Source organism: Lygodium microphyllum, chromosome 7, assembly GCF_053477565.2.
Source record: "Lygodium microphyllum isolate KBCC chromosome 7, Lygodium_microphyllum_v1.1.10, whole genome shotgun sequence".
NCBI classification, from domain to species: domain Eukaryota; kingdom Viridiplantae; phylum Streptophyta; class Polypodiopsida; order Schizaeales; family Lygodiaceae; genus Lygodium; species Lygodium microphyllum.
The window spans coordinates 156,616,229-156,688,317 of NC_141141.1; the positions used below are offsets into that span (position 1 = coordinate 156,616,229).

General features: G+C 40.8%; 2 protein-coding genes across 4 annotated transcripts; both read left to right on the top strand.

Annotated features, from left to right (window-relative positions):
- The first annotated feature begins 16,997 nt into the window (after positions 1-16,997).
- Positions 16,998-43,832, top strand: LOC148034125 (structural molecules protein). 3 transcript variants are annotated; one of them, XM_087682148.1, is made up of 4 exons: positions 16,998-17,501; positions 18,117-18,343; positions 40,579-40,650; positions 43,224-43,832. In XM_087682148.1, the coding sequence occupies exons 1-4, from the start codon at positions 17,398-17,400 to the stop codon at positions 43,229-43,231; spliced, it is 411 nt and encodes a 136-aa protein (XP_087538274.1). In that variant the 5' UTR covers positions 16,998-17,397; the 3' UTR covers positions 43,232-43,832. The 3 variants fall into 3 exon arrangements, with proteins under 3 accessions (XP_087538274.1, XP_087538273.1, XP_087538276.1); XM_087682150.1 differs by lacking the exon at positions 16,998-17,501 and adding an exon at positions 17,567-17,849 and having other exon boundaries at positions 43,224-43,808; XM_087682147.1 differs by lacking the exon at positions 40,579-40,650 and having other exon boundaries at positions 17,004-17,849; positions 43,224-43,777.
- Positions 43,833-56,585: 12,753 nt separating this feature from the next.
- LOC148034126 (uncharacterized) lies at positions 56,586-63,096 on the top strand. Its single transcript, XM_087682151.1, has 2 exons — positions 56,586-58,665; positions 58,744-63,096. Exons 1-2 carry the CDS (start codon positions 58,660-58,662, stop codon positions 59,125-59,127), a joined length of 390 nt encoding a protein of 129 aa, XP_087538277.1. The 5' UTR covers positions 56,586-58,659; the 3' UTR covers positions 59,128-63,096.
- Positions 63,097-72,089: the final 8,993 nt, after the last annotated feature.

Sequence of the window (72,089 nt, forward strand, 5' to 3'; positions counted from 1 at the left end):
CATCGTTCTGTTGGATTTGTATCACCTGTGGAGACATCTACTCCAGTCACTCTAGCTTTTTCTCAACCGTCCGTAGATGGCACCCCTATGGGTGCTACTTTGAGAGATATTACCCCCATGGGTACACCAGATGTATAGGGGTCTCCTGGATATATCCAAGAGCGTGGTCGCAGGTAGGAGAGGACACATCTTAGACATACCCCAGAGGGGTATGAATACCTTGTAGATGATAGGACAGGATCCATCATCATGAATGATGAGGGAAGGAGGATGATAGCTCGTACGAGAGAGTTGTGTCAACAAGTTTTTTGCCACAACGACTTGGATCATTGGAAGAATATACCAGAGGGGAGCAAGGAATACATAGTAGCATCCTTGCATGAGGAGTTTTCGATACCCACCATAGCAGATACGTTCTTCACATGCTGGATGATGGAGTGCATGCGTGTGTACATATCACACAAATGATCAGACGCACGCAAGGCACTTAAGAGTGGAGCCTCAAAGCGCGAGTGGCTAAACGTAGATGATTGGCGCCGACTCAAGGAGGAGGCTACAGATTCTCTAGGACATTGGAGACAGCGAGGGCATGACTAGAGGTAGGAGTGGTCCATCATCTTGGGAGTGGCGGCCACAGGACTTATCTGGAGGACTTTGTAAGTTTTTCTTTTGTTCTTCTCGCTTATTTTTTTGTAATATCGGTTGTATTGACAATCATGTTTCTAACAGCTGTATTTTATTTTCTTTGTAGCACTCCATTACAAACCACGATTCCATTGGCCTAGAGACTCGATATGTAGAGAGATACGGTTTCACTGCATTGGTCGATAGATTGTATACACGTGGTGGCCCAATAAGTCACTCATCTTTCTTGTATGTAGTTTTTTAATTAAAATGCATTATTGTATGGTGGACTGATGTATAGTTATTTCTTTTTTTGTAGAGTCTGTTTGATACTCCTTTGCAGCAGGACGAGCTTTCGGATGGTAAGGATTGATAGCTCATGCTTAGATCCGTGGAGCGCACATCCTCTTCTTTTTTGGTCCTGTGATTTATGTAGGCATTTTCTATGCACTATGTTATTATCATCCTTTGTATCTTGCCATGATTCCATAAGCGCTTTCATTAATCGATCTTGTATTTATTTTATGTATCATTCTTATGGATTCAAGTACACTTTGCTTTCATTTTGATGACCATTGTATACCTTACTATAACCCTTTTGTATGGCCCAAATACAAGCTGCTATGCCACCAAAAAAAATTCTCTGTAACCATTGCTATTAGCCTCAGTTTACGTCACAAACTGTCGCTATTTGCATCGCTATATGTGTTGCTCGCCGATAGCGACGGTTCTATGGCATTGCTAATACTAATATGTTTAGCGACAATGGGGACAATTTTTTTGGTGAACGTTTTCATCACTGAACGTTAGTATGAGGCCTATATCTTGTAGTGATGGTCTTTTATGTGTTGCCAAACACAAAGGATGTTGATAAGGAATCATTGTTAAGATGCGCATTTAAAAAGTAAACACATTACAATGTTGATTATGAGTCACAAAACATTCACCTTGCCATCGGCAATGTATGCATAGTGACAACTTTGAATAAGGGCAGTGTGGCTCCACCAAAGCTTGTAAAGCCACCAATAGATAAACCTACAACCAAGTCTAAGGAAGCGGGTCGTGACTTGTCACAACCTGCCAAGTCTCAATGCTAGCAAACCACCGAGAGTGTAACCAAGGTATTGCTAGAAACTCATACTTGAGACTTAGGAGGAAAAGAAGACATTATAGACATTATAGGCCAAGACCCATGGACCGCTTATTGCTTCAAGCATTTCAAGTCGAATGCTATAGCTACTTCTCACATAGCCGTATGCACTCTCAATTATACAAGTGTAGTGAGCTTATCTTGATTCTCGATTGAGTAGCCTCCTCCCACAAGCACTCCAGTAGCTCCACGATCCGAGATGTGAGCTCAAGAAAGCTCAATCCTCTATCTCCAAGCTCCATCCTCCATAGTCGGGTGCACGAGACAAGAGAAGAGAAGAATAGAGAAGAAGATAGAGAGCGTCTCCATCACTATCCCTCACCCTTACATACTCACTCCCTCACACTCTCACACTCCCTCTCTCAAACACAAGCATAAGCACAAGCAAGGAGAAGAGAAGATGTTACATACTCACTCCCTCACACTCCCTCTCTCAAACACAAGCACAAGCACAAGGAGAAGAGAAGAAGAGAAGAAGGGAGCCACTTTAGCCACACACAAAGAATAAGCTTCTCTATTCACTTTTTAATTTTTATACATGCCCTCATCCCTTTGGGCACCCATGTTTTTTTTTTACATGACCAGCCATTTTAGCCAAGCTCTTCTTTCCTCATGCATTTCCTCTTTTTACGGTTCTTTTGCCCATGCCCTTCTATATTAACAATTTGCACAAAAGGGAGTGTGGCGCTCTTTTACAAAACAAATTACATTGCACCCTACCCTTTCTTCACTAGAATATTCAATGCACCTTGCTAGAATATTCAGTACACTAATTATTGTGCACTTTCTACATTTTTCTTGAGCTTGCCTTCTTTTTCACTTTTCTCACCTGGGGCCATCTTCCATTTTCGATTTGGGCTTCCTTGGTCTTCCTTTTTGGGATGTCTTCTTTTTTAGACTATATGGGCTATCACATTACCTCTGTTGAGACCTAAAATGGGCTTGACACTGGCTATGGGCACTAGTTGGGGCCTCTATAACACTCACAAAACAACCCCACACAACCTCCGGCCAAGAGCTTCTGAGGGTACGCTACCCTAATCGCTACTAGAGATATTGCATTTGTAATGGAATGTAATCCAACCATTGCCCTTCCTCACTCCTCAAAGGGAGATCCCATACGTCTTGGTATAATATACCACGCAGCTCAAACATGGGGAGGCAACCTCCTCCAGCTCAATGCAGTGACCCCACTATAGCTCTCCTACATCTCAGGGATTGGCCTCTTCATGTGCTGCTCCAACATAAAGAACAAACGTATAAGCTCCACTCTTTTGCATATTGAACGATCCAAGAGTTGATATTTCCTCACTAAACTTACCCCAAGGAATTGCTCGTCTATCCTACAGCCTAGGAATCCTCACACACTCCACGTTGGTCATTTATTTAGCAATCAAGTGCTATACATCTAGGTTTTATACCATGTGGCATACAAAATGCAGAAGCGTATGACCATTGTGCAAAAATATTTTATGATTAGAAATCAGCCACGTGGTGTGCAAAACAATCCTTTAATGATTTTTAGCATGCGTGTTATTGCGACGTTTTTAGAGAAGAGCACCGAGTTTCCTCGTGCTACTAATCTCTTCAAATTTAGATTATTATTGACCTATATGCTTTGCATAAACCAAATGAATCAGAATTTTATGTATTTCTAATAACCTCTCACTCTTATAATCTCTTTTTTCCCCTAAACCGGTTAGGTTTTGCAATGTTGCATAGGTGTAAGCTTCATTTTTATGTCTCTTTTCATGTAGAAAGTAATAAAAACTAGACTAAAACATACAAACAAGGATGAGTTGAGGCTTGATCCTCATGCCTCAACCTTGTCACACATCCACAAACATGGATCATATTTTTTTTTAAATCTAAAAAAACTTATATCTTTATTTCTCTCAATATATTTTTTCAAAAAAAATAAAAAATCAAAATTGTGAGCTCTCACTAATCAAAAGTACACTGTCCCATTTTTATTTTTATTTTTATTCCATGGAAACTCAAAACACTCGCTAAAACCCCTAATTTCCATGATTTCTTCAAAAATCGTACTTTGCGAGTTTTACATGTTTTGAGAAAAAATTATTATGTCATAGAACTTTTTGGTATTTTTCTTTTATTTCAGAGATAATTTAGCATATGCAACTAAGATCAATCATCATCAATCGTTTCTTTCAATTACATCAAACAAAGAAAAAGAACACTTACTCATAGAAACCTGCGTGTTCAAGACGTGTATCTCAAGATTGAGAGGCCATTGACACTTCCCTCTTGCCATTGACACGCTCTCCAGCCCCGATCTACGTCCTCTACCGCTCCATCAGCATCGTTTGCTTCAAAATCATCATCACTTTCCACCCCTTCTCTCTTTCATTGATGCATATGAACATCCCACAAGAGGAGAGAGGAAGGAGGAGAGAGAAATACTAAAAATTAGAATTTCATTCCCTTCATCATATTGCACATGGTTACCATCAAAATCTTGCCCTATCTACATAGATCAAAGATCTCTCTCTCTCTCTCTCTCTCTCTCTCTCTCTCTCTCTCTCTCTCTCTCTCTCTCTCTCTCTCTCTCTCTCTCTCTCTCTCTCTCTCTCTCTCTACATGATTGAGCATCCAAGAGGCACACAAATCCCCAAAAAATAGGATGCAAATAAAAAAATGCCCCCTCCTTGCATCTTGACATGTTTTCTTCATTTAGAGTTTCATTTCATTTCATTTATAAAATGTCCACTTTATAAAAACCACTTTCACACTATTGCGAAAGAGTTTTCGACTTGTTTAGGAATGAAAATGGACTCCGATTCACGATCCAACTAGACAACTGACTTCGTGACATCGAAAACTATAGATTTGGGCCTCTTTGCGCACTTTACAGCTCCTGGATCCAGTAGCTGCTTTATAACGCCAAACCTTGCGAGGATTAAATGAGGGTTCAAACGACCTCCGATCGATGAACTGAGACTTGCGTTGGATTCCTGACGCCGAAATGTATCTAGAAAAACTCTAGCTCTGCCATCCACCACTATTTGATTTTTCATGAAATTTGACTATTTTATGCCTCTCGGGCACTTTTTGGCTCCAAAAAATGGCTCCAATGCTTCAAGAATGGGTCCGAATAGGGTCCTAAAATCCAGCTCTCATTGGTGACCATGGGATAGGGTGACTCAGCCCATCGACGAATCCCACCAACAACCCTGCACATAAACACAATCACAAAGAGCATCAAGCTCATACAAGAAAAATACACAACAAAACACATCACATCTCTCACCCTACCCCCTATCAAAAACCAAGGTATGAAATCCACGAGGAGTAGGCCTAGCACAATCTAACAAAAAGCCCAAAGCTAGTCACTAACCGACTGCTCCAACACGGCCAAGCTAAAAAGAACTATCAGAGAGGTCATCCTAACTAGTGGTCTGAACTACCTGTCTGACTGAGGACAACTTAACTAGGAGCTCCTCTTAGGCGAGGACTCCTATAACCTGTGCAATAAATATTTTTATCCAATACATTTTCCTTTAGCTTTAATTCTTACATACTTGAGCGTATAAACAGGAGGGAGTTGAGCGTAGTGACCCAAGGAGAACAGGGCATCGGCCTCAGGTCTTATCTCAACACCCAAGAACTTACCAAGCCCTTGCAAGGTGTCACTTAATCATTTTTCTTTTCATCTGCCACTCACTTTTATTTTCGCTCCAACCTTCCTTATTTATCTTTCATGGCAAGACATCACCCCAAGGAAGGGCAAGGCATCGGCCCTGGGTGGTCTGACTCGTCCCCAGGAACCTAGCTAGTCTTTGCAAGGCAATAGACACTTCACTCAGAATTTTTCCTTTTATTTTATATTTTTAGAGGGGTTAAAATCCCTTCTTTAAGATATTTGGAGTTTTTCTTCTTTTTATCATCAATTTTTCTGGCAGGCTTTTCTAACTGCCTCACAACTAATAAAAACTCCTAATCAGTCGCCTCGCAGGTTACCACAACAGGGTCACTAGGACTGCCTTCTAAAATAAGTCTTTTAATGCCTGACAATGCCCTTACAGGAGGCAACGACTACTCAGATCTCCCTCAAACATGCCTAACCTAAACCTAGGACTTCATGCCTTGATTATCGGTCCCCAACAAGAAACAAAATCCCTCACAAGTACACAGACATATATAACATAAAAGAATGGTACTCATAAAAAAATATATATCACCTGGATTGGGCACAAGAAACTTTGGCACAGTAAAGGCTCCCCCAGGTTCCATGTAATCTATCTAGCATAGCACTAAAATAGAAAACCGTAAAATGCACCCGCACTAAACAAACAAATGGCCTTCTTGGCCTAACAAAAATAGCTCATTTGGCTACATCTAATGGATGGTCTTTTTGGCATATATACTACATCTTATCTAGCTAGCTGAGACCAAAGATATCATGAGATGTGAGGGCTAGCCACATACTACTTATGCAAGTCAGCTCAAAGCTTGATCTTGGGCTTTTGTAGATCCACTAGCCCAAGCCTTTCTACTGATATCTCAGTAATAAGGGCCATCTCTTCTTGGGTACTATGAGCTAAATGAATGACCTCATTGGGCTCATGAATCACAGCTTTGTGCTCATTCGAACCTTCCCTGTTTGGATTTTGGCATAGGTCAATGTTGCAACCCAAACTAGGTAGAACTTCAACCCTAGGCCCATCACCTAGATGCAGCTTAGGGCTGTGCATATTGTTAGATGTGTCATTATGTCCGTTAATCTCATCCACTTGGGAAATCGTCAAGGCATATCCATATGGAATTCTTGGCCTTTCATCTGGCACACCAACCACACATTTATAAATTTTGGGTCTCCAAACCCATCTCATATTCCTTTTCATATCCTTAGACTGCCTCATTTTGCCACATTGGTCTAATGGACTCAAAGCAGACTTATTGCTATAGCTAGATGGCCTCACATCCTTATGACTTCCATCAAGCATAGGTGAACCTTGGGCATGCTACATCTTCTTCATATGAGATGTCTTCCCTTTCCTTTGTCCACTCTACTGCTTAGCCATAAGAACCATGCTTTTACTAAAAAGAATAGCATCTACTCGAAAGCATGATTCATCCATAAATTGAAAAGGCTTCTCAAGATCCTTACTAGCAGTACAACTAGGACCACTCATAGCACGCTTATCCATACTCATAGGCCCTATGGTCCTATCAGTGCCGCCATTACAACTACCTCTTGTGAAACTATTGCAAGTCTTGATGGAACTTGCTAGGCGTGGAATCTTTTTATCCCCAAGAGGCATCTTATCACTGCTCATAGGATTGCCACTTACGCACCGAGATTGAGAGGCCATTGATGCTTCCCTCTTGCCATTGAGGTGCTCTCCAGCCCCGATCTACATCATCTACCGCTCCATTAGCATCGTTTGCTTCAAAATCGTCGTCACCTCTACCCCTTTTCTCTTTCATTGATGCATATGAACAACCCATAAGAGGAGAGAGAAAGACTAAAAATCAAAATTTCATTTCCTTCATCATATTACACATGGTTACCATCAAAATCTTGCACTCTTTGCATAGATTAGGGATCTCCCTCCCTCTCTCTCTCTCTCTCTCTCTCTCTCTCTCTCTCTCTCTCTCTCTCTCTCTCTCTCTCTCTCTCTCTCTCTCTCTCTCTCTCTCTCTCTCTCTCTCTCTCTCTACATGATTGAGCACCCAAGAGACACAAATTTCCAAAAAATGGGGTGCAAATCAAAAAAACACCCCCTCCCTGTATCTTGACATGTTTTTGCATGTTTTCTTCATTTAGAGTTTCATTTCATTTCATTTATAAAATATCCACACTCCCGTCGTAGGGTTTGCAGCCGTCGTAGGGTTTGCGGCCTGTTTGGGGGTACAAACTACTTTCACACTCCCGTCGTAGGGTTTGCGGCCTGTTTGGGGGTACAAACGGGCTCCAATTCACAATCCAACTAGATGGCTGGCTTCATGATTTCGAAATCTGTAAACTTGGGCCTTGTCGCGCCCTTTATGGTTCCTAGATCCAATAGATGCTTTATAATGCCAAACCTTGTGGGGATTAAATGGGGGGTCAAACGACCTTCGATCGACGAACTGAGACTTGCGCTGGATTCTTGACATCGAAATGCATCTGGAAAATCTAGCTCAACCACCTGCCACTCTTTGATTTTTCATGAAAATTAGCTCTTTAATGCCTCTCGGACACTTTTCGACTCCAAAAATGGGCTCCATTGCTTCAAAAACAGGTCCAAATCAGGTCTTAAAATCTAGCTCTTAACCTCCCTCCTAGTCGAGTGCCAGTCCCATGGCACTTGTGGGTAAGGGCTCGAGTGATTGAGGGTTTACCTTGTGGGTTGATGATGGGTCTTTTGTGGGGATTGGATCCAAGGAACATGTCGAAATGGTTGAGGTTGTAGAGACCGAGGGTATTTTGACTGATTGACAGCGGCCTTTAATGCCAATGGTTGTTTGCATCCACATTTACCTAAAAAGGAAAAGAAAAGTGCACTGCCTAGGGGGTGTGTCTATCTTACCTTGTGGTACATTGTAATATTCCCTCCCTTTCGTATAGGAATCCCCCCCTAAATAATTAAAATTATTTCAAAAAAAAATCATCATCTTCCCCCCTTGTCGTCACCAAATAGGTGGCAAGGGGAGGAAGGAGATGGCGATGACGAAGAAGGGGAAGAAGAGGAGGACAACAACGAAGTAGATGATGATGAGGATAATGAGGGGGAGGCCATGTGGCCTACCACCCACCCTTGGGCATATCAACCAATCCCCTAGTCACCTCGCCCAGTCTACAAGCTAGAAACTCTCCCCCCCTCGCCGCCATGGATTTGTGAGTGGTGAGACACCACCACCACCACCACTCCACTTCCCCCCACCTCCCTCTCGTTATGACCCCCCATCGTAAGGAGGAGGAACGATACACTGCATGGTAGAGAGAGAGAGAGAGAGAGAGAGAGAGAGAGAGAATGTTTTAAAAGATTCCTTCTTTTCCCCTCCTTAGAGGGTGACCACACACACACATCCTTTTTCCCTTACCCGCGAGATTATTCACTACCCCATGAGCCTAATTTCCCCCCAACTGCCCTTCTTCTTGAGCAAGAGGCTAATGAAGTCCCTACGAGGGGGTTGGCCTTAAAGTGAGGAAGATCGAGAATGGCCCCCAAATGAAGAATGACAAGTGCGGGTGGCAATCTCACAATCAGCAACAACGGAGCTTCGAGCGAGGGCATCACTATCAATCCAACTATGGTACTGGACATAAGTAATATGTTTCCAATTTGATAGATGCTTGCTTTGATTCCCGCATGAGATACATTAGGTTCCATACTACATCACATGAGAATAGGTCATTGAAAGGGATAATTTCCATCTTTATAATTTGTAGGATGCATACTTGCATGCAAGAGTTGAATTTATGAAAAGGAAAATCGTACTTGTCCATGTATGACAAGCGCATCAATACTTAACTGTAATTAACAATGTAAAATTTATACTTGGTTGTGATTAAATGGAATCATAAGTACCCAATGGGGTGGATAGGTTAATCTAAGTTAAAAGGTTCATTTCACCTAGGATATTGTAAGCATCCTCAAGTGGCACCATAAACCCTAGGCGATAGTTGTAAAATTGCTATTAAGATAATCAAAATATTATCTATAATCAAATTCCTTAAGCACATTGGTCTTTTCTTTCATGATAATTTAGAAAGGTCACCAAGATGACAATCTCCAAGATTGTTTCCATAGAAGAACATGCAATTACCTATAGGAAATGGGTCCACTATTAAGCAAGTTAGGATTCTTCGCATTTATCTAACCTCTGATAGAGTTACTCTTGTTGGGCAAAAGGATTGCATAACGATTTTGGTCATGGAATCAGGAGATAAGAAATTCTAGAAAGTTACTTAAAGACTTAATAGATTTAGATCAAGATATGAACGGCCTGTTAGAAACTTAGATTGACTTAACTAAGCTTCGTACAAAACTTCAATCTGGGAGACTAGGTAAACTTTTGGTAAATGTTGGAATTTGAACCAGAGAACAATAGTGGATGCTCAATCAAAAAATAAGGATAAGTATCCTCTAGTACTGCCTTGGTCGTATCTTACAAGATAATGACTGTATGAAGCCTTGACATGCACCCTAGGCAAAAGAAGGGAGCACTAAGCAAAACTCACTCTTAGATCCCAAGGAGGAGAGCAAATACGCAAATGAAATGTTATCGTGTCTATTCTTGCATTGTTTGGAAAAATACCATTGGTTTTGTTGGTTGATCAAACAACATCCTAAATGCTTTTATAGTTAGGCATTCGACCTTTTGACATAGACTACTATGCTAACTTGGAGTACAACCCACACTTAATGCTTGGCTCATGTGGAAGCAAAGCACCCTAAGTATGCGTTGAATGCCCTTAACCCTTCAATCTGTAATCCTCAGAAGGATTCACATCATTCTCGGGGGGAGGGGATAAGTTGGAAATCAAAACACCAAAAAGAAAACAAAACAAGTACGAAGAGGAAAAAGAAACAATAAGAGAACCTCAAAACTAAAACCTAAAAGCGGAAAGAAGAAAAAAGTGATTTTATACTTAAAAATAATAAGGAGAAAATGCTTGCTTGGAATAAATGAATTCCTTGAAGTGAAAATTATGTTACAATCCCTTTGTCTTCTTGTGGAGAAAATGAGCTTGCAAATGAACTAATAGAAGCTCGTTGTGCTACGATAGGAGCTAGACATGGCAAGACAGCAAGACCGCGCCCATCGACTTCCGTTCATGAAAGAAGAGAAAATATGATACAACATGGCCCTTGAGAATTGGGCCTACAATCAGCTAAAGTTCTTGACCATCCATAACGTCAACAAGGTGGTAGCCAATGAGGAAGCAACTAGAAGAATCATAAAATAATGCAACCTAGCAAAGCATGTGAGAAGTTTGGGCAGGAGATCGACTACAATCAATGCATAGATTGATAGATCCTCTTCCACATATAGCCATTCCAGTCAATCTCAGCTGGGGTGAATGTGCTGCCAGGCTCTCCAACAAAGGCACTCCAACAATCTTGTGCATGAGTGAGTTGTACCTGTGGCTTGAAAATAATGTGTGGATGGCCTTGGCCTGAAGGCTCACTTCAGGGTCAGGGATATCTTGGATACGGATGCCATCATTTGTTAGGATTCAATCCTTGTTCATGTTGAGCATGGCATAGACATCTCCTTTTGGACAAATTGCCTTTCAAAGTACATGAGCATCAATTTAATTTGAAATCATCAAGCCAATATGTCTTGGTAAATTTTAAGAGTCGCCAAATTTAGGGTTTGAAGAGCTTCATTATATAGTTTCACTAGTTCATAGTTTGTTTCTTCAATCGTGAGCATTTGGTTTCACTTTTTGAAACCACTCATTATATGGGCTTCTAGTCAATGTGACTATTTGAGTGTAAAAGTCTTAGTCATATGAGTTTTTTGGTCAATCTGACCATGCGACTAAACTTTTGATTTCTCTTGGGTATCTTATCAATGATGACCCAAGTATAATTATAGGGCGTTTTGGTCATTGGCCACCCTTAAGTCTTAGTCATATGAGCTTTTTGGTCAATCTGACCACCTGGTCATTGGCCACCCTTAAATAATACAAATCGTATTTCAAAGTACATGAGCATCAAATTAATTTGAAATCATCGAGCCAATATGTCTTGGTAACAATTGATATACAAAAGGTTTGTTACAATATCATTGTTTGAGTTACTAGTTCTCTCCTTCGGAGATATGTGGACTACCTTGATATGAGGGAAGATCACATTTTCTTATTGAACCTAAGAAAACAGATTCACACCTTTATACTTGAAATCTAAATATTGTTTTGGTCTTGCAATAATCTGGAACTCACCTATGACATTCTGGATAGAAAGAGCCTTGTCAAGGAAAAACTTACGATTGTGACATTCTGGATAGAAAAAGCCCCATTGAGGAAAAACTTACAATTGAGAAAATAATTTATGGTGAACATCAATATCTGAAAGCATAGTCCCCGACATCAAAAGTTAGAACAAAAAGAAAGAAACTTGCCTCAAAAGCTTCATTCATTAGGGTTAGATGGAGTACTAACTGCCCTCATCCAAGAGGCAATGGGAGAGGTGGTAGGTGAGAGGAAGTAGGAGAGACACCCGAGAGGACACCGCCTCATGAGCGGGAACAGTCTAGCAAAAGAACAATAAGCGAGAAGGAAGAATAGGAGACACAATCCAAACAAGGAGGGCTTAAAAAGCCAAAGAAGAAGACTCCCTAGAAGCAGCAGCAACAAGCTAGGGAGAGAATGACAAAAAAGATAAGGCCGACTTGCAGAAGGCACAAAAAGAGTCAAAAAATGTTGAAGAAGAGAGACAGAGGAAAGAAGAAGGCAAATTGCAAAGGATACAAGAGGAGTTTAAGAGAGCCGAAGAGAAAAGATAGAGGAGAGCAAAAGAAGAGAGGCAGAAGAGCTACGCAAAAAGGAATATGAAGACATGGCTCAAGCATTAGGCATGTCGGTAGAGTAGCCTTCCAGGTAGGAGGAGCTAGCTGTCATGAGCCCGCGAGGAGAAGAAGGCCCAAGCACTAGTACCCAAGTGCTAGAAACTGCAGCACCACTAGTAACAAAAGGCAAGGGTAAGAACCCGTTATGCCTGATTCCATCTGTTCTCGTGCCTACTACCCCAACTACCACACCCACCCAAGGCACCTCAATCACGATGGATGCGAGTAATCTCATGGCTTGGGTGCAATTTCTTGTAAATAAAGTGCAAGAGGTAGCTCCAGATTCAAGTGGAGGAACCTCGACAATTGAAACAAAGAGACTAGCAACTGCAAATGCCAAATAAAGACAAGACCCAAAGAAGCAAAAAATAGAGGCATCCACAATGTCCATCCCTACAATAGTGCGGCCATTTGTGTGCTATGATGAGTACGTCAAAGAGCTCCTTTCATAGCTAGAGAAGGCTAAAGAAGAAACAAAAACAATAATGGTTGAGTTGAAAGTTGAAAGGGAAACATTGGCAACCTTTCAACTGGAGAGGACTCACTAAGTGACTGATTATCAAATAGAGATCAATGAGTTGAAGGTATAGCTCAAGGCCAAAGAAAGAGACAAAGACATGTGGTAAGAAAGGCTCGCAAAAGAAATGCAAGAGCTAATTGGCTTATAAAGACAGTACAAGCTACTTATCGTGCAACATGAAGACCTGACAAGGTGGACGAGAAGAGTTCAAGAAGCCATGGATCAGCTCATAGTAGAAGTAGAGAGAGCTCAGGTAGGAGAAGAGCATCAAAGAGAGATGGAAGAAATGAGGTATAGACTGCTAATGGAGTTAGAGGAGCAAGAAAGACTAGAAAGAGAAATCAAGTACTTGGAGGAGGAGAAGGAAAAAGTGACCCAAAAGTGGAGAGACCAAGAGTCAATGATAGCGGTCTTAGCCCAAAGAAACAATATTGAAAGCCCGATCATGTGCCTTCCTCAGCACCATCTTGGACGTCACACAGTCAAAAGAGGAGGAGGACGTTGAAACTGTAAAGAGGAAGCTGGAGATCACCCACAAAACCATAAGGCATGGATTGTGTGTCCAACCACAAGGAGCGGGAACCAGCCTGAGCCAACAGGAGCAATGAGAGTATTTGTTAAGGATAGGGTTGACTGCCCAAGAAGTGGAGTTGTTAGACTTTAAGAAGGGATAAGAACCACAAGAACCCATGAGGGAAAGAGAGCAACAAGTGCCACTTCCAGAAGTAGGGCTAGATTTCGAGATGGGGCAACAAGACGAGGAGCAGGTCCCATAGCCTCCCTCTCCATGACTAGAAGCACAATAGGAGGTGGACACAACTACTGAAAGAAAAGCAGAGGTTAAGAAGAAGATAATGAAGATGTTGAAGCAAGCACGGAGAAGGTTGAGAGCTCAACCAATAGTAGCCCCAAAAAGTGCCCATTCCATAAAGAGAAGATTGTTTACCAATTGGAATGTAGAGATTGCATTGTGGGAGCAAAAAGAGAATAGTCGCCAACCTTTCGATTCCCCTCTACACTGAGTAGAGTGCTATCAACCAAAGTGGTGCAGGAGGTGATCAACATGGGTAGAAGGCGTGGAGACAGGTGGAACTAAGAGAGAGAGAGAGAGAGAAGAATCCAACACTGGGGGGACGGAAGCATAGGATTACTAGGAAAATAAAGTTATGGAGGTGCCCAGGACTGTGAAGGGATACGAATCCCAACCGAAGTGGAGAAGAAGAATTTGGTATCAGAACATGGACGCTTGGATGTCATTTCGTAACACCCTACCCTTCAAGAAAAACAACCCAAAATACATGCCACCATATCTGAGAAGGGTAGGAGTGAGCTTCAACCTCGACATCCAAGGCAGTTATGATTTCCCTAAAATATACAATGTAAATGCTAAGCTAGAAGAAGCCCTTATCTTTTACGAGGATGAATTATGGAACCTGCCTAGATCTCGCCTTCATCACAACCTGTAATTATCTTAGGCTACTTAGAGTACTACTTAAACATGACCCTACACCACAAGAATACTGCCTATTGCCCCTATTTTTTGATCTAAATGCCAGCATAAATAACTACGCCATGGCTAGGTTAATGATGCGAGCCGCCCTCCTTCCATCCTTCTGATTGGCCCTCTTAGAGGACATGAATGACAGCCGCTTCACTAGATGCAACCATCCATTCTTATCCAGTACCCCTCTTAACGTATGTATAAACTTAAAAGGATACATGCAGGGCAAGTACTTTCTTGGCAAGTCCCTTGTCCTTAGCCTCATTCTCCCATGATCACGATCATGAGGACTAGCTATTTGCATACTTATTATCTTTAAAAAAAAGCAAAAAGAAAAGAGAAGGAAAAGATAAAAGAAAAAAGCAAAATAACAAAAAAGAAAATAAAAAATGAAAGAAAATAATACATCTTATCATTGCACCTAGGGGTCTTCAAGTTAGGTGCGTTCGATGGCCTCGGTCAGTCAGCTCTGTGTCTAACCCCCTAGCCCCTTTTGTTTCCCACTTCATGCTTAGAGCACATTAAGGGCAGGACATACCTAGGGAGTTCACGCTTGTTAGACCTGTCTCCCTAAGCTACACTCATCGCACCTCCCCTATGTATGAACTAGGTCCTCAAGTGTGGGATAGCACCTCAAGCTTGCTTGTGGTTAAACCCAACTCCTAGTTCCACTAGCATGGACACAATGCACCACACGGTAAGGTAGACACAACCCCTAGGTAGTGCACTTTTCTTTTACTTTTTAGGTAAATACGAATGTGACCAACCATCGACCTCGAAGGTCCCCCGTCAACCTCCCAATATACCCTTGGTCTCCAAAGCCTCGACCATTCTAACATGCTTCTCTTTCATGTCAAATCCCCGCAAGAGCCCCCGTCATCAGCCATATGACAACCCTTCAATCACCGAGCCCTCACCAACAAAGACCCACAAGTGCCATAGGATTAGCACTTGATTAGGAGGGGGGTATTGTTAACCCTAATGCAATATAAGGAAAAAGTAAGCAAAAATAAATCCAAGAAAATTCAAACATGCGGACTCGACGGAGGAAACAAGAGAAGAAAAGGCAAAAGGCGCAAAGGTAACCTCAAAGAAGGCATAGGGGATAGACACACTTTAAAATGCAAATGCACCCCTAAATTTTGTAAAAGAGTATTACTCTCCATCCTATGCAAATTATAAAGAATAGATGGGCATGGGTGAATATATAATATAAATAGAAGGGAATAGGAAAGAGGACCTTGGCAAGATGCCCGGTCATATAAAAGGGGATGGGTGCCCAAAGGGATAAGGGAATATATAAAAACCAAAAAGTGGATGAAAGAGCTCATTCTTGGTGTGTGGCTAAAGTGGCTTTCTTCGTCTCTTCTTCTGTTCCTTCTCCTTGCTTGTATTTGAGAGAGAGAGTGTGTGAGGGAGTGAGTGTGTGAGGGTGAGGGACAGTGGTGGAGAAGCTCTCCATCTTCTCCCCTCTTCTTCTCTTCTCTTCTCCTCTCTTCTCTTCTCTTGTCTTGTGTGCACAACTATGGAGAATGGAGTTTGAAGGTAGAGGATTGAGCTTGCTTGAGCTCGCATCTCGGATCGCGGAGCTATCGAAGTGCTTGAGGGAGGAGGCTACTCAATCAGGCATCAAGGTAAGCTCACTACACTTGTAGAGCACATATGGCTAGGTGAGAGATAGCCATTAGTCACTCGCTTGAAACTCTTGAAATAATAAGCGGTCTGTGGGTCTTGGCGGTCGAGTGTGGGTTCCCACTTCAATTTATGAGGCATATTCAAGCTCTTAAGCTTGAATTGAAGGCAAAACAACGATCCACTCTCAAACCCCTCGGCAAATGAGTCCTTTAGTTTGACATTTGATAGCTTTAATGCTTGACAAACTTCATCATAATGAGGGGCACATTGTTGCTTGATCTATGCCTAAACTATGTTGATTCCAACCATAGTTGCGAGCACATGACTGGGGAAAAGCCTATTGTCAAGTAAATAGATTGATGTAGATGTAGCCCTCCTTGTTCGATCTCTTGGAGGTGTTTTATCAGGCAATTTGTTAGATTCCTTTGATTTTTTCCATCATGACAAACTCCTTCGATTGATTTTCATCGCTCTACGCTTTTCTACTGCACATCAACCCCTGAAGGACCTTATGTGCCCTAGTGTGAAATTTGTTTAGTACGGGACAATTCCTTTGTTCTTTTGTTTTTTGCTTTATGAGAAGGCTTAAAATTCGAAAGATTCAAGATGCTCGAAGGTTCGAACTCAGGCTAGTTATACACCAAATGATAGATGCTCACTCTGCAAGTATTAACCACTTAAAGCATTTCTTTGAGGGTTGGGCGTTGGTAGTCCTTTACACATTGAAGAGGACATGACCTGATATTTATGTGTTAAACATGTGAACTCCCAACTCACTTTTAGATGGGGAGTCTTCCGTGCTCAGGTTGTGAAGTGATGGACAAGGGTACACTTTTTGCAATTGTAACAAATAAAAAAAATACGTATATTATGCTTTAATATATTTGCAAAATATATCTTTTGGTATGTAAAGGCTTTGTACCCATGTCCATGCCCAATTTCAAAAATTGCACGCCTACCCTCCAAGGAAGGGTCGTGGGCATCCGCCAGCCTCAGGCCCCTATTGCGCACACCTCGACGCTCAAAACCGCTTTCCATGTTTTGAACCCAAGCTTTTCCCTTCCGCTAAACCAAAAAGGGCAAAAAGAGCGATAGTCGTGGCAGGCCGAAAATTGGTGCCGAGTCTCTGCCTATTCAGGACATTTAAGTTTTGCTACCTACAGCAGGGACGGAAGGCGAGATCAGGCTTGCGAGTCTGTCTTAGACCTAAAGTCGTACTCTGCTGTGGTTGGCCTTCAGGCTACAATAGTTCGCCATTTGACGTTTCTCATAGATTGCAGAGAAGAGGAGCTATGCTTTTGACGGGATGCCCCAAGTCCATCAGATCCCAGTCCTGCATTGTCGGCACGCTGCAATAGATCTCATGTATCCCTAAACGGTCACTTTTCCCATCTCACTACCAAAAAATTAGTGTATCTTGGTGGCACATCCTACAGGTGCATGCTGGGAGCAGATTCACCCCACCCGGTCTGGGCTAATAATTGCCCATGGAATTGGAAAGCTCCAGGTTTTCTCGCGGGAGTTTTATCTTCAGAGTGGAAAAGGTGCGAGTCAGCTTGATCTAGCATTTGGCGCAGTCTGCTGAAGTTAAGATTGGGTTTCTAAACAACGCAGGGCCCAGGCCATAGGCGGAAAGGGCAACTGTCTGTTGCAAGAAAGCGAACAGCAATGTTTTACGGGGCTATGGTTTGGGACCCATGGCTAATTGTCTCACAGATCGTGTGTATTCAATGCCTTAGCTACATTAGCCTTGGTATACTTTTGTGGTTCCTCGTAGGAATGCATGTACCAAGGTTCACACTTAAATATTTTTTTGACTATTCGATGGTCACTACTTCAACAATCACAGGATGGTGTATCATTACATCATTTTTATTGAATGCATTGGCCGGGTAAGACTGAGTGGATTGAGCTGGTTTTGACCATGGGTTTTGAAATCTCTGCTGTTTTGTACCTTAGGTTTTGTGCATTCAGATGCTACTATTATGTTTCTCTGTTGGTTTAGGATTTTTATATCCTGCACGATTGACATCAATGTGTTTGTGAGTTTGTTGTTTATACTTCAAAAGAGGATGATGTGTCTTGACTCTCCCTTTACGTCAATATGCATGATTATAAATAAATATATGACTTTTGTGCATGTTGATTACATCACACAGGGCTGGCTATTTACTGTTAGTTGTGGAGAGAGCCAAGAAATGTTTAGATTTCACAGCAACGATGTATATCGTGCATTTGTTTTTGTGCCTCATCTACGGTGGGCTACCATCATCTATCACTTGGTGGGTGGTGAACATCATTTGCATGGTACTTATGGCAGTATTGGGTGAATGGCTATGCATCAGGCGGGAGTTGAAAGAAATCCCACTAAGAAGCTCCCGTGCAAGTAAGTTTGTGAGAAACAGGTTTTTTTTACTTCTGTTCTTTGCACAATAATAGTTTGATCTATTTTCCAAGTAGCTGTCAATTTCAGTGTTTAATCAAATGGCTTAGGTGGCGCAGTTTATATGCTGCTTAGAGTGCATTTTTTTGATCAACTCCCAACTTGAATTAAGTAAATGATGCATGGTACATTAGTTTCAGGGAAGTTTTTTGAATGGTTATTTCACATTTTGCATATGGTCTATTTTGCTTTACAACAGGCTTTAGTAGAGATTGAATTTTTTTACAAAAGTTGGGATTTTGCAATTAGGCAAAAATATTCAAGGTACATTTTAATTACATTTGCATGTTTCTATCTTGCATTTATGAGCCTGTTTGACCAGCTTGCAATCTGCTGATAGTATCGACAGATATAATGTATAATGTGAACTAGTGCACACGTTACACATGACATTTGTTGCTAAGAGACTCTTGTGGGGTTTATTGTTGGATGTGTATAGGCATCTTGACCATTGGTGACAACATGGCTCAAGTAGAAAGGAAACTTTGCAAAAATTGAATTGGTCGAGCCTTAAAAATAGTTTTGATGTCGAAGGGGAGAATTGACCATTGGTAGTGACCTTGGAAAACAGAAGGTAGTTTTATACCGGTCTTCTTTCTTCAGAGGAAGTTGCCAAAATCTAGACTTCATATTAAACTTGTTGAAGATTTTAGTCTTTCTTGTCCTTTTAATTAACACATGCTGTAAGGCGATTGGGTGACCATGACCAAGCAAATGCTTATTCACATAAAATGCTTGACAGGACCATTGTGAGATAGTAGGTTCAATTAGGCCTTTTTCCAATAAGCTTTGGATTTCTTGTTTGCATAGCTCAAGGTTACTTGCTCTAATAGGTATAATAGAGAAATTTGAAAAATTGTACGAATGTGTGAATTATTACAACAAAGTTTGGAGAAGATAGAGACACTATTGTCCCCTAGACTTGCTACTACTAGTGGTGCTAGTATTAGTGTGATTTCTACTATTGCTACTTCAGCTCCCTCTTTATATTCTCCTCTTGTCATTGATTGGAATACTTTTTCGGAAAAAAGACTAAAAAAAGGATGGTCTACTATGTTTTCATCTCCGACACAAGGATCATTGAATGTTCATTCAGTCATTCAAAACAACTTCAAAGGCAAGGATCAATGGAAGGGCAAGAGATGGATTCCTTGCTATGGAAAATCCAATAGATATATGCACTCCAAATGTGTGCACAAGAATCAACTGTAGAAAATGAACACATTGTTTGGCGGTCTCAAGGTGTTGCAAATGATCGTGGAGGTCCTTCCTTAGCTCTTGACTGATGAATCTACTATACCACCTAGTATTCCTATATCTCCTATTGGTAAGCCTTAGTTCACTCCTAAATATGTAGAATATTTGGATATACTTTTTCCTAACTACTCAATGGAAGAATATCAACATGCCTTTGACCATATTGATGCTTTAGCCCTAAAGCAATTCAAGCAGAAAATCTGACAGCAAAGGTAAGCTGAAGAGCTTCTAAAGCAAATGTCCTTGTGTATTCCCCTTGAAATCGCTACAAAGGATGATTATGGCCATTATGTGCAGAATAGATTTGACTCTTGAATGATGGGTGAAACATTGGAACAGAATGTCTTTGATTATATTTCTGCTTGGTATATCATTTCTAATGTGTATAATAAAATTGGTATTTTTGAGAAAGTTGACAAATTTTCTATCTGGTTAATAGATGTAAGTCTTTTGAAAAAATTAAGCTGCTCATTTAGGTGATGTATGCTTATGTTGGCTAGAAATTGCTCGAAAAGCCCATAGTCAATAGGGTAGATGTGCTTAATGCAATGGCCCATGGATTCAATGGTGGTTTGAGACAATGGCGGATCTCTATTCACCCTCAAATCAAGCTTGCTATTTCCCTGCAACTTGACCTAGTGTAGTTATTCTTTGAATTGTTATTGGTGAGTTAGTTGGAAATAAATTGGATAATGTAGTTGAAGCCCGAGAAACATTCTTTAAGTCAAAACTCTGTGATCCTGGAAAGTATAAAAAATACATGATCTAAATGAGAGATTTATTGAATGAAGGCCTTGGTGCCCATGACGACAGTATAAAGGGACATCTTGTCTGCTCTTTTCTAGAGTCTATTCCCTTTTTCTATAAGAAAAAGTTAAAGCAAGAAAATAGGGATTTTAGAGACAATGTGGATAAATAATTTAAATCATTGAGCAAACAATCAAAGAAGTTTACCAGGAGCAAAAGTTAATTACTTTACAACAGAAGTTCCCTAGCGAGGTCCATAAAACTACTTTAGGTACAAACAATATTTTGGATGTGAAAAATGTAGGTGTTCTCCATGGTCTAATGGCTTGTTTAGATATAAAAGGTCAAGTTATAACTCTAGATATAGATAACATAGACATAAACAGTCTAGATATAGAAGCTTTTGAAGTAGAAATCACAGGTTTAACACAACTGACAGGTATGACAACAAAGAAAGGTATAACAAAGATGCTTTCAAAGAGAAAGGCAAAAAGAATAATCTCAAATGTTCTATCTGTGGGGCTGCTTAATAGATTTGGTAAATAAATATTCAAAGAAGACCTCTGAAGGAAAGGAAGAAAAACTCAAAACCAATGCTTATTACATTCTTTCTTTTGATTTTGAGTATTTTGAAAGTGCATTTGAATCTATTGACTATTTTGGTTCTTCTACTTATGATTCAGACAGTGATGTTGATTATGATTCTGACTATGATTCTAGCATCAATGAGTTGTCCTACTCCCATTGGGATGATTCTTGTAGTTATGATGAGGAAACTCTATCAGATTATTCTTAGGATCCTACTACTTCTATAGTAACTATTTCGTCTTCCTCTCCTATTTCAGATGAATCTTTCCATCCTATCAATACACATCACATTCCAAGTCATTTTGACTCCAAAGGAAAAGAAAAATATATACCCTCTACTTCTAATTCTTGGTATGGTAAGTCTTCTCATTCTCATTCTCATTTCCGCAAGCAAAGGAAAGACGGTACTGATGATGATGTTACACTTCCCTCTACTAATAAGGCTAGTTCTTCCATTGATGTCTACCGGTGACTCCAAAAAGAAAAAGAAGAATAAGGAAAAGATCCGTAAAGAATTCTTCCATAATCCCCATGATTTAACCAAACAGGGTGTACTAAGTCTTGACACTCTAAAAAAGGCAAACTTTTTGTGCCTCATGAATTGAATTAGATTCATACTCTTAGAACTGTCTCTCAGTTTATCTCTGACTTCACAAAAGCCTTGTAAACGCCCCGAACAACGTAGTATGCTTAACAATTATGATATTCGCTTGTTTTCGAGATTTAATATAAAAGAGAATGAACACTTAAAGCTGAAAATGAAAATTACTCACAAAATTACTGCCATGAAAATGTAAAAGTAATGGAGACAAGATTGAGGGTTGAAGATGGGCAACCCCCCCCGAAGGAATGTATTCTTGCTCAACCCAAGTCCCTTAGGGAAGAGCTCAGTTACAATCAGCCTGAGAGTGAGGAGAAGTAATTCTCACTCTCACAAGATCATGCAAAGATGTACAAACACACATGCATTATCTATTATGCAATGATAAGAAGTGATTTCTTTACAGTATGAGAGAAGAAAGAGGGGAAATCAGCCTTTCTCCATCGTTGAACAATAGTACATGGATAGGGCTTGCTTCTTGTTGCTAAAATGGAAGAAAGAGCTTGAGAAGGAGGTGCTGTAATGAATTTATAGGCTTGCTGTCCTGTAAAACAGCAATGATAGAAGAGGGAATATGGAGGAATTTGATAATGGAGAAGTGGGGGATGATGATGGGAATGGATGGGGCCAGTTTCTGGCTATTTGTGGGTGTTGTACATGAGTTTACAGCAAAGAAAAATGATGCTGAATGAAGAAAAACGAGCTTTTATTTATAGGAGAGGGAAGAGCTAGTACAAAAGGGGAAAGTGGAGTAGCACAAGACAAGTGTCCAGCCACATGTCATGAGATGTGACAAGTGGTGGGACACTTGGAAACTTGTGTGACAAGTGTCTCGACACTTGTCTCTTCTCTATGGCCTTCCTTTTTGGGCTGAATACTGTCAAGAATAGAAACAACCAAATTTAGTAAGCACAGTCAGAGTATAGAACTTACTATTTTTAGAATGACATCCCTATTTTTTAGGACTAGCATTTTTAGGCTCATTCGAGGCTCCTAAAATTTAGGGACTTCCTAAATTTTAGGGTCCTCCTAAAATTTAGGGACCCCCCAATATGGGTGTCATATGAAAGTTTTTTCCGTGTACATCGCAAAAACGGTATCAGAATCTTCATGTGACTTTCCTATGCAAAGAAATGTGCAGTTCAAGCTTTCAGCCCACACATGCACATTGTACAAGCATTTCATGATCATGCCATCTTGTTGATTGTAACTGTTTGTTCTGGCGGATCTAGCCCACACTTCAAGGCATCAATCCTTTCTGTGTGCGAGTCTAACCTTGATATGCGTGAGTTTTGGTCACAGGCGCCCAATCGGCTATATAGGTGGAAGTGTGAACTATCTTTTCTCTAACCCACCGCGTGGGTCCCACCATAACCTGTGACCACTCATCAGTGGCCAGCTCCAATGCACTTTTCTTTATATCTAATTAGTGCAAAGGAAATAAATTTAATAAATCATTATATAGACAAATTAGTAAAAAAAGGATACAAATTCTGTTTCTATAGAGTTGTGGCAGCCCTCTGGCTTTTATTCAGCTGTCCTCAGCTGAAAAGCTTCTTGATATGGTTGAAGAATGTTTGGGTAATCCTTCATGAATTTTTCATCTACCCACTGTGCATCTGTTGTGGGTAGATTCTTGAATTTTAGTAAGAATTTTCGTGTCACAAGGCCACTTCTCGTGGTTCGATCCTTGTGAAACAAAATCTGTTCAGGTTCCAAGAGTTGCTCTGTTTCTTCAACTTTTGGGGAATCTTCAGTAATGGGTTCCTTTGGTTTTGGTTCTATGTAAGGTTTTAGCAAACTTACATGAAAAGCATTGTGTATTTTCCAATGAGCAGGAAGCTCAAGTCGATAAGAAACTTCATTTATTTTCTCAATCACTTTGAAGGGTCCAAAGTATCTACTGGAGAGCTTTGGAAAAGAAGAATTTTGATCGGAACCTTGTTTGAGCCTGGTTTTATCAAACTTTAGCAAGACATATTGACATTTTTCAAAAGCCAAAGGTCTTCTTCGTTTATCTGCTTGCTTCTTTTGTCACTCTTGGGCAACTTTGATAGTGGCTCGAACTTGATCCATTGCGGTTTTTAAATCTGAAGTAAACTCATCAGCAGCAAAAATCTTATCTTTAGTGCGAATAATTGGAGGAGGAATCACTTTACCCTGTACTATTTCATTTGGAGCTTTCCCTGTGGATGAGTGCACTGTATTGTTGTAAGCAAACTCCAATAATGGAAGATATTTCTCCCATTGTGACTTATGTTCACTAGCATAAACTTTCAACATATCCAAAAGAGTGAGATTCATCACCTCTGTTTGGCCGTCAGTTTGAGGATGAAAAGCTGAGGAGAACTTTAAAGTGGTTCCCAAATTCTCAAATAAAGCACGCGAAAAGTTACTTGTGAATTTGGAGTCTCTATTTGAAATGATCTCAGAAGGCATACCATGTAATCTGAAGATATGTTGAATGAAAAGTTTTGCAGCTTGTGCGGATTTCAATGTTTTATGACATGGAATAAAATGTGATTGCTTGCTGAATCGATCAATTATGACCCAAATCATATCATGACCTTGAGGTGTTCTTGGAATACCTGAGATGAAATCCATTGTGATAGATTCCCATGGATCTTTGGACACTGGAAGAGGTTGCAAAAATCCTGGAGTCTTCTGCCTATTATACTTGGATTTTTGGCATATTAGACAAGTCTCAATGAAGTTATGTGTATCTTTTCGTAATGTTGGCCAATAAAAGTAGCGCTCAATTGCACTTAGAGTGGTTGCTTTCCCTCTATGCCCTACATAAGGGGGTTCATGACTTTCTTTAAGCACTGTTTGTCGAACAGGAAGAGTGACACAAAGGCGATTGTTCATGAGAAGGTAACCGTCTTTGATGGAATAATCTGGATGAGAATCTCCTTGCTGTAAATTTGACCAAATTGGTGCAAAGTCAGTATCTTCATCATAAGTATTCTTCATCGTTTGAAAATCTTCACGATGAGTCACTGTAATAGTTGCAATGCGAAGCACTCTAGAAAGTGCATCAGCAACTACATTTTGTTTCCCTGGAGTGTACATAATTTGAAAATGAAACATAGACAAGAAATTTTCCCATCTTGCATGTTTCTCTTGCAAATGCTTTTGAGTCTTGAAATACTTCAAGCTCTGATGATCAGTTTTAATAAGGAATTCATTGCCTAAAAGATAATGTTTCCATATCTTTAAAGCATGAACCACTGCTAAGAGCTCCTTTTCATAAATGTCATACCTTTTCTCCACATCATTTAGACGGCGGCTTTCAAAGGCTACGGCATGGCCTTCTTGATTTAGCACTGCACCAATACAATCACCGCAAGCATCTGCTTCCACCACAAATGGTTTTACCAGATTTGGAATGATAAGAATAGGTCCAGAAGTAAGAGCTGTTTTCAGCCTTGTGAAGGCTGTCTTCTCTTTTTCCTTCCATTGGAAAGAGATTTTCTTCTTTGTAAGGTCCTGAAGTGGAGAAGCCATAGCGGCGGTAATAAGAGCATAAGCCAAGAAACGATCGCACCTCATGTACATCATGAAGATGAGGCCATTCTTGGATTATCCTGATCTTTTCAGGATCCATCTAAATCCCTTCAGAAGAGATGACATGCCCAAGGTAATTTATTTTATGCATGAAAAATTCACTCTTTTTACCATTTACCAAGAGTTGATTTTGTTGAAGTAATTGTAGAACAATTTCCAAGTGTTGATGATGCTCTTCTTCATTCTTGCTAAAGACAAGAATATCATCAAAGAAAGTACCGACATATTGTCGATGCTCTCTAAAGATGCGCTCCATCATTCGATCAAAGGTGGCTGGTGCATTGGTTAATCCGAAAGGAACCACCAAGAATTCATAAAGACCGTATAAAGTGCGGCAAGCAGTTTTGTGTACATCTTGTGGTATTACCTTAATTTGATGATAACCACTCTTTAGATCAATGCAGCTGAAAATCTTTGAGCCTCCTAGACGATCCAAAATGTCGTCAATTCTGGGAATAGGAAACCGATTCTTCACAGTGATTTTGTTGAGGGCTCGATAATCAATGCACATCTTGAATGTGCCATCTTTCTTTTGAACAAGAAGAACCGGTGAACAAAATGGTGAGTTACTTGGCCTAATTAGCCCACGGTTGAGTAGGTCTTTGACTTGCTTTCTGATTTCTTCTTGTTGAGGACGGCTCATACGGTATGGTGCTATATTAGGAGGAGAACTGCCCGGGATAATATCAATATGATGGTCTTCTGGCCTTTCTGGGGGAAGCTGATAAGGAAGATCTTTCGAAAAACAATCTTTATACTTTTCCAAGAGCTGAAGTCGCTCTTGGTTTTCAGCATTCATATTATCTTTTACATCAGTGACATAAAGCAAACAACATTGAACACAATCCTTAATTGCTCTAGAGACTTGCATATGGCTTACCATAGGTATGGTGTCTCCAGAAACTCCAGCTTGGATCTCCTACTTCTTGACTTTGTTGGTGAGTTCTACCTTCTTTTTCTGAGAGAAGATGGTTGAATCTACTCTATGATTCCAGGGCATGCCAAGAATCACATCGCAACCATCAAGGTCTCCGATACAGAAGGTATCTTCGTCACTGTAGCCTTGAATTTGAAACTTGAGCTTGCCAATGTAGGGTGTCACAGTCTTCATTGTGTCACCTTCATCAGCATTTAAAGCTTGGCGAACTTCTGCCGGAGTGTCCATCTCTTCATTCTTTAATCCAAGCTCTTTAGCTAATTGCAAGGAAATGACATTTTTATTCGCCCCAAGATCTATCAAGAATAGTGCTTGCTTACCTTGCAACTGTCCCCAAGCTTTTAATAATTTACGCATCTCTGGAGTGTGAGTTGTGTTTGCAACATCACTGATAGCATTGATTTTCACTGGCGACTTAGGCTTGTTGTCAGAAACCTTGCTTTGTCCTTTGTTTGGACATTGCTTCGCTATGTGGCCTGTTTGTCCACATTTAAAGCACTTCCCTTCTTTCATGAAGTGCTGCTTTTCTTCTTCGGAAAGTTGCTTTGCTTGTGGGTATAGATTGGAGCGAAATTGAGGAGCATTAGGAGGTGCATAGGGCTTCATCTTCTTTTGATTTGATGGCTGCTTTTGCCGCTGTTTTTGTCCTTCATTTGGGGCTGGATACTCCTCATCATCAACTACTCTCTTCTTATCATTCTTTTGGAATGATTTGTTGCCATTTTGCTCCATTTCCCATGTCTCAGCATGGTCAATGAGTTCCTTGAGACTAGAACAATGATAATGATTAAGAGCAGTACGAAGTTTAAAATGCAAACCTCCTTGAAACTTCCTAAGCTTTTCCGAACTGTTAATCTTCTTGAAATGTTGGACCTTCAAAAGTAGCTCCCAAAATCTCTTGGTATAGTCACCAAGTGACTCATTTTTCCTTTGCCAAATCCGATCCCATTCCATTTTTACATCTCTTTTGAAATGAACAGGAAGAAATTGGCTTTGTATCATGCGAACAAAGGACCACCATGATTTTGGGGCAGCATGATCATATTCCAACCCCGTCCACCAAGTATGGGCTAAGTTGGTTAAATGTAAAGCTGCAAACTTAATCTTTTTTTTTTTCTTTATACTTGTCACGACCATACAAAATTTGAAATTGACGAATAAACTTCAGAAAAAGATCAGGATTTCGGGAACCATCATAAATACTGAACTTGATCTTTTTTTCAAGTTGAGATAGGGACTTAGTCTTCTTCTTCTTATGCCTTCGTCCATGCCCGGATCTTGAGGTTGAAGATGATGAAGTGTTTAATGGGGATGAAGATGGCGAGGAAATCATGAGATGTCAAAGGCAAAAGTTGCTATAAGTTATAACTTATGCCGCACAAGTACTTGGTGGTATTTAGTGCCAATTGTTGGCCAAGGGCATTCATTTGGCCATAAGTGTCAGTTGTTGACACTAGAGAAGTGATGTTTATGTCAGAAGTGTTGCGGCAATGGAAGCGTAAACATAAGTTGTAATAAACTATTGAAACACAAGACAAACGAGAAAGGGAAAGAAAGAACACAATACAGATGAGAACTTAGATGTATGCTCGGGAAATGGAATTCATATATCAGACATGAAACTATCGCATACAACAGTGAGTCACTGGCTGCGTGGGCACTGACACCGGCTCCTCTCTCCACGGGAACTCAAGGTGATGAGCTGAACTAGTTGAGGAGGAGCCTAGAATATATATAGGCATGAATAGTGCCATAAAATATGTTAGGTCGGCCAACATTTGATGCTGTCCGATTGGCAGTAATAAATGCCACATTAGCATAAAATGCTACACACTAAAAATGCCTTAAATAACTATCTAATGTGCCAAGCCATAATACATGCTTAGACTCACACATGAGTTGACATACTCTGCTAACACTCTCTCTCAGACCATGGCTGATCTATACAATACAATGGCACAATGAGCATGAATCAAAAACCATACAACATAGAACCACCAAGTAGAACCACAGATACCCAAGCAGTGGGTAATCAAGCCACCACCAAGATGCCTCGGAGAGAACCTGATATTGATGTCAATCATACCAGCTCCTGAAGATAGAGAAGATCATAGTAGCTTTCAATGTTTGTCAACAATGCCGCTGATGTAGTACATATGACCGCGGCTTGTCGCCAATGCCACAACACATAAATGACCATGGATTCCCCTTCTTTGGCCAAACTGCCAAAGTGCCCCCTCATGTGAGCTCTAGACGAAAGCCATCCGTTCTTTGGCAAAGAACCGGCCCATCATGAATGCGGATGTTAATCCTAGCTCCAGGATTTGTACCTGCAGACTTCGGTCGATGCGTCAGGAATTTTCCTCTCTGGATCATGTACATCGGTATAGAGATATAGATGAGGCACGATTGCCCCATATCACCACCCTCTCACACTCCCTCTTTGGCACTAGAGAGTTGAGGGATGACCTCATCACCACCACTAGAAAGCAGCTGAGGAGGGGGCCACCAAGCCCTTCCCACAATCCAAAGAAGAGGATCCCTTCCGTGCCTTGGAAGGCCTTGGCCGGAGGATATAAGTCGGAAATCTGAGGCAGACAATGACTCGTTGGAGGGGTCCACATCCTGCTTCGTCTTTTGCTTCTTTTTCTTCCTAGAAGCTGCTAATTCTTTGCAGTCCTTTTGCAAGTGGCCCTTCTTGCCACAGTGATAACACTAGGCCTTCGACTTCTTCATCTTCAAACCCCTCTCTGAAGATGCAAGAGTCTCACCTGAACCTCCATAATGTGACGGAAGTTGCCCTTGTAGTTGCAAAGTCGCCTCATACTCAAGTAGCAAAAAGGACATATGAAGAAAACTAACAGGAGTCATAGATGTTTACACCCGTAAAGCATTCACCACTCCGAGGAAGCTCGTAGAGTACCATACAACGCAAGTAAAATAGGTCGCTTGTATGAAGCAACAGTCACCTGATCAGCAAGGGTGAAAACAATCTTGAAATTAGCAAGAAAATACAATTGGAGCACAAATCCTGAAATCTGATGCCATGTTAGAAGTGGTGCAGCAATGGAAGTTGCAAAGTCGCCTCATGCTCAAGTAGCATCAAGGACATATGAAGAAAACTAAGAGGAGTCGTAGATGTCTGTGCCCGTAAAGCATTCACCACTCCATCAAACTCCCGAGGAAGCTTGTAGAGTACCATACAATGCAAGTAAAACAAGTCTCTTGTATGGAGCAGCAGTCACCTGATCAGCAAGGGTGAAAACAATCTTGAAATTAGCAAGAAAACACAATTGGAGCACAAATCCTGAAATCTGATGCCATGTTAGAAGTGGTGTAGCAATGGAAGTGTAAACATGAGCTGTAATAACTTGCTGAAACACAAGACAAAAGAGAAAGGGAAAGAAAAAACACAATACAGATGAGAACTCAGAAGTATGCTTGGGAAATGGAGTCTATATATCAGACACGAAACTGTCTCATACAACAGTGAGTCACTGGCTGCGTGGGCATTGGCATTGGCTCCTCTCTCCACGGGAACTCCAGGTGATGAACTGAACTAACTGAGGAGGAGCCTAGAATATATATAGGCTCGAATAATGCCATAAAATATGTCAGGTTGACCAGCATTTAATGTTGGTTGGTTGGCAGCAATAAATGCCACAATAGCATAAAATGCTACACACTAAAAATGCCTAAAATAACCATCTAATGTGCCCAATCATAATACATGCTCAAACTCACACATGCTTGACATACTCTGCTAATAGTTTAATGATACCTAACGCCAATCTGATGGTCAAAGATGACATAAAGACATTTGGAAGTGGAAGTTGTCTAGCCAATTTAATTATTGGTCAGTCAGATTATTTTTCAGGGCATCAGAATAACTATTAGATTGATTTTCAGTATTTAAAGACTGAAAATTAATATTTAATTATGGATAATGCTGAAAGAACCATTTGGGAAGGCTGCCACTTATCCAAAATGCCCATGCAAGACTGAAAAAACGTCTTTAGAGGCCGGAGAGAGGCAATTCTTAGTGTATTTAGCTTGCAAGAGAGAGAAGGAGATGCTGTTGGTTTGATTTGCAGCCATTGGAGGACCTTCTGAGGCAACTAGGGGCAGGAGAAGACTAATCAACAGCAGATGATAGCATCTACAGGCTGTTGAGACAGGGCATCAACAGTAAATGAATGATTTTCTTCGGTTCTTTGCATCTACAAGTTGTTGAGATAGGGCAACAGTAGTAAATGACAGATTTTCTTTAGTTGTTTGCGAAGAAAGTCTGAATTGTCTCTCTCCTCAGCATTCTCTCTCATCTCCCAACCTTTCTACAACCTTGCTTCAAAGATTACAGGATTGAGATTACCAGAGGCTGAGAAATTTCAGATTTCTTTGTTGTAAACCCTAATTTGCAGCAAAAATTAGAGTTTAGCACTAGCCTTGGGAAGCATGCTAGAAATTGGAAGCTCCAAGACTTGGATTCAACAGGGTTGAAGTTGTTTTAGCCTATTTAAGTGGAGGGACCAGCAAATCATTGAATTTGGGGCATTTTTAATCTCCATCAAAGTGGATGAAGATCAATTGATTGCGTGAATCAAGGGACAAAGCAAATTGAAGACTTGCTGGTCATTTTGGATAGCAATGGGAGTTGGAATACCGAAAGGAATTGGGAGAATCCCATTGTACATCAACTTTTTCTTGAATTAAGTTAAATAAATACTGAAAGGGAGGCTAGTTTTGGGGCCAACATGGTGTCCAATGTCCAAGATTATATGGTAAAGTGCGCATTTCAGTTTTGTGAATTTGTTAATTGCTGTAAATAGTGCTTAATTAGGCTATTTACCACCGTATCCGAGGAGGAAGGTTGGTTACATCTGCCATTGCAGTTCTCCAAGGACTCACTTTCTCATTCCGTGCAGTTGAGTTCCTTAAGCCAATCAATTAGATTAGACTTTCTCCACAGAAAGCCTACAAGCTCAATGCACTCAATAATGGTGGCCCTATTCCTACCATTTGTGGCAAGTTGAAAATTGTTGGTAAATTCAGTTTGTATGTGGATATCTTGATTAATATAGGTTCAAGTCTTGCAATAGCTCCTTTTGAGCTCTTTGTGCTAGATTGCATCCAATCTAGTAATCCGATAAATTGTGGAATCATCCAACAATAGGAGAATTACTTTATCTCATATTACTCAAGCATATTTATATCTTGGTGAGATCAAAGTCGATTGATGAAACACATGAGGTATGATCTTTTGTTGGGTATTGATGTCTTGCAACATTTAGTTCCCTATATCTTTTGGAAAGATCATTTTACAGTGTCCTATGTTGGCAAAAAGGCTGATATTCCACTAACTAAAAAAGGTTGGCAAAACAATCTATACTCTCAAATCGGCCTATCTCTAAAAGGGAACGCTGTTCCCACCAAAGCAGTACACAAAGGGATGAAAGAAGATGAACTTGAGTTATGCAAACAGGAAATCCAAAGCTTATTGGGAAAAGGCCTGATCAAACCTACTATCTCAGAATGATCTTGTCAAGCATTTTATGTCAATAAGCATTTTGAGCAAAAAAGAGGTAAAAAACGAATGGTGATCAATTATAAACCCTTAAATAAATATTTGCTTGGTCATGGTCACCAAATTCCCTTATGGGAGATGTGTTGATTAAAAGGATTAAAAAGGCTAAAATCTTCAACAAGTTTGATCTAAAGTTTGGATTTTGGCAACTTCCTCTGAAGAAAGAAGACTGGTATGAAATTGCCTTTTGTGTTCTCTAAGGTCACTACCAATGGGCAATCCTCCTCTTCGGCTTAAAAATTGCTCCTACTTATTTTCAAGGCTGGACCGATTTAGTATTTGCAAAGTTTTCCTTTTGCTTGGTATATGCTGATGATATTTGGTGTTTTCTGAGACTATTTTGAAATATGTACTCATTTAACATAGTTTGCTTTGGTTGTGGAAGCTGCTGGTACAGTGTTATCGCCAACCAAATCTATTTTATTTGCCACATAGGTTGAATTCTTAGATTTGTTTATTCATCATGGCATGGTGGAGCTTCGGGATAATGACTAGAAGAAAATTTTGGAATTTCCAGCAGAATTACCCAATGTGAAGGCTTTACAACAACACTTCTAAATTGTCTTAATTGGATCAATCATTCCACACCCAATCTTGCTTTGTACACGCAAGATCTATATTCTTTATTGAGGAAAAATAATTTCCAATGGAAGCCTATTTACACCTTGGATCTTTAGCAGATTTAAAATCTGATTCAGAAATTACCTCCTTTACATCTTTCTATAGGATTACCACTTTGTATCTACATTGATGCCTCTAATACAGGATGGGGTGCTATTCTTTGTGAAATCTCTGCTGATGGAAAAGATCTCTGCATCTGCCAATATGCTTCGGGTATTTTCTCCTCCACACAACAAACTATCCCTCTTACCAAAGAGAGATTTTGGCAATCATCAAAGCCATTTAGCTGTTTCGAATATTTGTGGAGTTTGTGCCTTTACTGTACATACTGATTTGCAACATGTGCGTGGCTATCTAACCAAGAAAGCTTCCACTCAGATCAGGAATAAAAGACTTTTACGGTGGTCATAGTCTTTTGATGAGCTGGATATCACTTTTGAGCATGTGCCTGGAAAAGACAATGTATTGACAGATATGCCACAAGGCAGAGAAGCGCAACGGAGCAGAAGATAGACAGCGGAAGATGACAGCGGACGAGTCAGAGGCAAAGACGAGAAGATAGTAAAAGGAATGTAAGAAGCCAAATGAAAGCTGAAAACTTCTCCCCGATTGCATTGCATACAAGGTATTTATAGATTACAAAGCCTTGAGGCTTGAGTGGGTTCACTCATTGGTGTAAGTGGGAGGAGCATCTCCTTTTGGAAGTGTGCATATTGCAGTGTTAGAAGTGCGCATAATCTCAGTGGAAAAGTGAAAAAATTCAGTGCATCATAGCTATAGTATGTTACAGTGCTGGCTACAATGTTAAGGTGGTTGTTGGGAAAGCATATCTGCCAAGACATTGTATTTTCTAGGCACATGCTCAAAAGTGTTGGGAATAAAGGCCTCGTGCCTTTAAATGTGCTCGGGTGTGAATACACCCTTAGCACTTGTACTCGCACATATATATCTATCTTAAAACCTAAAGGTACACACTTGTCATTGTATCTAAAAAATGTGCTCACTCTCTACTCTGCTCTATCTCACTCTCTCTGTCTCTCATTGCATGTAACGACTAACTGTCTCGATCTCTGTGCCTAACCTGTCACTACAAAATGGTATTAGAGTTGCGGTTGAGGCGTTTGTACCTCTCGGGGTTCGAGCAGGACAAGCAAGCAAGTCGTGAGCTGTAGAAGGCTCTAGCGTGGACCACAACAGGTCCAAGTGGACTCGACGAGCAATAGTTAGCAGTCGATTGGTGCAGAAGCGACTGCAGCTGAAGAACAACCAAAGCAACTAGTAGGGAGCAGGTGAAGTGATTGCAGCCGACGAATGATCAGCGGGCGACTAGTGGGAAGCAAGCGTTGTAGCGTGGCATTTGATGAACAGTGGACGGGACGGCAGCAAGGGCGTGACGAGCGACGGACGATTGCAGCGCTGACGTTAGAAGCGGGCAGCGGACAGCAGTTGGCGCGTGATGGTCCAGCGCATGACGGGACCAACAAGGTGAGGACAAGCCACCCGTCATCCAAATTTTTTTTCTTCAAAAAATCGTTTTTTCAAACTCCTTCCTCTAACCAGGGTTCACGCACGCAAGCACAAAAGGTCAGATTTGTGCAACTTTGGCCCAGAAATTTGGGGCTTCTCCAGACTGAGTATTGTTCATGCAAAATTGAGGTATTTGCGTCGGAAATTGCAGGCATTGTGCGCATTTGAATTGGGATTTTCGCCACAATTATTGAAATTTTACTCATTTGAGTGAAATTTCTCAACATTGGACCCATAAAATTTGGGGCTTTTTCCAGAATGGGGAATTTGATGCTAGACAAGCAAATTTGTCTCAGAAATTGCAGAAAATTGTGACATTTTGTTCGTGACATTTGGGGCTTTTCATGTACATGCACAAATTGGGCTGAAATCTACCCAATTTCTCGACACTGATGCATATTGGACCCCTTGCAATTTGGGGCTTTTGCAGTTTGGGCAAAATTTGTGCAGCATTTGGTCATTTTATGTACATGCAATTAAATTTAACGCAATTTGGACATCAACACTTGGTAAAATTTAGGGGTTTTGCTGAAATTGCTCTATTTTGGCCAAATTGGCCTGTCCTATGCATGAAGAGAAAATGTAGATGTGTGGTTGATGCTTTGAGCACAAAATTTCAGGGTTTTTTGACCGTCCGTGTCAAATTTTATAACCGTGGGTACCCGGTATCTTTTGCGTATCATACTTAACTTTTTGGCATACTATGCATGTCTTGACAAATTGCTCAACATCATGCGTCAAAGCTGGCCAATAAAAGAACAGCTCAATTGCCTTAACTGTGGCATCAATACCCCTATGACCGGCATAAGGAGGAGCACGACTCTCAGTTATCACCTTGGCCCTCAACTGCTTTGTGATACGTAGTCGTCCATGTATCATTAGAAAGCCCTCTCGAAGTACGAAATGATCATGCCTCTGGCCATTGCAAAGCTGATCATAGACATTTCCATTATTACTTTTATCCTTAGTGAAAACTAAGTAAGCTGAAAGATGATTTTTCATTACTTTGGAAATAGCAGAAGCAAATACAACATGGACAAATTCCCCTTAAATTTTACATCCAAAGTATGAACTTTGCCTCTATGGAAGAGGGTCACAATCTTATCATGAGTATCAATCACTGCATGCACACAATGACACCAAAGCATACCAAGCAATACATCACATCTTTCCAATGGAGCAATAAAGAACTCTTCTCTGTCCACATAACTTTGAGTGTGCAAACAAAGCTTTCCAATGATAGGAGTGACCAGCTTTGCATGTACCTTGCATGCCATACCAATCTCACCCATGGGCCCCATCTCATCCTCTTTGATGTCTAAACGGGCTGCCATATCAAGAGATATGAAATTTGACTGTGTCCTTGGATCAAGAAAAATCAATGCATGCTGATCTCTGATTTTGCCCCAGGTCTTGCAGAGTTCAGTACTATCTCGATTAGGCTGATCTGCCACTACGTCAAGCACTAAACCAACAGTGGTTTTGCCTTTCTTTCCCTTATTAACATCCTTTTCAGCTTTCTGTTTATTAGGATAGTTGCATGCCATATGCCCTTCCTGTTCACAAATATGGCATTTATTTGCAGCCATCAGCTCCTGACGTCGTGCATCACTTTTTCCACTCTTTCTTTGCAATCTGTTTCTCTTTTCAGCCTTGTTTTCAGATCTGCGCTGATTTTCAGCTTTATTTTCAGATTTACCCTTGTTCTCAGCCTTTGCCTCTTTGACATGTGACTTGGCATCATCATCGTGGAATCGTGCATCCTTTCCATGCAGCAATGTGTCGGCTGTAGTAGTAGTTTCCATAAGCTAAGACATGCTGGAAACAATGGACTTAATGCAAAAATCCCGAATACCCTTTCGCAAATCACAAATATACTTCACCTGCTCATGGAGGGGTACCGCGCGATAAGAAGTAACTGGCAACAATGCATTCCAAAACTTCTTATTATACTAATCTAAGTTCTTGCAGTCTTTGGAATTCAACTGATTCCAAGCTGTCATAATGTCTACTTCAAAGGTACTTGTCAACCAATTTGAAGCAAACATTTTCTTGAACTGGACTCAAGTGGTAGGTGACTTCCCTTGAATAAGCAGTGTAGACCACCAGTGCAATGCATTTCCCTTCAAAAATGTGGCTGCCTTGCGTATCTTAGATGCCTATGTAAAGTTACCTCCAGATAGGTTGCATCAAATTGCTGAATAAAAACAAGTGCTTTCAACCTATCTTGTGCACCACTGAAAGGCTCAAACTTCATTCTTTTACCACCTTCATCATAGTCCTTTGACGGATCTATGGGAGTCAAGGCTGCCTTGGCTGTATTTGCATAAAAACCAGCACTATCTGAAGCACCTACATGACCAGCATCAAATCCTTGGGGGTGCCGATACATATCCATATGGCCCACTTTGTGCCCCAGGCATCATGCCTATGCTGCCATACATGGGCTTAGGCATTCCACTTGCATTACCCGGATACATTGGGTGTTGTGAGCGATACATTGGCTGTTGCATACCATAGGGATTTGTGCCATACATTCCCGTATGCAGTGCTTGTTCAATCACAGCATGAAAAATGGTACCACCACCAAAGTATCCTTGTTGTCCCATGCTTGCATGTGCATAATGCTTTGCTGCCCATGTTCCCATGGATTGGCACTATCAAGTTGGCCATCCATTTGTACTTGTTGCCCCACGGATACTAATTTTTTGTGCTTATCAGGCATTTTGGGGTCTTCTAAAGAAGGCTTAGGCATTTTCTTCGGTTCTTGTGGCTGTCCCGAAGCTGTAGAAGGTGTCTTCTTTTCTCTTTGCCTTTGCTGTTCTTCTTTGGGGCATTCAAGAGAATTGAGTAAACTAGGGATTCTTTGCCAATTCAGCAAAAGGATCTGCTGCTGTATGCATTCGATCCTTGAAGCTATCATCAAATTCATTAGCCCCTTGCTGGTCATCAGTCTCTTTATGCATTGAAGTGCCAACATTTGGATCATTTCCCACATTTTCAACATGCTGTCCATGCTAAGAACCATGCCCAACATCAGTCATTGCATTTCCCCCCTTCACCACGTGATTGACCAAGGAGTGATGCATCCTCTCCACTTGATCCGGTTTCACCATGTGAAGACATGCTTGCTGTAATTCATTGCTGAGAACAATTTCAGCAATAATACAATATTTCCAAGTTGCAATCAAGTACCATGGGCCCACCAATTCAAAGGATTTGATGGTATCCCGGCAATGGAACAGTGAAACTAGTCTTCCTTCAGTGGATGGGTGGTAAATCCCTGATTACAACTTAATTACAGCAGCAAACAATAAATGCAAATCTGAGAATACAAATTTATGTACTGATCTTGGATAATGCACACCTGATTGGTCCCAAAAATGGCATCCCTTTCGGTATTTCTTTAGCTTTATTGAAGAAGTTGATTTACAATGGGATTCTCCTGATTCCCTTCGCAATCCAAACTCCCCTTGCAATTCTTAAATCTGATTTGCCCTTTGATTTGGGCACTTAATTGGCCTTTACCCACTTCATAGACGATGGAAATTTCCCAAATTCAATGGCTGGCTAGTCCTCCATCTGAATTTAGCTGAAATTCACCTTCAACCCTAAAAAATCCAAGTCTTGGAGCTTCCAATTTCTAGCATGCTTCTTGAGGCTGTCACTAAATCCTAATTTTTGTTGTAAATTAGGGTTTATAACAAAGAAATTTGCAATTTCTCAGCCTCCAAGGGTCCAAATCTTGAGATCTTCGGAGTAAGGTTGTGAAATGGTTGGGAGATGAGAGAGAAAGCTGTAGAGAGAAAATTTAGAGTTTTGTCGTGAAAAATGAATGAAAATCAGTCAAACATAGCTGTTGCCTTGCCACAACAACATTAAATGCTCTTGCCTACGGCTGAGACATCCAAATCAATTGTCATCTTGTACCTGGATGCAATCACCTAGGTGTGGAGGGCTTGAATCTGCAACCGCCTGCTCAAAAGTCACTCGTGGCTAGCTGCAATGGTTGAAAATAGGTTGGCCATGCTTGCTTATAGCTCTTCCACATTTGCTACGGCAAGAATGATCTCGTTTTTTTCTTCTTCAATCTTTTACTAGCTTGTATAGACAAGTTTGCCAAGTGGCAGCCTTCCCAAGTGGCTTTTCCAACATTTTTCATCATTAAATATCAAATTTTAGCCTTTAATTATCGAAAATTAATCTAATAATCATTTTGGTGCCCAAAAAAATAATATGAGAAGCCAATAATTACCATTACATGCCACATTTTTAGTGTCACGGCACTTCTGGCCAAATGAATGACCTAAGCCAACAATTGACACCAGATACCACCAAGTACTTGTGCAACATATTTTATAGCAACTTTTGCCTTTGACATCCCTTGATTTTCTCGGATCTCGAGCTCGTAAATATACTTTAACCCCAGTTGCACCTCATATGTGCAACATTTACTTAATCATGTGATTAAAAATTAATCCACATGTTAAGTGAGGTTTCAAAAATATATGTCCTCATGACATTGGCCAAGCTGCTAGTAGCAGGGAGGAGCTGTCAATAGCAGAGAATAGCCGCTAGGAGACTGGGACGTGGAGATAGTAGCAACAATGCTGAATGCAGGATGGAAAACAACAAACACTGGAGGGAGCAACTACTAGTTAGGATGTTGATGCAATAGAAGAAAAATAGAAGTGGATGCGGAACCCGCCACCGATCTTTGCCTTCATTGGAGTGGAGGATCTTTGCCACTGTTTGAGCGGATCCAGGCCTAATACCATATCAAAAGATGATGTACCAGCGAGACGTAGGGTTTACGGCGAGGAACACAGAGTGAACTCAGTAAACATTGAGAAGAGAAAAGAAGAGAGAAGACACTTTGATCAATGGAATGAATGTGATACAACGGAACGAGGGTACCGTATCAGAAGGAAGATAGTGAAGACAGCCACAAGCCACGAACCACAATGTTCTCCTGAAGGGGTGTGAGAGCAGTGGAGAGGCTGGAGAGAAAAGGTGATGGACTGAATGAATTAGCGGTGAAAAATAAGTGACATAGGCAGCCCATAAATAGGCAAGAGGCTATCTAGGATGGCGTGCGGAGGGAGTTTAAAGAAATACTCTAACAAAGAAACACAAATAACAATCGTATGACTAAGCACAGACTGATAAAGAACTAAGTTAGGGTTAGGGTAACTCTGAGAGAATGAACACAGAAAATAACTGAAGTGATATAACTGTTTATATAGCAAACACACTATGCAATGAATGAATATTGAACCTCAAACTCCTGTATCTCAAGGATCAGGGTAGGGGTAATGAGTTGGAGAGTGTGTCGTACTCTGTCCCGAATCCAAGCAAGGCAGCCTTTGGAGTTGAATACCAGCAAACGCAGCAGTGAGAAGCTGGACTTGATGTAGACAACAGTGAGGAGAGAGAGAGACTAAAATCTCTGGTAGGACAGCCTGCATGAGAGAGAAAACTGCCAAACGCAGGTTGTAGGTGATGTGGCAGGCAGTATGACAGCATGTCTGTGCAGGAACAACAGTTGCCTGGCTGGGATTAACTCCAAATTATGAGAAAAGGGCTGGAAATTAGGTGCCAACTGATGTAGACAGCAATGGACAGCTTTGGTTGTGATGTCCTCCGCAAACGGGGTGTGGGCAGCAAGCTGAAACACCTGAAATTTCCAAAAACGAGATTGAGGGCTGAGTGGAGGGCAACATACGTATTTATAGAAAGTTTGGGCCCTCCCAAGTGGATTTGTGCTTATAGGATACAAAAACTCTCTAGGATTGCATTTCTTTTAAATAAACAAGGTTTCTTCATTAATTAAGCAAGTTTTGGGGCTGTTTAAGTAAAGCTAAAGCATACTTAGCTCAACAAGGAGGGCACCGATTGTCTGGGGTAGCGCCCCACTGTGGGCACCCAGCCCCTTTTTGGGGCTGTCCACTGTGAAACCCTAAACGCAAAGTGCGAAACTCTTAACGCAAAACACAAAACTGCGGGGGAAGGGTTTCTCAACAAGTCAATCTATCAGATGAATGTCAATAGTGACTTTCTAAACGATTATTCGGAGGAGGAAGTCTAAGTGAATCATCCTCTGGATTTTCCTCTGTTGACCAAAAGGATGAGGTCTTTTGCTTGTAGAAAGCTCTTTAGAGATTGAAGTAAGCACTATAGTCTTGGTTCAACTCACAAATACCATTTTACTGCTCATGACCCGAACTTATATATCCATACTACTTTAGAAGGGGTTAGCTATATCTTGCTATATGTAGATGATTTATTTATCATTGGTTTATACTTTGTGGGCTTTGGGGAGGTAAAAGTCTAACTTTGCTCAACTTTTGAGATGATAGACCTTGGTTTATTGTCTTACTTTTTTGGGATTGAGGTAGTTCGATCTAAGGGTAGTAGTTTTGTTTCCCAACAGAAGTATGCTTTTCAATTAGTGGGCCAACATTGCATGGATTAGATACGGCTTGTGGCCATGTCTCTTGATCCCACTTGTGATCTTTCTAAGAATACCCTCGATTAGCCCTTTGACGAGTACACCTATAGGTTAGTTGCAGGGAAGTTTCTTTGGTTGATCCACACTAGGCCAGATTTAGCTTACTTTGTTAGTTTACTTAGTCAATATTTCAATGCACCTAGAATGGCACATTGAATTGCTTGTTTGCGTGTTTTGAGATATCATTGGTGTACGTTTTTTTTTGGCCTAACTTATGGATTTGGTTTATGTTTGCAAGGGTACATTGACTTTGATTGGGTAGGAGATGATGACACCTTGTGTTTCCACGTCGGCTACCTCTTTACCTTGGGTATGACATTCATCTCTTGGATCAACCATAAGTAGGAGACAGTGGCGACTTCCATGGCAAAGACCAAGTATCAGGCTATCTTTGATGGTATCATAGAGGCCATCTACTTGAGGAGCTTACTGGCAACGCTACACTTTCTATGCGACTCTCCCATTGTATGTACTGTGACAACCAGAGTGTCATTGCCCTTGTGGGCAATCCGATCATCACACCACTGATGCGGCATGTGGAAGTCCACTACCACTTCATTAGAGAGCAGGTTGAGCTAAGCACCATCTACCTAGAGTTTGGGTCTTCTTTCGATAATTTTATTGATATATTTACCAAGGCGGTCCGACATTGCAGTATTTGTTACTGAGGATTGGCTTGGACACACCCTCCTTTATTGCTTCCAATTGATGGAGAGAGGGTGCATCCCTCTTGCTTTCCCTTTCAGTTTGAGAGGAGGTGGCTTTTTCTCTTGATAGTGATAGTGATGATGCTTATAGATTTTGATTTAGTCATTGTATTTATTTAAATATTTTGAATATTGTAACTTCATTCGCACTGTTAGGATGACATGATTGTAAAAGGGTACTTGGGCAAGTGAAGAATTTCATTGCTAGGGCGTTGTCTAAGTGGCACCATTGCATAGTATTTTGCATGAGTATGATCACACTTGCATTGCCTCTTGCATAACTCTAGTGCATTGACATTTTATTTTACAAACATACATCTGTATGCATTTATCATTTTCTAGTCTTTCTGAGTGATCGACACTGGGTCCGCCATATTCATAGCATTGCACGTGGCAATCTCCAAGGTGGTCTCCTGTACTTGCTTAGCCTTGCAAGGTTGCTTTTCACACATCTTTTTTGCCTCTCCACATATCCCTCGTATTTGTTGGACATTCTACTAGTCTATTATTTCACTATTGACACCTAGTAGTGGTAGGAATAGCTTGCTTATTTTATGAAAGCCTTTGGGATTAGCTACTTGTCTCCTATCTATTACTTAATCGATTGCCATTTTCTCTTTTTGAAACAATATTATCAAATAACTCCCCAAAGAAAAGGTTCATTGTAGTCTCATTCGCCTTTGCATGATTTGGTAGGCCACTGGGCAGCCAACATGTATCCTTTATCCGATGCCGTAGCCTCTTTGGGTGACCATTTGGACTCCCTTGGTAAGATAACCATTGTCTTTGTAGTCTTGGTAGGCCATTGGGTAGCCACTGTACACCCTTTGTTTGATGCCTTGGTTGCTTTGGGGTGGGATGCCTTGGGATAAAAACATATGGGAAAAAAAAGATCAAACATTGGGTTGGTCGGCTTTTTTTGTTGTTAAGACTTTTAGGCTTGAGAGGGGATTTTGAGCTAAGATAAGCATTACATGCTATATTAGCCTCTTAAATAGCCTAAAAAATGCTTAATTAAATAAACCCCTAATTTGGGGTGTGATTCGAGAGTGTTTTAAAATGGTGTGCGGTGCGAGGTCCTAAAACATTCTATAAATACATATCCTGCCCTCCATTCAATCTTAATCTTGTTTTTGCAAGTTTCAGTTGTTGTATTTGTATTTCCCACATCTCATTCGTGGAGGACATCGTGGTGAGACTTTCCCCTTCCTATATGCTACCTCTGGGACTTGATTCCAACCTTCGTCTCCGCCTGTTGGCTGTCACCTTCATCTGGACCTGTAGCTGCATTTATTGCTGAAATCACGTGTTGGAGCTGTTGCCATTGTTTAGACATTGTTGTCATCATCCAGATTTTGCGTTCGCGGAGTTTCTCTCTCTTCCAGCTGTTACGTACACTTGCACAATTGCCTTCAATTTTTAGGTGTTGTCCAAATTTTCTCTTTTGAGATATCTGCATTTTTTCTCTCTCTCTCTCTCTCTCTCTCTCTCTCCTCACTGCGTGTCTATATCAGATCTAGCATTCTTTGGCTGTGATTGCTGGTGTTCAACTCTCGAAGGTTGCCTTTGCTGCATTTCGGGATCTGTCAGGAGTATAACAGACTCCCACTCGTGGCACTTGCTCAGCACCTTTGCCTTGGTCCTCCAGATATGAGAGTTTGGGGTAGAGTTTTCATTCCTGCCCAGTTTATTTGCTGCATTTGTAGAGTCTAGTTTTTCCTAGTTCTAGACCAGCCTGTTCATGGCTGAGAAGCATGCCTTTTTCTCTCTTTCGCAGGTTTTTCTTGATGAGCAACCTTTGGTCCCACATCTGTGGCAAGTCCTTGGGTGTACTAGAGCTTGCAATGGCCTAAAGGACGTGGTGCTCTGTTTCAAGTTTTGATTAGTACAAGAGGGTGGGAGAGGGCAAGGGGAAGTGCAAGGGCAACTTTTGTACGCACGTGTGTGTGCTCTGAAGAGGGCATAGTGCCACTCTTAAAAGAGTGTGGGGCCTTCACTTAGGGATCAGGTAACCAACAGGGCACCGGCATGCCAACAAGAAATAACAAAAGAAGACTAAGAATGGACTAAAGAAAAGCTTATTTTCAAGTATACAGAGAGGGTGCTAGAGAGAGGGAAGGAGGGAGGAAGAGGTGGAGAGAGCAGGTATAGATTTAACAGTCTACTTGTGTAACAGGTGTCTAAAGATAATCTGGGACATGACCATAACATGTGCTGCTGAAAAGGAAAAATTTGATGGAGGCGAAACCATGCAAGGCTGATAGACCTTTCTGGCAGCCTATTTGACCAGAGTTACTCTGGTGTTCGTTAGGTGATATACTGTGCCAATGCCAAGTCTATAAGAAGTGTATTTCAAGAAAGGTTATCACCTTTGGAAAAAAAGTGTATTCATCAACAAGGAGTGTATTTATTGCCTTCTTTGGGGGGGAAACACGTATTTCAAGAAAGGTTATTACCAATTATAGATGTTTGTATACAGCTGGTTGAGAACCTTTTTGAGAATTTGTTATATCCTTATGGTTAGCATCACATTTGAATTTGCTTTTCAGAAGGGGTTTATAATTTTCATGTTGGTAACAATGTTAAGCAGCCAATATGCATGCAGGGGCATGGACCTTACCTGTTACTGTAATTGTCTGTTTCAACATTACAATTGTTTTACTTGCATATTTAAATGCGACATTGATCCCGGGAAAATAACACACTGGACAGACTTAATTTGCATGCTTTCTTCTGGCTGTATGATTATATTAATTCGTATGTATGAGACAGGACTGACTTGGGTTTATTTACAAGTCTAAACACGACACCTAGTTTCTAGGTCCAACAGATTGAAGAAGCAATATTTCTGTTGTATGGCCAAGGACACTCTATTTGCTTGGGAATCCATGTAGCAAGGCAAGATCAAATTTGTTGTGATGGTGTGTTAGCCACCAAAAGAAAAATTGAGGTGTTTGTATGATTACAAATTTAGAATTGTCCGCTGTGGTAGTTGAATCTAAGTGGGCTTTATTATATCTCTCTATCATGCTTTTGCTAACCAGTTGTGGTTTTAAAGGCCTGTGCTGATAGGTGGTAACAGACTTTGCCTTTCGCTTCACTTTTGAAAGCTCAGGAATCCATGTAACAAAGCCAGGATTAAATTTGTTGTGACGGTATGCATGTTAGCCACCAAAAGAAAAATGAGCTGTTTGTATGAGGATAAATTTAGAATGGACTGCTGTGGTTGTTGAATCTGTGAGACTTTGCCTTTTGCTTCACTTTCGAAGGATCATTTTTGCTTCCCAAAAGGAGTTAGTATTGATGTTACCGTATGGTTGAGTAGGTTCTCCCTTTTTCTGCCTCAACTGATTGTGCACAGTCAATATTTAATTTGATCTTTCAGCTCTGTGAGTCATCCACTAAGGTCTTAAAGCCAAGTAAGAAATAGCCCTCTCAAATAGTCTATGGCCACCTGTAGCTTGGAATGTTCTAAGTAAACAAAAAATTAGCTCTTATGAAGTCAAGGAATTTGGATGCCTTTTGAGTGCTCATAGAAGAGGGTAGTTGCTCTGAGTGTGATGGTGCACGTGCTTTTCCTTGGGAGTATCAACATCATCACCATCTTGTGGGTTGGATCTTATTTGCATAGTCAAAAAATTTATCTAATTAATAGCACATCACATGCCACTTGACATCCCTTTGGTGGTTCTTTTTTAATGTGAAACAGAGCAGCAAATCAAAAGGTTGATCTCTTCAATGTGCATACTTGTTGATAGTCTTGGACCGTAGAATCTGTAGAAATGATAAATTGGCAAGCCCAACATATGTAAGAGATGGACAAGCAAGTTTGTCTAACGTAATGAAAACTCTCATGGGAGCTCTATTACAAACCAAGCTAAGAATTGTGAAGAATGCCATTCAGTCCTACCTATGCATGCAAATGTATGCTTCGGATGGAAGTACCATAATTTTGTTATGCACTCCCACTCCATACCATATTTATGCCATTTAATCTTGTGTGAATCATGTCATGTAAACCACCCCAAACAGCCATCTTATGGATGAAAATTATATGGATTCTTAATGCAATCTCTTTTGCTCATGACTATATGTAGATCTCTATTGTAACTTAAATCTAAACATCTTTGTCTTTGTCTATATGCCTTGGGGTTGTCTAAAAGGATGTTAATATGCATTTGTTTCTTTGTGTGGTGCATGCATGTGTGTCATACGCTTACACTTAGTCCTAATGTGATGTGTATATTTTGAGAAAATCTACCCCTCTATTGCAAGGTTTGATAAATTAGCAAAAGTACGGAGAGACCATAGAGACCACATCTACATGAATACATGGAACATAAAATTGCAATTATGGCTGCACCCAAATTGTGTGTGCATGAGCCCTTTTGATGCATGCCATCTTGTTATGAAAAACTATTTAGTAAATCAAAATCAACTTAAATGGGCAAGACAACCATATTTGTACTTGGAAGGGACTTGGGTAGCTATATCAATCCAAGTTACATACCTGAAAACCATACCTTACAATGTGTCTCGATAAGAGTATGCATGTGTCCATATAACATGTACATCCACATCAAGTTCAAAGGGATTTGAACCGTGAGCGTTATGACAATGGTTTACTCTCATAGAAGCCTTTTATTCAAATTCAAAGGGCCTAAGTTACATACCTTAAAATGTGTCTTGATAAGAGTATGCATGCGTGCATGCACCATGCACATTCACATCAAGTTCAAAGGGATTCAAACCGTGAGTGTTATGACATTGGTTCACTCTCATAGAAGCCCTTCATTCAAATTCCAATCAAGTAAACAAGAGTATTGTAATGCTATGAATCGAAATACAAAAGTGATTATGCATGAAATCAAAATTTGCAAGACAATGGATTCATATGACATTTCTCTACCAATGAAATTAAAGTAGATGCATAATTATCTTCCAACAATTTTATATATTTCTTAAAAGAAAAAGACCATTAGGATTGTATGTTCAATTTTACTTCTAAAGTGTACAAGTCATAATACGAAAAGGAGGGTCTTGGATGTGTTGTACTAGTCAACATTGTGGTGCCTAGGGCTTTTCCTATGAACTTTGAGGCATCTTCTTGTCCTATTGAAGTGCGCATAAAATCTATCTCAACCCTTAGTTGTCTTATAATCACAAACCACATAGTCATGACAAAGTGGAGGTCCACTCGATAAAGCAAGTGCATTGAAGTTTAAACAAAGTACATGTCCCTCGTCGTTTCTCCTAAAGGATGCTCTTTTCAATCTTGCTTGACATGCAATAGCAATTTGGATGCCAATGAAGCCATATTTAAGTCATCCTAGCCACATAATGCTTGAGTTTATATCTATCAAGGCTATAGGCAACAATGCACTTATAAGATAGAAACAAAGCCAAATATTGGTTATAGTCCTATGATGAATAGGGAGAGAGAACCATAATAATACATAAATATAAATGAAGGTTGCAAAGTGAGCACTGAGAAGCGCAGAATGAAAAAGTTGGTCAAAAAGGACAACATGAGATCTCTACATGCAAGAGCTTTCAATGGTAGACCTTAATGCATCAAAGTAATAACTATAGAAAATCTACTTAATATTTAGGAAAATGACAAAAACTATTCAAGCAAAATAGACGAAAGGACCTATAAATCTTAATAATTAATGCTTGCAACAAAACTAACCAAATATCCTCATGTAAGTGTTCACGACTGATCCATGTAAGTGACTATGCTCGATAAGGAGCGAGTTGTGCCATTGTGATGGTTCTTGGCAAGACCAACAATCTTGTTGTTCAAGGCAAGATAAAGACCATTTTGACCATGACAGTGGAAATCGCCTCTTGTAACAATAGAAAATTTTTAAGTGACCATGCTTCAATTATTTCAAAAGTGCCATAATAGAATCCACAATAAATGTACATTACCGCTTTATGATTTATATTTCCGTGCATACTCACAGGGAGAACCTACAAAATCATCAACATCTTGTAAGTTTAGGAATTTGCAAGACAAGAAGTGCTCGAAGAAAATAAGTCTTGTAGAGACATAGAAGATATGAGCAAATTGTGTTTGCCCTATTGAGTATTTCTGTAAGCTTTTGTCAATGCAATGGTTTTTGCACAATCCATTTTGCTACCTAATTCACAAACATTGTTGGAAGGACTTCAAGTATCAAGTGAGAAAGATACAATTTTATTTAAATGGAACTGACTGTTGATAGTTTGATTGAAAATTGAAATTTGACACTAGCATTAACCTCATCCAAAGCATGGTTTGTAGTTGTGTCACATGTTTCAAGTTGCTTGGTTTAAATATTTCTCCATAGTTAAAAAGATGAAATGGCCTATTGATACCAAGTTTTGTTATCAAAACAAAATTTTCGAGTCTAGTCGTGAAGACAACTATATTCGACTATGCCACGCACTTTGCAAGGAACTTCCTCTCTTGTGAAAATGTACATTAGCCTTGGTACGTGTGATCCTATGAGTTGAAAAGTCCTTGATAGTAGTCCCCCTACTCTTTGATTAGACTCTTTACATATTACTAGGTGCTCTATGCCTAGTTTCCTCTCAACGCTTAAGTTTGGCACTTCTTGCCAAACTTTTAAGCACCACTATTACTAGTGTTAACATGTTTCTCTTGGCACTTTGTGCAAGCTGGTATTGTCTCGGTGCTTTGCACTAAAGCATAGTGTTTGCATCCTAATGCACATTTTATGTACTTGAGTGTACATCATCACCTCCACAAAGAGAGAGAGAGAGAGAGAGAGAGAGAGAGAGAGAGAGAGAGAGAGAGAGAGAGAGAGAGAGAGAGAGAGAGAGAGAGAGAGAGAGAGAGAGAGAGAGAGAGAGAGAGAGTATGTGTGTGTGTGTGTGTGTGTGTGCGTGCGCACTTTGAAATTAAAGCCTCAAGTGTAAACCTGGTCTTTTAATCAATGTGTGGTTGATAGTTGTTGGTATTGGCCACTCTAGAACGTCTCTAATCTTGGCCGAATCTACAGAAATTCCTTCCGCTGATATAATGAATCCCAGATATTCAATTTATCGCTTGAAAAATGCACACTTCTTCTTCTTGGCATAAAGCTTGTGTGCCCTCATTGTTTCAAGAACAATGTGAAGTTGGGGTTCATGATCTTCTTCCTGTTTGGAGTAGACTAGGGTATCGTCAAAGAAGACGAGTACAAAGTCATCAAGATAGGAGAATACATTGCCCTTGAACATTAGGAAAGTAGTAATCTAGTGTTGAGGCAACTCCTCACTCAATCATGTAGTGGGACATGTTCTCGTGGCAATTGCATTGATAGCATTTTCATTTCCTTAAAATTGAGGACACAAACATATAGTAAGGGTGAAGTCCAATTATTTAGTCACATCATTTGAACCAAACTTCTTTGCACTATACAAAAACAATGATTTGGACTTCACCAAAGGAGGTATCCCAATGTCAAGAGCCATCTTGATGTTGCTACAATGAGAATAATGAAAAAAACTCCACAAGATTAAAAAACTACTAAATTATTATAAAGAAGCACCTAACAATATATTATTTATATAGGAGACATTAAGAATGTATGAGGTCCATAGCTTTGAGGAAAAATTCAACAATGCATTAATCATTGGACACATTCATGGAGAAACTACAAAGAGATACGCAAATGACTATAGAATATAAAAGTCCCAAAGTTGTAACCAATATAAACTAAACCATAATAGGTATAAACACCTCTTGCACAATGTAGAACCAAAAGCTTTTTGCATAACGTATACTCTACCTAGAACATAGATATTCTAATATTGTGGCACCAATTTCAATGTAAACCAAGGATGGAATAATTTATGAAAGTTCATGTTATCAACATATATGTGATTTAGCATAAAGGCTACAATGTTGATGGGATGTATTGAGTTCTCATCCTAACACCTTCACTTTTGGCTATAATATTTGCATCATGCCTATCATCCCTAACACCATGTTTCCTATCGGTTGGATTTTGCTTCTTATGTCAATCCATCTCTTGGTCTAGACTTCCTTTGTCCTCATTTCTATTAGCACAAATAATATGGTAAAGAAAGCTTGTTAGATCATTTGCATTGATTGTCCATCCAATTTCTAGCTTCAATTGTAGCAAGAGCTTAAACCTCATGCTAGTTATAAATATACTTCTCCTAGCTAAGCCTAAGTGAGGCTAGAATAAGGACATGGAGGACACACACACACACACACACACACACACACACACACACACAGAGCATTGTGTGTGTGTGTGTGTATCAAAATTTTGGATATTGTCAATATTTTGAGAAATAACAAATTGAATCAAAATTTTGACTATATATACATATAAAATATATCAAAGTTTTGAAGATTATTAATATTGAAAATTGGCAAATTCAAATTCCAAATATTGAATCCTTCGCAACAACCAAAGGGCTGAGCGAAGAGCTCAACAATCTTGTTGCCATGACCCTCCTTGTTATAGGTGCCTCCCCCTTCAAATTTGTGATTAAGTGTGTCTATGGGATAAAAAGCTCATATACAGAGATAAAGAAGGCAAGAGTGATTCTAGGGTAGGATGTGGGTGGTCGAGAGGCCAAACACATGGCCTATAAGAGGGATGTGCGCAAGAGGGCATCCCTGAGGACGACACGGCCCCCCCATTCCCCTCCTTGCTTAATATTAGTAAAGATAGAGAAGAGATTAGAGGTTATAGGTTATATGAGTTCTTATCCTCTTAGAGCTTGTCTCTTCTTCCTTGCGACATTTCACCTAGCATTTGCACCTAGTTAGTGCTCACTAAGAAAAATTATCATCATCTTTTTGTCTTTGTGACATTTCACTTAACTTTTACAAAAATTAGATTTTCACAAAGCCAATTTTGCTCGTTGTTTTGAAATTCACTTGACAATAAATCTCACTTTTTTATGTTTTTCAAAATTGGTTTAAGTCTTTGCTCTTTTTCACTGCATCATACCTATGCAAATAAAGAGATCGTTGATGATAATGACAATGATGAGAGAGAGAGAGAGAGAGAGAGAGAGAGAGAGAGAGAGAGAGAGAGAGAGAGAGAGAGAGAGAGAGAGAGAGAGAGAGAGAGAGAGAGAGAGAGAGAGAGAGAGAGAGAGAGAGAGAGAGAGAGAGAGAGAGAGAGAGAGAGAGAGAGAGAGAGAGAGAGAGAGAGAGAGAGAGAGAGAGGCCTTGCCAATCTTCACACCCTATTCTGTTGATGGTTTATAAGTGTAAGGTGTCAAGCATTTGGTGAGCAAGCCTCTTGCCCGAGGGTGGGTGCTCGACATGGCACCCACCCCTTTATTCTCTTGTGTGTGGTGATGAGGGGGTGCCCCTTTCTTCTCTTGCTTGCGGTTTGGGAGGGAAGCCTACCACATGGCACCTTCCCCCACTTCGTATTAGTAATAGTATGGATTTCCTGGCTAGGCACGCAAGGAATGCTAGTTTCCATTTACGAGCCAAAGTCCCATCACGATGGTCCCATGTAGACATATAGATACCTTAACTTCCTTGATGAATGCAAAAGTTAAATGTGCAAAGGAAAAAAGGTGAGATCGATGTTTTGTAGAGTGCACCATTTGGATGTTAAAGCATTTCTTTTTTGAATAGTGTCAATGCATGAGGGATCCAAAATTTGAATGTCTTTTCTTCCTCCTCTTGAGTTTTCATCATGAGAGTGCTACTAAGAGATCAAGCTATGCTATGGGGAGAATGAGATACCCTAATCCACCATTGGGCATTGAGCATACTTCGTTTTGCCATTCGTTGTGGGGTATTTCCCTAATCTCCATGTCTTCATTGATACCTAAGTCATGGTTCACTATTGATTTGGGCATCAGCAATCAACAACACACAGGGTAGAAATGAAATCACAAACCATGAAATAATAAGTTTAGGGTTTTTTACTTGAGCTAGGGGTTGACTAGATCTAATGACAACATGGTTACATGTGTAGGTAATCAACTTTTTAAATTATCTTCTCTCCTTAATTTGAACTTAAAAATATTAAAATTAATTTAATTTTTAGAAGGGCGACTATTGAATGTGGCTTAGAGTAGAGTAGCGTGCATGTTAGGGTGCCTCCCCCCCTTTCTAGGTAGTACTTTGCCACAAAAGATAAAGTGAGCCCTAAGTTATTTATTAGCATGGGGAAGTAGGGAGGAGTTTTGAAGGAGCTCCACAACTCCCTTCCACTATGATTAAATAATGCATTGAAGTGGTTATTGCCTAGAAGCCCTACAAGTAGCAAAATTGAAGATTGATTTCCAGAATTCTATAGTTAAGGGAATCCCAATTATTATGAAGTCGGGACCTTATCACATTGGTCGGTGGCCTTGGGTCATGACAAAGCCCTACTAGAGCACTTTTTCAAACTCTGCATTCCATAGTTTTTTCTTCTTTCTATTCAAAACAGAAGAAATGGCATTGAATATTCTAGGTGTTGGTCAATGGCCTTTTCTAGGTGTTGGTCAATGGATGATAAAAATTCTCCTTTAACCTAGTTTAAGTGGTCTCTTGAATTTGATCTATGAATGGATAGGCCCTCTTGGATTCTTGCATGGGTAGCATTGACAGATCTACCTAGAAACCTTTGGCCCTTCGTTAGAATAATTACTAAACCACTAGGGAGGATTTTGGGGCAAAAGCCCACAAATGTCTTTAACTTGAGATGGTTCTTGCACATTCTAATTTAGATGGACCTAAGTAAAAACTTACCTAGTTTTTTGCTTATTTCTAACATAGAGGACAATGAATTGATTAATAATCATTGTCACATAGAAAATTTCCCAAATGCATTCTTTAAATGCATGAGAGTAGGGCATTTTATTGGATTTCTTGAAGCTTAAACCCAAGGAAAACAAAGATAACTTATAAAAGGAGGAGAGGAAAAGTTCTGAAGATGGATTTCAGATAGTGTAGAAGAAAGTTAAGAAATTTCAAAATGCAAATCAGACTCCTGATAACAATAATAACAAGAAGAAAAATAGCAACTATTTCTTTCCCCTACTTAATGAAGGCTAGGATAATGCAAAAAGCCCCAAACTTGTTGATAAGGACCAAAGGAGGCACGATCAAGCTCTAATCTTGATAGCGATGAGGTTCTAGTAGAGAATACCCAGAAGAAGAATCACGATATTAACCTTAATGCAAAATGTGATGGTGTGGTGATTGAGGATGTTGAGGAAAGCGATGAGGATTTAGACCAATTCCAGAATTGAGAGTTTTCAATCAGCCCTCATAAATAGAGTTGTGAATCAATAAAGTCTCCAAAAGGAGACAATCTAATATTGGAAATAGTGAGAGTAATCCTTTCTCTGAGAACAAAGAGACCTCAAGGAAAGGAAAAAGAAAAAAATAACATATCATGATTAACACACTTAAGATTTTATCATTCAACTGTAAAGGGCTAATATATACTAATAGGGCTAGAACTATAAAGAACTAATGGGTAAAAAATCTTCAATCAGACCCAAACTTTATATGTTTTCAAGAAAATAAGGCATCATAAGACATTCTGGCAAAAAATCTCCAAGTAATCCACAATGATTATATTTGGGTATGGACAATACATACCCCAAGGAGTGGAGGAACAACAATAGGGTATAAAAAAATGCTTAAAGGGATGATACTCAAAGCCATCATAGATCCTGACAATAGATGGATATCGGTCCATTGTCAAGGCATGTAAGAGATAGCATTTATCTCTATATATGCCCCTTGCTCAAGCCAAGAAAGGGTAGTGTTATGGAATTCACCGATCCAAATACAATGGCCAATCATTTTAGTCAAAGACTTCAACATGGTTGAATATATCTAAGGAATGGGCAAGTTGCGACAGTGAGTGAAAAACATTGTTGGCTCAATTGTGTCGCATTCCATGGTCTAGCAAGTATTAGTACTAATATTGGCTTTACTTGGGCCAATAATAAAAAAGTCTCAATAGCACAAAAGGAAAAACTTGATAGGAGATTTATATCCACATGTCTGCACACTACTTTCTCCAATGTTAATTGTAAAGTGTACAAAGATATTATGATGTCTGCTCATTACCTTGCGCATACTTTTGAATCTAATAATACATCTATAATAAGGGTGGGATGGTTCCACAAAGATCCAAGCCTCTTCCAGGATAAAGAGGTAAGAAATAAAGTGCAAAACACTTGGAAATAGACTTTTCAGAATTGTAAACATTGTGCCCAAAAATGGATAGTAGTTGTTAAAAATACACATGACATTATGAAGAAGGCAAAGAACAATAAAATAAACAAAAGAAAAGAAGAAAGAATCAAGAGATACTTTGAACTATTAGATCTACAGGCACAAATCAGTCAAGGAAGGATAGATGTACAATACCAATTGACTGAAACTAGGAGAAGATTGAGGGTTTTAGAGGAAGAAGAAACAAAAAATGTGATACTGTATCTTAGAACATGGTGGGTTGGCAATATTGAAAGGCTCACTAAAGAGATGTTTAATACAATAAAAAAGAAGAAGGATAAAGACCGAAGAACTAAAAATGTGAAACTATATCTTAGAACATGGTGGGCAAGGCTCAGACCCAAAACTATTCCAGCCTCCCTCTCTAAAAGCCTAGATTTAGATATTAGAGACTTTGAGTTGAGTGATACCATTGATTGTTTAGCCAAAGGAGAGACCTGGCCTCTTGATGGGATTCCTAATGAATTCTTTAAAGAGTTCAAAGAATTACTCATTCATCCTTTGCTTGAGGTCTAGAAATAATCAGTTAGGTATGGGGCAGTACTTATTGATATAAATCAAGGCATCATTAAACTAATTCATAAAAGGGAGGTTAAAAAAATCTCTCGAATTGGTGACCGAGTCCTCAGCCTACAAGATTTTTGCTAAAACTTTAGTAAGGAGATTGAGCCCTCACTTGGATGAATGTCTTAGAAAAGAACAAAAAGGATTTGTTAAAGGTAGATACATCCTAGACTCCATAGTTAGCTTATGGGAAGGATTCAACTATGCTAAAAAAAACAATCAAGACTTTCTCTTCTTCAAGATCAATTTTGATAAATCTTATGACAGATTCGATTGGTGCTTTATTTTATAATCCTTGCATGACATGGGCATGTGGAAAAGATTTATAGATACATAAGCACTTTGTTTGGTAATGCTAGTGCTAAGGTTACAAATAATGGGGAAGTATATTCATCATCTCCTTTGTATAGATCAATCACACAAGGATGCCCCTTGGCTCCATTGGTATTTGCAATCGCATCATATTAAAACATCTTTGCTAATGATGACACGAATGAAACAATAAATAGTGATGAAAGCTCATTTAAAGCATTTTGGTCATGCATTCCAACTTTCTGCTTAGCATCAAATTCTCTAGTGAACCGTGATAAAATTAGAATTAAAACACTGATCAATCTCCCCCCCCCAATGGTGGCTGATCAATGAGGAATGTAAAGAAATTTCTAGAAAATGGCAAGATCTTCACACTTCTTGGCATTTCAATGGGTTTTGGGATAACCCTCAAACAAAGATGGGAATGAGTCCTAAATAAAGTCAAAAAGAAACTGGAATATCTCCAAGATTGTCAATGCTCATTTGTTAGCAAAATTGTAGTGCTAAGTCGTATACTCATTCCTTCAACTATATTTCCTATCCTATTGGAAGCTTGCCAAGATATGTCTTAAAAAGCTAGAGACAATGGCCTGAAACTTTCAACAGGTTGGAAATAGTGAAAGATTCAAGATACCTAAGGTGGCTTGAGAGCAATGCACAAACCTAAGGAGGAAGGAGGATTAGGCCTTCAAAATCTATCCCACCTAGTAGGAAAACTAGCAACTAAATGGTTAGTGAGGGCTTTTTATCTGGAAGAGGAAGACTCATCCATACTACTCTAGGACAACTGTAAATAGTTCACACTGGATGGGTGTCCTCAATAGAAAGGCTTCCAAGCAATTACAACAGCCTTTAGCCAAGTTAAATTCAACATTAAAGATTGCTCAGATTTAGCTAGGAGCATATAAAGTGCCCGATTCTCTCTTAAAGGGTTCACTTGCCTTTCCCCCGACCAAAATTTTACCTTACCTTGGTCACCCTTTAACTCTGTCTAGCATAGCATATTCCATGGAGTAGTTCAAGAGAATTGGCTCTCCAAGCCCTAAAAAGATATAGGAAAGCAGTTCAGCACTGGAGGTACTTATGGGATTGTGAAAGATGTGGGTGAAGAACATTGAGGATCTCAAACACAGACTATCTCTCACGAATTTTGAAACATGACTTATTCAAGATAGAATGAATGGTTGGGAGCCCAACCTTAAGAAAACAATATAGCTCAATAAACCATTTAATATAAGGGGAATTTGTTGGAATAATGAAAACCCCTCCTTCCCATTTAGGAGCTCTCCAAACGAACAAATTGATAAGCAAACTAAATAACAAATGGTGCTTAAATTGGAATCATTCGATAACTTCAACCATGTCTATTGGTGGCTTCAATAGCTTGCATTTCATTCCACAATGAGTTTAGTGCCATTACCATGAATGTGGGTTATTCCTTCATGAGACATTTGGCAGGATTGTTAGCACTATTGGCATTGTGATGAGTTTAGTGCCATTAGGAGAAGGCAAAACAAGCCCCTTCAACTACACTTGCTACAAATTGTAAATGTGCTATGCCTACCTTCATTATCTTGAGAAGCTCAAAGGAAAACTCCTTGCAAATCCTTTCTCTTTAATTTTGCATGCAGTTCTTGTAGCCAATACTTGGCCGCTTTGCTAAAATAACTTAGGATAAATTTCTAATGAAATTTGTAGTGTAGTTGGCTCATCCGGTGTATTTTCATGATCATTGGCTAGACTATAGGAAAGGCAATTGCAATCGTAAGTAAGATATCTCAAGGTCAGAATCTATTTTCAAAACTAGACCATAGGAAAGCCAATTGCAATATATTGGGCGTGAGCGAGAGGATCAATGGAGGAGAATCGGCGGGCGAATCTCCAAGTGGATCGGGTAACTCTGTCATTGGGAGTGATGTGCGTGCGCATTGGAGGCGGACCATTGTTTCATTTCATTTCATGGGATTAATAACTGTGCCACGTTAATCATGACATGATGAGGGGCATTGAACGAGATGCATATGATGGCTAAACGCAGCTTGCATGCATGGCGGGCAAAGCGAACGGGAAAGGTCGAGCTGGATGCTGGGCTATGTTCTGTGCCTGTCACTGTCACGTTCCTATGCTGCTCCGTCCTTGATCTTGCGCTACTCATTGCCATCGTCCTTACCCGCGCCCGCTTGCCCACCTCCGTGCAGGCTCTTGCCAGCCCTCTTTCTGACTGTTTCGACTATTGTTGCTGGCGTCGAGGAGCTCAGGAGGGTAAGTAATTGTTGTCAAGGAGTCGAAGGGGAGGGGATTCGTCACGTCCAGAAGCCAGATTTTGGGGAGGAGGAGCCACAGTCGAGGAGTCGGAGCCAAATTATGGGGGGAAGGAGCCGCTGTCACGCTGTGGACTCATCACCATAAGGTATTCTCGACTCTCTCCCTACCCCCCCTCCAAGTGTGGTTTTTTTTTTTTTTACATGAGTAATGTGTCGACCAATGGGGTCCTTTGTCTGCGAGGATGCACCATGGAAGCAGTGAAGAGAGGGGCTTCAATGTCTGCTTGGGACCTTGTGGGTCGCAGGGGATCATACATTGTGACTGCACGTCAAGGGGTTCCTATAGAATGCGTGGGTTAGGCTTCATACATTGTAGCAAGTGCACGGGCATGTGCATGGGAATCATACATGGTGACAGGTGTAGGGGCTCCGATTTGCCATGTCGCAAGCGTGTGTAGGGGTCCAATTTGCTATGTCGCATGGGTGACATTATGCACTCGGGCTCTTAGTTTGCTAGGGGCACCGCAATGTCACATCAATTGCTTGTTGATTGGCAATTGCACGGGTTGGAGGGATTGTGGTAGGTGCAAGGGCTAGGATTTGCTGTATCGGAGGGGTTTCCAGTTTTCCAAGAGTACCGGAGTGTCACATAAATTCTCTATTGATTGGCAATTGCAGGGGTTGCAGGGATTGTGGTAGCTGCAAGGGTTTTTGGTTTGCTAGGGGCACCGCAATGTCGCATAAATTTCCGGTTGATTGGGAGTTGCAAGGGTCACCAAAACATCACAGGGGTCGCTGCGATAGGAGGAGCATGGGTCTTAGGGGAGTGACACTATCCATAGGTGTTCTCAGTTTGACAGAGGCATTGCATCATTGTATAAATTCCCTGCTCACCAGGAATTGCATGGGTCACTCAGAGTTGTAGGGGCCACCCAAGAAATGGGTGAGCATGAGATTTAGAGGGGTTCTTAGTTAGCCCTTTGTTTTATTTTTTATGTTTTGGAATTTTGAAGTAACAAAATTTTGAAATATAAAAACTAGGACCACATTCAAAATGGGTTTGTAGTGGGTTTCCTTACTTGCTTGGGCCATATGTTGTTGGAGCACTAATCTGGGAGATAGGTTCTTGATGGTGCCCCTCAAGAGATTGCACAATCGAAAAGGTTTGTACAACATGTCCTTGCCATCTATTGATGTGACATAATTGACAGTGCAGTGCTAAATTCATTGGGACCATTGACTGGAGGCTACACGAGTCTAAGATTGAGTTCTCGCCCATCAGGTGGCTGATGGGATTGAGGCTCCACCATGTGGACATGGGAGAGACAACGATGCCCCACTTAACAAGGATACACCGCAACCCATGGGGGGTGTCAAGAGTGGTACCCCACATGATGAGTGTGTGCTGCAACCCATGCGGAATGTCAAGGCCCCAACGATGGATGATCATGTCCTGGTTGATGAGGGTGGTGCCCACGCCCCATTGGTGAGTAAATTGTATGATTTTCCATTCTTTATGCAAACAAGGCATTAATAGGTTGTTTCATGCATGCTTTCGTTGGCACTGGTGTTAGACTTGTGACTTGCAAGACAATGCCTGTACAAAGAGTACTTCAACGAGGATGGTAGATTTGCACAGAGGTGCACCATGGACATCTATTGTCCAAGGAGGCACCTTTTGTTCTTTAGGCAGAAGGCCTTGGTAGAGCATAAAGAAAGAGCATGGGCTTGACATTGTTATCCCCTACAGTAGCTTGGTGTAAAGAGGGGGCCTCTAGAGAAGGGAGAGTTGATTGAGACAGTTGCATATGAGAGGGACCGCATCATAGTGTGGTTCCATGATAGTCATTCCAAGTTTCAAATCAATAGTTGAAAGTATAGGTGTGGACATTAGAAAAAGGCTACATTCTTGTGGGATATGTTGCCCAAAGAGGATCATACCATGAGTAAAGATGAGTTTATTGCTATATTCACACAGTGGACCATGGAGAAGTACATGGCGGGTGAGGATGCCCATGTGGAGCAGATCATGAAGAGGATTGATTGTCAGTGGATACAAGTGCCACATGAGCGTAAATTTTATTGTACATGTTGTGCATTTTGTAATTTTTGTATAGGGCTGAGTCATTGACTTTTGATGTTCACACAGTGGACCATGGAGAAGTATATGGTTGGTGAGGATGTCCATGTGAAGCAGATCATGAAGAGGATTGATTGTCAGTGGATTCAAGTGCCACATGAGTGTAAATTTTATTCTACATATTGTGCATTTTGTAATTTTTGTATAGGGTTGAGTCATTGACTTTTGATGTCTTGTGCAGAAGTCGGCTATAGAGATGCATGCTGGGGATGGCCCATATGGGAGTGAGCGTGGGTTTTTGGACGACGATGGTGTGCATGCAGGGGATGAGGCAGTGGCTACTGGTGTGATGTGGCAAGGGGATGGCCCAAGTGTTGGGGAGGGAGGGCGAGGAGGGGCAGGGCTTGATAGGGAGGCAGGGGAGGACTCAGGAGGATCAAGGGAGTCTAGTATGGATGAGGATGCTGGGGGCTCTGACTTCAAGGATGGTGCCATCCTGCTAGTTGGGAAGTCGGGGATGCACAACCTTCGAGTATCAAGTCCCATTCATGTTGCCTCCTCGTATGAGTTTGGCATTGGTAACCCAAGTGTCGTTGTTGAGGTCCATTTGGACGTGTCAATGTGACTCGGCCACCCTGTGTCAGTGCGAGCATGCAGAGGACTCACAGCATGCCACAGGTCTCAGGGCATAGGTAACGCTTCATTTTCTTTTTGTCTGCATTTTTGCAATTTCCAGTGCTTGTGCTTGACTCACCACCGAATGATCTTCCATGCACAGGGTAGCCATGGTGCATGTGTCGGCCAAGACTGGAAGCCATACCTATGAGGTGGACACAACACTCATGGCGTCCTTGTCATCTGTTGAGGGCGTATATATTTCCTAATATTTTTTGCCCTATGGCTACAGTTTAGGGTCCCTATGGATGCTTTGCACCATTATGTATAGTGGACCCGATGTGGAGACTGCTAGCCAAGAGGGAGTGCAGTGCAGACTCTCACACAAGGGCGATGAAAGAAGAAGAAGAGAGAGAAATAGTAGAAAAGAAGGGGAAGCGAGAGTGAGAGGGAAAGAAGGAGAGGGAGTGGGAGTTGGTGGGCAGCTGCAAGGAACCACACCCAAACTACCCTCTCAGTGAAGGGCCCACCCAGCGGTCTTGCCCAACCAAACTTGTCAACCCAAAATCCGTCAAGGTCTGGACTGCCCAATCTCCGCGAGGCGAATGGCTCCCAAGAAGAAAGTCGTGGGAAGCATAGGCACCCAAGCTACCGGTAATGCTGGAGGGTCGAGCGGAACAACCAACGCAACACACATGAATCAAGCCCAGGTTCTAAGCGTTAAAAATTAATTTAGAAATTAGTTCTTGGGAAAGGGATGAAAGGATCGATGTCGTACATAGGGTTTTGTTTACTCTAGGAACAAGTTGCATACGCAAAACGGCAGAGTTGGAATTCGCATAGGTTTACACATGAAATGATAGGGTTTTTACAGTATTTCACATAAAATAATAGGCTTCCACCCAATCTAGTACATGAACAATTATTTAGGATTCATGGTTCGCGTCCGTGATTACAATAAACACATGAAATGATAGTTCTTGTTCTTAGCATGCAAATGCACAAATGCATGAAAATTTAGGCTTTCATGTAACTTAAGCCACACAAATACATGCATATTAAGATTAAAGAGTCATCGACTAAATGTGAAGGGAGTTAAGGATCGTAGTTTGTGTCAGTTTATTAAACGACCCTTGTACATGGGAGATGAGTTTGATGGCAAAATTCTACATAGCATCACATTAAGAGAGGATGGAAAGAATGTATAACAAGTCTTGCAATATATTTAATGTGTTTTAAAGATTACCAAGTATGTTAAAAGACGTGCAAGAAATCGAGGATTCACAACTTGGAACCCTAGGATAAAACCCAAGGGGAAGAGATATTCAAAAGAAGTTGAGTGATTAAACACACGTGCTTGTGAGTTGTTTTTAATGATATTGTCTTAGATTATTAGAAGTGGATATCCTCCTAGTTTAAGTTAGGCTAGTAAGCTGACTCTAAATGGAATGTTAATCAAGGCTTATACTTGGTTGTTTTGAAAAGGATATTTCTAAGTGAATTGGCTGGTTGCCTTGGTAAGAGGAGATCCTACTAAGGACAAGTGGTTTATAAGCAAAGTGATTGCTTGATGTAGAAAATGATATTTTCTTGATTGGAAATGAAAGGAATATTTTCCCTAGAAATTGTTACTATGCTAGTTGTTTCAGCTGTGGTTGATTTCCTAAAGGAATAATTAAGGAAGGATGGCGCTAGCTACTCCCCGCGCGAACCGCCAAACCCTAACCAGGGGGTTGTGAATCTGCGCCGAGAATGTGGACCAAACCCACCGCGAGAGGTCTCTCCGTGGAAATCAGTTGGCGTAGGAGGATGCTCGGATGCCGGTTGGGGGTCTGGCCATAAATCCCAATGTCTTCGGGCCCTATACAAGTGCTCTACGTGACTCGAGATGGGATCTCAAGGCCTTGATACTAGTTATAAGGCGAAATCTTGGAAGGATAAACATTCGAGTTTTATTGCCGGAAGACGGAAGGATTTTTCTGCAGAGGTAGAAAGGAGCTCTTAATTCTCCTGTATAGGCAGGAGACACACATTAATCTGAAGATAAGTTAAGGAAGTGTTTAATCTTTTTTTAACTTGTTTTCGTGTCTATGGCTTAAATTACGTAAAGGAACCTGTGATTAATGGGTTAATTAAGGAAGCTGCTTTTATATGTCAAGCATAACGTGGTAGGTAATTGGATAACTAAAACAACCCTTGAGGGAAGCGTGGTATATGTGACCAATGGGTTTATCCTACGGAAGGGTGGTCTCGGTTAGCCGAGAGCTTTCCTCAAAGGAAATAATAACGAGAAATGTTAGGAAAAAGTCGGTCTATGACCTTAGACAATGTTGGGGACTTCAGGTCGATCCTAGTGGGAACAGCCGGATAAGTTCCCTTGCAAGACAGACTTGAGAGACCTTAGTTGATAAACCCCGTATCATTCCTTGGGAGTGTCGGGCGGTGCCCTCTAGATTAATCTCTCGATGGGCTGCTAAGATGTATCCTGCAATTTGAGAGGCGGGCACGTTACAGTTGGTATCAGAGCAAAACTTCTTAATGATGCATGATTGATTAATGTTCGGATCATAGACATAACCTAAATAACATGGGTGGTCTGGCTTGATTGTCAGGCACCTTCTGCACCCACGAATGCTGACATGCAAGAGAAGAAGTTCCTTCTCAAGCAAATTAAGCCACCCGAGTTTGATGGCAAGGAAAGGACTGTTCAAGCTGACGCCCAGATCTGGATTGAGTCCATGGAGGACTATTTTGAGGTAGTAGGAACTGCACCTGCTAACCAAGCCATGCTCGCCAAACTTAAGCTTATAGGCAAAGCGAGACTTTGGTGGAAACAGTGGTGCAGAGACCAAGCGATCTCGGAGGGGACCATCACCTGGAATAAGCTTGAGGAAGCTGTGCGAGGGAGGTATCTGCCTCCTGCCTACCGCACACAAAAGATGAATGAATTCTACGACTTGAAGCAGCTAGGATTATCCCTTGAAGCATATTATTCAAAGTTCGTTTCACTCCTAAAGTATGCAACCCCAATGGATATGACACAACAGACGTCAGAGTTATGTGCTGGGTTGAATCCACCCATAAACACGCGATTGGAATCAATGCGCCCAACGGACTTGCAAGGCGCATTACTCCGAGCGAATCCAATCGTCCAATAACTTAAATCAGGCAACTATGATAAAGATGACTCACTAGATCAAGACAAGAGGTACCACAAGTGCGAAGAGATAGGACACATCCGTAAGAGATGCCCCAACCGCCGATGTTTCCACTGCAATGAACTAGGACACATCCAAACAGATTGTCTTGAGTTGGACCTTGAGAATCAGGAACGTGCGGTCAAACGAAGCCGTCTAAGCTCCACTTTTGGCTCATATTATGAACCACATGATGCTGAAGGCCTGGAGCCTGTTGTAACCTTTGAGGATGACTAGATATCCTATGAAGATCCTCTTGAGGTAGTAAGTCTTGTACTTGGAATAAAACCTATTGAATCCCATGAGTTATGGCAAGTTGTTATTTTAAGATGAGAATTTAAGTGATTAGGGTTGCGTAGTAAAAGCGTGATGGGCTCTAACCCACAGGCTATAAGCCCCAATTGCATTTGACTTCCCAAGTTTCTCTCGAGATGAGGACATCTCGATTCCTCTAAGGGGGAGAGGATGTAACATTTTTATCCCCCCTCATTTTTAATTTTTTTTTTAAATTTTCTTTTCCCAGTACGTCGGGGAGAGAGGGAAAGGGAGTGATGTGGAAGGAGGGGAAGGGCATGCAGCCCAGGTGGTGGCGTTCAGATGCACTCCCTATAAAAAACCCCCCCCTCCTTCCTCAGACAGTGGCCCGGCCCCCCTCCATCGTCTGTGCAGGTTTTTTCCCCTCCAGCTCCAACAGTCGTTCCCCGGCCTCCTCCACCTCAGCGCTACAGTACCTCCTCCTCCCCCCAGCATAGCGGTAGCAGGCTCCCTGGGGGCCTCCGTCAGAGCACTCGTCACCCCCCCTCCCCCCCCCCCCCCCCCCCCCCCCCCTAATTGCAAAACGTCGTGGGACCCTTCCTAGGTCCAAACAAGTTATCTTTCCCCCCTCCTAGGTTGCATCGTACTGTGGGCGAGAGAAGGGAAGAGGGAGAAGAGAAGAGGGAAGAAGGAAGAGAGAAAAGAAGGAGAAGAAGAAGAGATAGAGGAGAAGAGAAGAAGAGGAGAGAGAGAAGAGAGAGAAGAAGAAAGAAGGGAGCGAGAGGAGAGGGAGAGAAGAGAGAGGGAGAAGAAAAGAGGAGGAGAAGAGAAGAAGAGGAGAGAGAAGAGAGAGAAGAGAGAGAAGAAGGAAGAAGAGGGGAGAGGAAGAGGAGAGGGAGAGAAGAAGAGAAGGAGAAGAAAAGAGAAGAAGGAGAAGAGAAGGAGAGAGAGAAGAGAGATAAGAAGGAAGGAAGAAGAGGAGACAGAGAGAGAGTAGGAGAATAAGAGAAAAGAAGAAGAAGAGAGAGAAATAGTAGAAAAAAGGGGAAGAGAGAGGGAGAGGGAAAGAAGGAGAAGGAGTGGGAGTTGGTGGGTAGCTGCAAGGAACCACACCTAAACCACCCTCTCAATGAAGGGCCAAGTTTTGTTTACTCTAGGAACAAGTTGCATGCGCGAAACAGCAGAGTTGGAATTCGCATAGGTTTAGACACATGAAATGATAGGGTTTTTATAGTATTTCTCATAAAATAATAGGCTTTCACCCAATCTAGTACATGTACAATTATCTAGGATTCATGGTTCGCGCCCGTGATTACAATAAACACATGAAATGATAGTTCCTGTTCTTAGCATGCAAATGCACAAATGCATGGAAATTTAGGGTTTCATGTAACTTAAGCCGCACAAATACATGCATATTAAGATTAAAAAATCATCGACTAAATGTGAAGGGAGTTAAGAATCATAGTTTGTGTCAATTTATTAAACGACCCCTGTACACGGGAGATGAGTATGATGGCAAAATTTTGCATAGCATCACACTAAGAGAGGATGGAAAGAATGTATGACAAGTCTTGCAATATATTTAATTTGTTTTAAAGATTACCAAGTATGTTAAAAGACGTGCAAGAAATCGAGGATTCACAACTTAGAACCCTAGGATAAAACCCAAGGGGAAGAGAGATTCAAAAGAAGTTGAGTGATTAAACACACGTACTTGTGAGTTGTTTTTAATGATCTTGTCTTAGATTATTGGAAGTGGATATCCTCCTAGTTTAAGCTAGGCTAGTAAGCTGACTCTAAATGGAATGTTGATCAAGGCTTATGCTTGGTTGTTTTGAAAAGGATATTTCTAAGTGAATTGGTTGGTTGCCTTGGTAATAGGAGATCCTACTAAGGACAAGTGGTTTATAAGCAAAGTGATTGCTTGATGTAAAAAATGATATTTTCTTGCTTGGAAATGAAAGGGATGTTTTCCCTAGAAATTGTTACTATGCTGGTTGCTTCAGCTGTGGTTGATTTCCTAAAGGAATAATTAAGGAAGGATGGCGCTAGCTTCTCCCCGCGCGAACTGCCAAACCCTAACCAAGGGGGTTGTGAATCCGCGCCGGGAATGTGGACTGAACCCGCCGCGAGAGGTCTCTCCGTGGAAATCACTTGGCGTAGGAGGACGCTTGGGTGCCAATGGGGGCTCTGACCGTAAATCCCAATGCCTCCGGGCCCTACACAAGTGTTCTACGTGACTCGAAATGGGATCTCGAGGCCTTGATACTAGTTACAAGGCGGAATCTTGGAAGGATAAACCTTCGGGTTTTATTGCTAGAAGATGGAAGGATTTTTCTGCGAGGCAGAAAGAAGCTCTTAATTCTCCTGTATGGGCAGGAGACACACATTAATCTGAAGATAAGTTAAGGAAGTGTTTGATCTTGTTTTAACTTGTCTTCATGTCTGTGGCTTAAATTACGTAAAGGAACCTATGACTAACGGGTTAATTAAGGAAGGTGCTTTTATGTGTCAAGCATAACGTGGTAGGTAATTAGATAACTAAAACAACCCTCGAGGGTAACGTGGTGGATGTGACCAATGGGTAAGGGTGGTCTCGGTTAGCCAAGAGCTTTCCTCAAAGGAAATGATAACGAGAAATGTTAGGAAAAAGTTGGTCTATGACCTTAGACAATATTGGCTAGGAACCCGGACTTCAGGTCGATCCTAGTGGGAATGGCCAGATAAGTTCTATTGCGAGGCAGACTCGAGAGACCCTAGTTGACAAACCTCGTGTCATTCCTTGGGAGTAGCGGGTGGCGTCCTCTAGATTAATCTCTCGATGGGCTGCTAAGACATGTCCCGCAATTTGAGGGACGGGGACGTTACAGTCTTGGTCTTGTTTGATGGTTTCTTAACATCTAGTGGTGTTTTTTTTCCCATGTACAGATGGTTCCCATAGGAGGAAATGTTGGACTTGAAGGTGCGCGTGCATGCATGGTGCAACTCCTTGCTCCTAACATGCAATACTTAGATGGTTGGATTGGGTTGGCTTGGCCTCACCCCTCTTCTGTTGGAGTTTACAATGCATGTTGTGACAGCTATTGTTGATGGGTTTGTATTGGCTCCCACTGTTGTGGCATGGTTATGTGTTAGTCTATTGTAGTATAGGAAAGATTTTGGGGTTGGTACTTCTAGCACACTTGATATGCATGGCACATTTTGGGCTGTGTATCTCTTATCTTCGAACTTATTGACTTATTGCTAACATAAATTTTATGGTTATGTCTATTCTGGCCTTGCCACTTGTATCACCCTAATCCTTTTCATGGAATGAAGCAATGTATGTAAATGCCCTCCAAGTATATAATATAAGCTGCCCTTTGCAAATGCTATTTCTTGAGCACATTGGAAATAGTTTTTATCTATCATGAATGGTAAACTGTCACTTAACACGTGGCTCCTAAATTTTGGTGGATAACTGATATGTAGCTTCTGTGATGCTGACATGTGACTCTCACAAATGCACACTTCAGATATGAACATGTAGTGTCGACATTCCTTGTGCCATGCTACAGCTACATAAACTCATGGCATTGACGTTCCTTCTGCCATGCATGTGCATATAAACTTGTGGTAGGTTTAGGGTTTCTTTGAGCACTTCTAAAATGTAGTTTTGTGCTTCAATAAGATGCTTTGGAATTGGTGTATGATACGAGGTTTGAAGTGATGTGCAGTGGTCCATTGCAGAGTTTTTGCAGTGCTTAGGAGAGGTTTGCAGGGGTTTGGATTTGTCTGTCTTGCACTCCAAGTTAGTTTAGAGTGCACGGGTTACTTTTAGTTTCCACAAGAGCTCTCTATCCGTTTAGTGCAAGGAGTATGGGTTACTTATTTTGGAACATACTCTCTGTTAGTTCAAAGAGCACGGGTTACTATGCAATGCCCTGGCTGCTCCATGTCGATGCAGTTTAGAGAGCAGGGGCGCCAATTTGCAGTGTCTGGTGGATGTAAACAGTGTGCATGGGTTATTGAAGGGGGCCCCAAGTGCCCTCTAGCGGGCGAGTGTAGAGTCTAGGGGTAGGGGTCCCCATTGCAGGGGAACCCACATCACAACACGACCAAGGAGAATCGTAAGTGCTACAGGGAGAAGCTATAATGCCAATTGATAGCACTCGCATCTGTTCAGGGTGCACTTGGTACATGCTGTGAGATTGTCTAGTTCTCAAGGAGGTTACTACACATATATCATATGTGGGCGTTTTGCAAGTCTGAATCATGTGACGAATGGAAAAATCGTCAAACTATCGGTGTGCTATGTAAAGTTCATGACCCTTGCAGATCAATAATCACATGCTTCAGGGAGCCTTGCACACCAATAATTCATTTTTGTTACATGTGATCTCGTCATTTTTCCACAGGAATTCACCAAACATGTCAAGTACTTACAATCTCTTTTTTATGTTAAATGTGAGATGCGAAGTTACAAAATACAGCTTTGCAAGCATAGCAAATGTCTCATTGTATTCAACATGAAGGGGGCTACAAATCAATGCTATAGCTCTCGAGGAAAGAAACATGGGGGCAGCACCTTGAGGATCATCCTTGTCAGTCACAATGGCACGGCTGTAGAGTTTGATCATCGTAATCATTGTGGCTAAGGCCATCACATTTGCAATAACCCCATTCAAGGACACATCGAAGTGCCACTCCCCACCATTGTCTTGGTGGTGATAGGTCACAGTTGTTCCATGGATGACACAGTAGTACTCATGGTCATTAATTGCAACTGGCCTGTTCACCAAATTCTCGTGGCAAGTTGGTAGGGCATCTTTGGCATCCTTTCCCCTAATTGGAAGTAGGGTGTGGCATGTGTGACATGTGAGTCACCATTGGGTGCTTTTCCACCAAGTTTGTAGTGTGGACGTTGCCATGCTAGAAGAGACTACTAAACTTGGCCAATGCTTTCTCCAAATGCAAGTGGCATTGCACCACCCATTGATAATGTATATTCGAACATTAGAACACTCAACGTGCTCGTGCAACAGAGCTTGGTACTTGGCATCAAAGTTAGCCTCCATGCTTGACTGCATCAATTTTGACATAGATGAGTAGATTGCAACTCAAGATATGTTGGCACCTACACGCACAAAGAGAAAGCATCAAGATTGCAAAATCACTATCTTGCATTGACATGCTCAGATTATTGGAAATCTCCAAAGCCATGACAAAGCACCTATGGTAGTACATTCTCAACCCACGCCTTCTTTGCAAGGAACCAACATAGTAGGATGTGATGCACAACTTGGCACCTCCCCAATTGGTGGTCCAAAACCCAACAACAAGGATCACTATCAATGACCTTCGAGAATTGAAGTTTTGGGAGGCACTCGTCAATTATGATTGTCAATGGTTGCATGCTCCCCATGCAAGAGAGCACCTTTTGGGGAGTCACCCATAGAGCCACCCTCTCTTGAGTGGAGCCAAGGTCATATGTACACATCATAATCCATAGGGAAACGCTAACCCCAATTGGTTGGGTGACATGACCACATAGGGAGGAAGCCCATACATGTTAGTTTTCAAAGTGTTGTCCATGTCTTATGCATTGTTAGGAGACAAATGCATTGCCATCCCAAGCATCCACTCATCTTGAATGATCAGAATGATTGGCCTTTCCATCTCATTGCCTACCATGGGATCGTATGGTTTGAAATAGATCACCTTGCCTTGTGTGAGAAGCTCCTTTGCCTCCATGCACATGGAGATCTAGTCTCACTATCACATGGTCTACCTTATGCTCAACACCAACCATCAACACAACATTTCACATTGCTAGGAAAAGTGGCACAGAAATAATGAAGATGAATACCTTCGATTCACCTCTAGAATGACATCATCTAGACCTCTTTTTGGATCATAAAGAACTTGAAGATTGCACAATCTAATTCAATTGCCCGTTCATATGAAACTTCTCCTTAGAGAGGCTCATTTTGACAACATGGCGACATGTCCCCATGTCAAATAGATAATCCATGTAGCTTTGGATCACACTTGGATGCATGGGAAGGTGATACAAGTCTTCTCTTGAGCTAGGGCTATGTTCGTGATGAGAAGTGTGGACACACACATTGACATTGTTTGAACTGTGCATGAACTCTATAGTGACTTGAAATGAGCAACCACATCTCTTTGAAGTCCTATCCCTTCGTAGCTTTCTACCATTGGTTCTCTTTTTTGCACCTCAATGGTAATGCCACTCAACAATGGATTGCAAAGATTGTAGGACATGTTCAGTAGATCGCTTAACTGTAAGTTATGCCTTATGCTCTATTGTGATCTATGCCAATAACCCCTCTCATCGAGTTTAATTGGTGGTGTAGTTCTTAGTTGCCCCTCCATTTTTAGTGGCTATGCTCCCAAGACACAGATCTCCAATTGGTTCAAATGATGCCTTCCTCGGTCCATTGCATCCAAAAGCTTCCACAAATGGCTTCATAAAAGTAATAGAAATGCCATGTTGGTGATTGTCCAAACACTATTCCCCATTCGGGCATTGGATCATTTCATTGGATCCATAGTGAGCCTTGCTTTCAATATCTATATGGACAAACTCCATGATGCTTGCCCACTCCTCCACATGAGCAATTCTTGGGTGCCCATTTGATGTTTAGCATATGTGTAGAAATCCATTGGAATATTGGACTATGCACAACACATCCCTCATCCTCCTCCAGCTCTTTAGGTCGAAACACCTTAGGTTATCGTGTGCCTTGAGCACTTCCAACATCACAAGCTTTGACCAAATCAAAACTCCCACCAACAAAGAGTAACCGGTACTATCGAATACAAAGTAGTGCTTTGAGACATACTCAAGTGGGTTTGGCATGCATGCATGTGTGTGTCCTCCCCATTATACATATCATTGAATGATGTCTTATCTATACCATCAACCAAGGCAATTGGCTAAGGGAGTTTAATAGTGTACCATGCCTCAGGCTTTGTGCGTTAGCTGTTGGGGTGCTAATATATGGACCACATGATGATTAATCACTTGTGACTTCACAACAAAGTGGTCCATCAACCTTGGATGCATACATCATTGTTGGTGTGCTCACAAGTCATGACTATAGTGTATGCATTGCGGCCGCACACACCAATGCCATGTAGGATAGATCAAATGAATAACACAACTCAACAAACTCTCACCCTTTGATTACCAAGTTTGGATTGCATGGTCGCTGATTCAAGTCGATGCAAATGGCTCTTGAATCTTGCATGGCACTCCTCGGATGGCTCTCAATACTTCAACATGCTCCAAACATGGTGATAGATTTAAGTTCTACATATGCCTCAGATTGGACATGGTACGCCACATAGGAACGTTAAGGTTCAAAGATAAGTGATGCGATAAAACGGAGAAGCAAAAAAAAAAACCAAAAAATATGGAAAGATGAAATTGCCATGTCAAAAGTGGAACCCATGCGTGTGTTACTGGTTTATCCGGGTTACTTTGAACCATGCCATGTCAATTCACACATGCCCCAAATAAAGGCAAGGGGTTTTTTTAATTTGAGATGCCATCAAAATGTGAAATTCTAAAATTAAGTCATTTAATATTGGGCCAAAAAGTGACCACATTAAATGCCATCACCTTTTTAGGTTACTATTTAACATCAAGTTACTTTGATGAAGATTAATGACCACATCTCTCTCAAATTGTGCACATTGATCCACGTCCATTGATCCCATCTCCCTTCCCAATAGATCTCAATGGCATATAGTGACAAGGAATGGTGGGGGAATTGTACCTTCTCCCATAATTGTAAACAATGAAGAGACTTGTCCCAACTCCTCAACATGGTACTTGTATAGTATGTTTATGTGCTTCTTTGTGTTATTGCTATGCTTTTACAAAGTTACAAGTTAATTCTTGTGTAAGAAAATAACGAAAGATCAAAGCGGCTATATTTCAGACTTTGGCCAAGTAACTTGCTTGGTTTTTGTTTTGTATTGCAAGGTACTCTTCATTAAGAGAACATTTTAGGCTTTAGAACATGTTTTTGATTAAAAAAATTATTAGCTTTAGGTCATTAAGAGAATATTTAAGGGCACACAATAAGTTTCCAATCATACCTTATTAGTTCTATGAAATTATGAGGGCTTTCATCTAACACACAGTTGCAAAAACATACATTCAATGTGGTGGGCTCTCTTTAGAAACATGTTCAATTCAACTATATAGATTTAACTAAGCATAGAACATAATCTCAACCCAAGAAGAAAAATGCAATCTACTAGAGAATATCATATATACTTTATTTAAACATAAAAACATGTTCACAAGAGGAATGAAGTCACTGCTATTTATTTTAGCAAAGTATCGACTCTTTTCTCTCAATGTAGAAGCCTAAACAAAACATGGCTAAAACATTTCTATAACCAATTAGTTGTGAATATACAAATAATAATTTAGCACCATATTTAATTTCACAAGTATTCTCTTGTGATAAATAAAGACACTCCTTATGCTAATAGAATATACCGTAGCAACAAACTTTGTACAAAACTCTATATTGAAGTTGAATAACAAGGCATCATTGAGTTCTTCTAAAAGAAGAGGAGCTATGGCTTTTAGAAAAATGTTACTAAAACCATATGCAATAACTTGGTTTGAATAAACGAATTGTAGTCATGTTGGACAATAAATGTGCAAGTATCATGGGTGTACAAATAATAAGCCCTACTTGTAGCCTAGTTGCCCTTCATCATTGGACCATGCTCTCATAGAAGAATGGTGAGTCTATTGCACATGGAAGTTTTAATGGCTCTCTCTAGCATTATGTTTATTCTTGCTTATAAGCAGCACAAGATATACATAATTTACAAGCATGAGAGGTCTGTCCCTGATGTTTCATCTCATTATGATACCATTCCCTAGGTGCTTGCTTCAAGCCATAAAGACTTTTCCTCAATCTGCACACTAGGTGTTCCCTATTAGGCTTTGCAAAGCCCTTAAGCTACTCCATGTAAATCTCATCATGCAAATGCCCATGTAAGAAAGCTGTCTTGACATCCAATTGATACAAGTCCAAGTCAAGCTGTGCAACCAAAGCCAAGACTAAGCGTAGGGTAGCCATTTTAACCACAAGAGAGAAGACCTCATCAAAGTCAACACCATGCTCCTGCTTAAAACCCTTTGCTACCAATCTGGCCTTGTATGCCGGCCTAGAGTGTCTAGGGGTACTTTTCAACTTGTACACCCACTTGCAAGGAAAATCCCTCTTGCCACTAGGCAAGGAAACCAAATCCCACGTATGATTCTTATGCAATGAGTCAATCTCAGACTGCATAGCCCTCTCCCAGGAGTGACTGTCACCCTCTGCATATAGCCTCATCATAGGTGAGAGGCTCTCCTGTATTTGTAACCAAGACATGATTTATGGAGGACTCATAATGGTCAGGAGTTCATCTATCTCTAATAGAATGCCTTAATGCAGGCTGTGTTGCCTGTCCAATATCCTATGTAACATCCTATCTA

What these genes read in the sequence shown, in the direction of transcription:
- LOC148034125 (XM_087682150.1), top strand. Translation starts at nt 17,626, where the DNA reads ATGTTTTACGGGGCTATGGTTTGGGACCCATGGCTAATTGTCTCACAG. An exon ending in TTATTGAATGCATTGGCCGG is followed by an intron (nt 17,850 to 18,116) that starts GTAAGACTGAGT and finishes TACATCACACAG; the next exon opens with GGCTGGCTATTTACTGTTAG. An exon ending in ACTAAGAAGCTCCCGTGCAA is followed by an intron (nt 18,344 to 40,578) that starts GTAAGTTTGTGA and finishes TATGTTTGCAAG; the next exon opens with GGTACATTGACTTTGATTGG.